Genomic DNA, 56,055 nt, shown 5'->3' with positions numbered 1-56,055 from the left:
AGGCTACTAGAAGGGCAAAAGAAAGAAAAGAAAGGGTTGCTGAGAGACTAAGGAAAATGACCATAGGAGAATGATGCTTGATGATGGAAATGGCGATATATGCGGAGGAGAGGAGTTACATGATGTTCCGATCGAGTACCAGGACATGTGGGACTACATGAAGGAGATCTATGAGGGTGAGAAGACAACCCTAATGGCAAAGAAAGTGGGGAACTTCATCCCGAGGCTGGCCTTCAACAACCACAGGGTTGCCATAATACACCTATTTTGGAACTACCGTGGTCTAGGGTCATACACGATAATTTGTGCCCTACATGGGCAAATTAGGGAACATATACCCTTTATGATCTTTCTCTTGAAAACAAAAATGAAGGATCATAGAATAGCAGGGGTGAGAAGGAGTATGGGGTACTCTAATGGGTTCAATGTTGCACTGATTAGTAGAGCGGGAGGTCTTTGCCTTTGGTGGGACGATTCGGTAAAAGGGGAAGTGATGGACTCTTCAAAGCATTTCATTAATGCTAGTTGTGGTTTAGTTGACTCGCAGTCTGTGTTTCGATTTACCGGAGTATATGGCACGTGTATACGACATGTCTTGTAGGGCGGAGAAGGAGGAATTCTATATGGGAATGATTTAGAAATTCAGCCCGGACATCATCCCATGGATATGTGGTGGCGACTTCAATGAATTCTATGAGAAATCGGGGGGTGTTAAAGTGCAATACAACCGGCCAAGATACTTGGAGGAGTTCATGTGCAAGTTGGAGATTATGGATTTGGGGTTCAATGGCCCAAAATTCCCATGGAAAGGGACACAAAATGGGCAATTTGTGGAGGCTCGACTAGATAGGGGGCTAGTGAATGATAGTTGGTTGTCACTTTGGCCAAATACTACTGTCACAAATGGCATGACTTTGGGGTCTGATCACTGTCCAATTTTGGTGCAATGTGAGCAAAAGGTCGCAAGAAGGAAAAAGTTCCGCTTTGAGGCATTTTGGGCAAAGGATGGCAAGTGTAAAGAAATTGTGAGAGGTGCATAGGAGAATAACAGGGAGGGGAACCCGGTAGAAAGATGGAATATCAAGATTAATGTTTGTCGTGCCAACTTAACCAGATGGAGTAGCGTGAAGTTCAAACAACGGAGGAGGCAAATAAATTAGATGATGGGCGAATTGGGTCGTCTTCAACAGAACTGGAAGGGGAACTCAAAAGAAATAGAATATCTATAAAAATAAAAATAAACCAATTGTGGAGTCAGGAGGAGTGCTACTGGCAACAAAGATCACAGGTTCAATGGCTAAATGATGGTGATGCCAATACGAAGTTCTTTCACCAATCTACCCTGCATCGAAGAAGAAAGAAAAAGGTGGTCTCATTGAAGAATAATAATGGGGATTGGGTGGAGGATCCTAGTCAGGTTCAACAGTTGATTAACGAGCATTTCGTGGACTGTTCACTTCATCAGGCTAGCGGGATGGAGGAAATTTTAGATTATGTTACCCCAAAGGTCATTGATGAAATGAATGCATCACTCTTGGGATTGGTCTCAGTAGAAAAGGTGAAGACGACAACTATGCAGATGAGAGGTTTGAAAGCACAGGGCCTAAACGGTTTTCCAGGGATTTTCTACCAAGCACACTGGGATATCATTGCAGCATACGTGAATGAAATAATTAGGGAGATGATGCACAGGTATGAGAATCCAAGGAAGATCAAGGCTACTCATTTGGTGCTGATTCTAAAGGTACAAAATCAGGAATCAATATCAAGTTATGTCCCATTAGTTTGTGTAACTACTCATATAAGGTGTTATCCAAGGTATTGGCTAACCGTCTTAAGCAGATTCTACTGGACTTGATTTCTCCAACCCAAAATGCATTTATGGTAGAAAGGTAAATTCAAGATAATATTGGCATTGTGCATGAGCTTTTTCATTTCCTCAAAACGAGAAAAGTGAAATGCAAATTTGAGTTGGGAATCAAGTTGGATATGCATAATGCCTATGATAGTGTGGAGCGGGATTTCTTATTGGTGGTCATGGAGAAGATAGGTTTCGATAGTAGATGGAGAAACATGATATTGGGTTGCATTTCTTTGTTGAACTTTGCCATCCTTTTAAATGGACAACTTGGACCCAAGTTTGCATCATTGTGTGGTCTTCGGCAAGGAGACCTTTTATCCCCATACCTATTCCTTTTGGTTAGTGAAGTTCTATCGCTGCTAATTCAACAGGCAAGTGATCGGAATTGGATTATGGGAGTTCAGATGAACCATTCGAGTTCGACAATTTCACACATATTTTTTGCAGATGATACACTTATCTTTCTAAAGGTGGAGGAAAAGAACTACCAGTACTTAATTCAGTTGATTGATGATTATTGTTCGGCTTCGGGATAACAAGTTAATAAGACAAAGTTTAGTGTTTTCTTTGGAACCAATGTGCCTGAGACATTATCTCAACATTTGGCGGGTATTCTTGGTATGGATAAGGTCGGGGACCCGGGTTTATACGTGGGACTTCATGCTATTTGGGGTCAATCAAAGAAGGGCTTACCTTCATTAAAGGAAGTGTATTGGCAAAGCTTCAAGGATGGAAGAAATCAACTCTCTCACAAGCGGGGCAAGAGGTCCTCATAAAGGCGGTGGCGTAAGCAATTCTAGCATACCCAATGAGCTTGTTCAAGTTTCCCACATCACTCTGCAACGAATTGGATGCCATGATTTTGAAATTTTGGGGGGGCAAAAAGATGGTGAGAATCAGATTTATTGGTTATCACGCAAGAAGTTAGGACGGTCAAAAGAAGAGGGAGGCTTAGGATTGAGGAGTTTTGAGATGTTCAATGACGTTATTCTAGCGAAACAGGGTTGAAGGTTGATAATGGAGCTGAATTCCTTGTGGGTGTCGATGCTTAAGGCACGGTACTTTCCTAATTGTTCCTTCCTCAATACGAAATGGGGCGGGAGAGCATTTTGGGCTTGGTCAAGCCTTCTAGTGTGAAGAGATATTCTGCATGGGGGAGCACATTAGTAGATTATGAATGGTAATGATATTAGGGTCTGGGTTGACAGATGGCTCTCATCTATTCCCTCAGGTAAACTTTCCCATTTGGGCACGGTGCATGTCTCACAAAGTTTATTGGTGAAGTCGTTAATTTGCCTGGATAATGGGGAGTGAGACATTGACTTTTTGAAACCATTCATGGCAGAGGCGAAGTTTGAGGCAATCTTGGAGACGCACATCGGAGACCCGAGGTTGTGGGATAAGCTAGTGTGGCCCTATGAAAAGAATGGGACATATTCGGTTAAATCTAGTTATCATTGGGCACTGACACAGAATCAATCACAAAGAAGCCTCAACCTTCACACATCGGCCACCATTCCTAGCACATTGTGGAAGATTGTGTGGAATTTGGAGGTACCACCGAAATTAAAATGCTTCATGTGGAAGACTTTTCACGCGGCTATTGCAACAATGGCAAACTTATACCAAAGAAGATCGTCTCCATCACCATTATGCCTTCTTTGTAAGTCGCATGAAGAGTCAAGTGAACACTTGTTTCTACAATGCCCGTGGGTGGAAGTGGTTTGGTTTGGAGGAAATTTGAATATCAGAATTAATCGGATGAAGATTACAACTTGGAAAAACTGGTTGATACAAATGTTCGATTTGGCCAATGGTTCGAAGAAGGTGAGGAATAATCTGTTATTGTATATTGCCATCACATGCTGGCATATATAGAAATCAAGGTGTAACTTCATGTTCATCCAACAACAAATCTTCCCAAGACAAGTCATTGCTACTATTTCCCATTCGGTAACTACCTTCAACGAGGCCAGAGCACCACCGACCACTACGCCTGTGCCTAGTTCTCATAGTACGAATACTGATGTCCAATGGTCTCCACTGAGTCCGGGCTTTGTTAAGATTCATGTGGATGCCAGTTGGGTGGCAAGTGAAGGTTTGGGGTTCACGGGAGTGGTGGTGCGGGACGAAGATGGAAGGTTCTTGGCGGCATATCGGTACTGTGTGAAGGCGACAAGTGTTGCAATGGTGGAAGTAATGGCTATTATGCATGGGTGTAAGTTAGGGATTTGTAGGGGTTGGAACTCGGTAATCGTTGAGTCTGACTCTTTGGAATCTATTTCTTGCCTTAGTGATATGGCAATGAAGGGCATTTGGGATGCTTTTCCCATTATAGTGAAGTGCAACAGATTGGGAGGGGCCTTTCATGATTGCCACTGGTCTTGGGTTCCAAGAGTGGCCAACTCGGTAGTGGACCTTCTGGCTTCGCGGCGAAGTAGGGAAGTATGTGATCATATTTGGGTCGATAGACCCCCATCTTCCCTGGTTCATGTTTTATGTAATGACGGTCTTCCCTACCCCCTAGATGTATATGGTAGTGTGAGGAGGGACGCTTTAGCATTAGATGTGGCGTCATGGTTTTTTTGTACCTCCTTGTACTACTCTTTTCTAGTAGTTGTTTGTGAATGTTTGCCTCATGGTAGGCCTTATTGTAAAACTTTGACATCTTTGCCCGGATAATGCTATATCCCGTTACCCAAAAAAAAAAAAAAAGATCCAAAGGTCAACTAATGCCAAGTTGACAAATGGGGAATAACAATTAGGCATAGTTAATCATTTAATGTAATACAACTATTCTAAGTTGCAATTAACTGCATTTGCCAACGAAATATAAAGACATTAATTTTGACAAATGACAAACGTATCAATTACATATTAACAAATTTCAGCTTGCAACATCAACAATATCACTGGCATGTCCGCATTGGGAATTACCGTAATACGATTAACAACAACGTAAATAAACCTTAAAGGTTATATATTAATGTGAATTTGTAATGTTAAGGGAATGTGGTGGTAGTGAACAGGCTGTTTAGTGACCTATACGACAGTGACGACAGAGTCCTATCCCAAACAATGCATAGAGACATGCATAACCCCTGACCCCCTCCTCCCTTCCTGCTGCAATCCCGTCCCGTTCCTACGTACACTTTATTCCCTTCCAAGCCAAAATCACATGCGCCTACTTACACCTCCAACTGTTATTACGAGATACCCATTGCGCCAGGCCCCCCCACCCACCCCCCATCTAAAAACCTTATCCCTCATCCATCGGCTAATGCCCTAACACCATGTGATCTACTTTTTCTTTTAACTCATCAACCCCCATTTCCTAATTTCAAAAATTGTAGGGTTTTAATTACATTTTACTAGGCCAGTCAGCACACGTACGATGATAAAACAAGAGACAAACTTTTATAGTGTTTAGGCTTCAACGATATTAAGAGATTTAAGATTTTTCTTACACCATTAAGAAACCCGAGATTATAAGGAAATTTAACCGCCTTTGAGTGCAAGACAAGTTTACAAATAATTCATTCACTCTAGGAGTGTAAAATGCCAGCGTTATATACAAGATTTACTTTCATATATCGTTGTACATAATAATGTCATATTAGTCTGATCTTGTCTACCAGTACACTTTGAGTTCAACATAATTAGGATCGATGAAGCTTCAACATAATTAGCATGAAAGCTAAAGTCAAGTTTTTGAGTTTACGATACAAAAGTAAGTGGTCTATCATTTATGATACAAGAGACTCTCATGATGATTGGTAGGTTCTAAAATTTAACTAGTAACTAGAACAAAAAAAAAAGGTTTGAAGTGGGAGAAAGTTAAAAAGTAAACAAAGAAAGAAAAGAGGACTAACAGAATGATACGGTTGAACATAGATCCATCCGTACTACCACTGCATGAATGTAAATTTGTATGAATCAGAATCGGGCGCTGGTGAGGGTGATGAGGAATGGATGCTCTCGGATCCTCTCTCGTGCACCTGACTTGTCATGCATCATATGACGGTATGAGTGACACTGCAAAAATTCACTGATGATTTGGAACCTAGTTCATGTGGGTCCCTTGAATTATCACAATCTTACAATGATAACAGAACCATCTTATAATTCCCCCTGCCCTTCCTTGTCCTCTCACCTCCGTGCTGCACGATCTGCACACACGCTTGGCCGGATGGATCGATCCCACTACTCAGCTGCCTTGGCCACATGCTTGCTTCGTACTGTTCATTACTACAAGTCTACCAATATCAAAGAACTTACATATGATCCCACAAGTGCGGTATTTCAAGTTACTCGAAGCATTGTCATGCGAAGACGGTAAAACACACATGAACATAGCATGGAGTCTCGGTTAAGATCTTAACAAACATCTAGTAAGTCATGGTTGTGATAATTACATTTTCATACTTTAATTGTCGATGCATCTCACGTGTTGGTAGGTTATTTTTCTACGGACATGCACCATTTGTTATAATATTACATAGCTTATACATGATTTAATGAAAAGGAGAAAGAATCACAACCATAAACTCAAATGATCTGAATTTGAATTTATACAGATGAGGAAGTGGGTCGTGAAAATTGTTCCCATCATATTAGTTAGGGTGGCACAGACGGAACCTAAAACTCAAATTGGTGGCACAGACTTCAGCTTTTATGTGTGTATGTTCTGGCCCCATTATGTAGCAGAGAAACAGATAGATGAATGGTACAACTCAATGACCAAATGGCAGCAGTGAATAGTATATTAGAAAGAGACCTAGCTCCACCTTCTACTGTTTACCTAGTAATGCAAGCTGCAAAATCAAAATTTGAACATTTCAACCTTATCATCATGTGCATATGTATACAACGCACATTGAACTATCTATGTGGCTGAGAGCTCCCGCAGCCCAGACACAACAACGATGCGGTAGAGGCTAGGGCCCCACCACCTTGCTGAGAATTGGCCTTATCACGAGCAATGCCATACTAGTTAGGCTTAGAGCTGCCTTTATAGTCCCAATCGCAGTCACCATCTTGCAGGCCATGCGCAAATGCAAATCATAAAGCTAACACTTCAAAATTTTCCTTTTTTCTTTGTCCAATGCAAAATCAAATGTCTATATAGAACTGATAGATAGTTAGTTTGCACGATAAACTAAGACTGGAATTTGAAATTAGGCCCAAGTCGTCTTGTGGGGTCATTCTTGTACTGATTAGGGTTATTAGCCATGGAGAACACTTTTCTTTAATTTTTTTAGCTAAAGTATGTTGAGGACATTATAAATCTATGATGTGAAGGATGTGACTTGAAGAAATTGTCAAGAAGCATTTTGGCTTCTTCCACTAAATTGCGTGCTTCGACTTTATTATTTTTCTTTTCTTATTAGTTATTATGTCCTAAAAAATTATTGTATAGTATTGAAACACTGTTAAATATGAGATATGATATGTTTAAGAAATACTATTGTATAGTTATAAAACATTTCATGTCGTAGTATCAATAGGATTGCTATTTGAACTCAAACTAAATTCTTCTACTTTTTTATTACCATCTCAATTATTGTAAAATGATCGCCTATCCTGTAATGTTATGGTATTTACATCATTGTTAAGGTAAAAAGAGGTATTCTGTGAACTTTTGTTCCTGTTAAAAAACATTACTAGAAATTTCGAAGAAATCTACACCGTACAATGTTGTTAGATAACACGCCCACTGTCGAACCCTAGTTTTGAATCCCACAATCCGAGGGTAATGAGGTATATAAACCACCGCAGGGATAACTAGTTGGGTGGAATCCTGTACGAGCACCCCCACCCCAACTTGCCCTGTGCACCAACAAAAGAAAACAAACTGGAATATCAAACTGATGTAACGGCGGGTGAGGGCTGGAGGGGTCTGATTATTTTGTAAACAAATAATAATAATTTAGGGTTCATGGGTCCATTTGGAGGAGAGCGGTGGGGGTCCACAAGGCCAGCACAACCACTCCCCCACCACCACCACTTTAACCGTTTTAACATCATCCCTGACTGACTGAGCGAGTAGCTAGCTGACCGCAGATCATGTGAATTATGAGCATTTTATAATATCCTCCCCATCCACCATATCGTATGTTATGTTATGATACACCTTCGTCTTCTTCTTATCCCATCATCCATCGCCAACAAAACATCATTTAAAAAATGAACGTTGAAAGGAGACTCATTTAACTTTATGATATTTGTAGAAAAAACAAACTATCTTCATTATATTTATACTAGTATTAGTGAAGCAAGACCACATGAGATACATGTGTAGGAGGAAAAAGGGATTAGGTTGGTTCATTTACGATTTACACTTTACATACATGATTGTATTTGAATGACATGTGATGCTCATGCTCAAGAATTCAATGGAGTAATTTTAGGTTTTCTTTACCATGTGCTTTTATATCTCAAGGCCCTTGCAATAGTGGAAAGAGAAGAAACGCTAAAACAAAATCTTAGTATGTATCAAGGTTACGCTAGGTGCTAATTGGACGACATGCAGGGGTTTAGCGCCTAGGCGTCTAGACGGGGCTCAGGTAGGGGCCAAGTCGGTTTTTTTTTTAATTTTAATTTAATTTATAATATAACATATAAATAAATATCTACTTATACTTAAAAAAAAACATAATTGTATTGAGATACATAAATTATAAAACAAAATGACATATCGATTATAAAGTATTAAAACATATTGAAAACATGGGAACAATCATATAATGAGTGTTCATCCAAGTATTCAACAACTCTTACAATTTATTAAAAAATAAAATTCAAAATAAAAGTTATCGATTTTATGTGTAAGTAAGATTCGTGATCCTTAGAGTCACGACCTAGGAGGGCCTACGTGGGCTCCTAGGCAGGTCTAGACGTCATTTTTTAATTTTCAAACATCTAGGAATTAATTGAGATGATGGCTAGCTGGTAATTATATTTCATTCTCTAGCATATATAGCTAACTTTGGATAGTCAATTATGAAAAGATATAATTTTGTTTACTAATATGGATCACCATTTATTTTGTCAATCGTAGGCAGGGATTTATGGAAATAACCGGCTGAATTGGCTAACTTGAGTTTCTCATGTTCTCTTGGTCTAGGTTATTTTGATCAAATTCATTACTGTTGCTGACTTCTCTTAATGGCGGACACTGCTAAGTGTTCTATTGTAATTTTTCTTTTTTTGGGCATTTAGCCCCGTTGTCAACCTAAAATACACTGGTAAAAACTAAAAACTACTGAGCCAAAAGAAAATTTGAGCTTGATCTCTAAATTCTAAATTAGTTTATCATTTGACGTCAAGAAAAAGTTTTTCGCACGTAAGTAACACTAATAGATCGGTGCTTAAAATAAAGTAATAAATTTCAAATTTGACATAGTGCCACACAAATTTCTTCTTTGTCAACTTTTTAAAGAAGGTTCTGAATTTAAATCTAACATACTTAGATACGAAATAGAAGTCGAGAACCACATAGAATATTGTTACAATTTTATTACCACGCCTACAATGACCTCATGAACAGTTCAACTACATACACTAAATCTAAAATATGGAAAATTACGTTATCATGAGCGATGATTACATGTATTGTTTACCCCTAGAAAGAAAAAACAAACATAAGGATTGGAGGACCATAAACAGCCCATACCTTTAAATCCCAAAAAAAAATAAAAAGAGATCTTGATCACATGGAAGCATGTGATGATGAGGATGGGAATGGCTTTGAAATATTCATTCTCCAGCTCTTTCTTTTTCCTTAACTATATATGCACACATATATATTTAATTTCCAGTAAATTTTTCTTCATTTCTTTTTTATGTAATTAGTTTTCAATTTTTGATTTCTCTTCGAACGTGTAATATAGAAAATAATATATATATATATATATATATATATATATATATAGATATATATATAGTACCCCACAACGCACTCAATTGGAAAGAAAGGCATTTTGTGGGTAAAATGTCTTATGATTAACAATTTAACCTTACTCAGCCCACTCTTTATTTTCCACCCTCCCTCTCTATAAAGCTGGTAGACAGATTATATGTTGTAGAGTGGTCCTTGAGAGACCTTTGTATGAAGGGTATGGCCTTTTTTCCCAACCTCTCCCGCTCTCTCTCTCTCTCTCTCTCTCTCTCTCTTAATACTGTATACTGGCTAGGTAGAAACTAGCTAGAAGGGCACACAAGAAGGGATGTTCTGGCAGGCCAAAGGATTCCTCTTTGGTTTGGAGTTGAGATCTGAAGAGACTGTATTTACAAGTCCTCGCCATGCTTTTCCACAGCTTTCTTGAACTTCAATTCTCTGCTGTCTAAATCTCTTTCCGGATTAGCACCATGGAAGCTCAAGAAAGCTGTGGGAGACCATGGCAATTCTGGACTTAACCATTTCAACTTCCCCAAAATGTTTGCACACAACATGAAAAATGATTTCGTCTTTTTCACCACAGATCCTGGTAATTCCCTCACTTTTCTTCCATAATTCGAACCCATTTCGCCAAAAACTTTTCTTGTAGAATTCTTTCATAATTATATGGGACCGTAAGTTTTCTCTTATAATTTGAATTTATTTGTATCAAATGTGGTTCTTTAATATGTATGTATACACATGGGGCCCCTCTCATGAAACTGTCTTTGCATTTTGTCTGAAAAATTATGTAATGAATGGACTCTGATACTGCTGAGTTACAATGTGGGTTATAATTTACAAAAATTTTACTCTACACGTGTGTATAAGCTTGCACCTGTGTATCAGATGACTAGATTTTGACATTTTCAATCTTGCCGTTCAAGCACCAGTGTACTGTAGGAAAACCCTACAATTAAAATTCCCTTCTCCTTAAGTTTGGAGTTAGAATTATGTGTATTAGGTAAGAGGGTACTTGCTGCTGAAGACAAACCCCATGGCTATGCTACTGTAGTAGTACAGATGAACTACAGATGAAGATGAAATTCAGTGAATTTTTGTGCCAGTATTTTTTAATCTATAACTTTGTTATATCTACTGGCACACGTTTGAGCCATGCAGAATGGTAATTTTAAAATGTTTTTTTTTCTTGCTGTCTGATACATTTAGGCGAAATTTCAATTTAATTTTTAAAAATATTCCCCTGCTCATTCATTCAATCAATATGGTGAAAAAAGAGTTTGTGCTTCAGAGAAGATTCCCCTACCCTTTCCCTTTTATCAATTATGATGACACTTCCCTTCCTGTTCCTGCAGTTAGCCTTTTGATTTTCCTTCTACATCTTCTCCTACATTTCTGTGAAAAAGGTTAAACTTTGTCCCTATCTGACATAGTTTTTTTTAACCACATCCGATCTCATTGTTACATCAGTAATCAGTTTTATCTCTCTCTCTCTCTCTCTCTCTCTCTCTCTCACCTTTATGTTTGTACAGCTGAATAGGGTTGTCATTGGCATTACAACTACACAATTATGCTTCCCTTGATCCAAGACTCAAATTAAAAAGTAAAAAAGAAGTATCGATGAAAAAACCAGACTGAAACTGTAATTGTTTTATCTTCATCATAACTAGATACAGCGCATGAAACTTTCGAAACTTCATAAACGTTTCTGCAATTATACATGAGCTTTTTCGGTCTCCAGTGATTATCCACGCTACACGAGCAAGCTAGAAGAAACAAAGCAATTTTGGCAGTCCTGTAATTGTGATTGGAATGGTTGTTGAAGACCTACTTATATGTGTATCATTTCAGTATTTTTTTACAATGAGTTTCTTTATCTACCTGGTATATGTATAGGGGATTTTCTAGTATGCATTAGTGTATAACATCCACCGACACCCGTGACTGTAGGATCCTTGGATGCACATCTAACACCCTATTTAACTGGTGTTTGTCAGTTGTCATACACCAGAGCATAGTTGAATTTTCTTTTCAATAGTTCACAATATTCCAGTAAGTTGATCATCTAGTTAGCTGGCTTTAACTTTTGTCATCAACACATTACACTGGATTTGGTAAAAACCCATTGTTCCTTTTCTCTGTCACATTGCTTCATATGTACTGTTTCAGCAAAGTATAGTTTCGTTGGCAAAGCTTGGTAACGTCTTCAATTATAAATTGAATATGGCCGATTCAGCAACTATATGATATTTGGAAAATTGAAATCGATGGTAATGATGGATGCAGTATATATTAATAGCATATTGTGAGCAATTTATAACAGCCAAATGATGAATTGCATTCAAGTCTCACACATGTTCACAGGCACCATGCTTTAACTACTTCATTACAACTTAACATATTGTTACTCTCACATTTACTGAATTCAGCATTGATATCTTTGAAATAGAATCTGAAAACCGAATAGTTCGGATTGGTTTACACACCGAAAATAATTAGATGTCCTTAAATTTCTAAAATAAGAACAACATTATTAACCAGAGTAGTGCAGAGGAAAATGGAAGTGCAATGAATGTCTTAACAAGGCCTCTTGCTAACTAGCTAGCCAGGACCATGTCCACGCAAATCACTTCAGAAGAGGCCAGAACAATTAAGGAGGCATGCATTGGCTCTTCTGGAGTAGAATTAAATTAACAAGGCCGCACTAATTTCTGTACCTAGTTATCAGGAACTGGGGCACCATAGATCCCTTTCCTTCCATCAATAGGGTAGGGGCCGGGGATTCAAACTTTATCGTAGCCTCTTCCGACTTAAGAAGAAACCTAACCCTAGACTAAGAATTAGGGGGAATTCGAACTTTGTTGGAACTGCTTTCAACGTAAAAAGAAACCTAGACTTAGAGCTAGTTGGTCAACCTATAGCTCGTTTATGAAAATAACCGAGTTACTCAAATCAAAACTTAAACTTGAACGGAATTAAAATAGTAGATGCTTGGGGAAGTGACCTAGATGCAGTTGAGATGAAAGTCCAAATGTATTCAATCAACTTAGGCTATAAAGCCAGTTATCACTTTATTACTGGTATCCTGACTTATCTATCAAGTTTTTTCAGACCAGATAAACCACTGCACTAAGTCATATACATTGAGAATAAAAAATGTCCTATATCTTCAGATTGAGTGAACGTGAGATAAGTTCTCTCTAGCGTAATAAAAAAATACGGACCATTTGCAGCCAGTTATCACAGTAGATTTAAGGATCATTCTACATTATTAGCAAGTTAGTCTGAAATAAAAGGGTATTTATACCATATAATCCAAACTGCCACTAGGACGGACACATAAGACATCTGCTAAAGCAAACACAAGACAAAATGTTAGAATCCAGAAGAAGAGCATGAGTTGACGTTTTTAAAAGTTGCACGAGTCATGACATCCATCTACAGCATCTTAAGACATATATATAGGGTTATATATACAGTTGAATATATCGATACACTAGCATCAACAAGCAATGGAAGAATATGTAGTGAAATGGTTTAGCAGATGATACTACCTAGTGTTGATCAGTGGCAGAACAATCCAGTTTAAAATGGCAATGGCTAATTAATCTCTTAAGGAAAAGTAATGAAGGAAAAGCCTGTGTGAAGAAACGATGGCTGAAACATATATATTTTCAAACCATGACGGCCAACGGAAAGAGGTACGGCATAGAGAAGCAATACCTTTGCCACCGTGTGTTGGGATTTGACCGATCGACCAATCAAGCAATATTATCAGGTTGAAGTGATTGCCTTTTCATATCAAGTGAAAGTGATCAGCAACAACGATAAATGGCAACTTTCTTGACCATTATATATAGGTACTACTTAAGGTAGGTCGTACCTTCTCATGATGATCGATCTCAGCATATATACTAGAGGTTCACCAACAACTATACCATGATAGCATCTAAAGTGGTACAAATATATAGGCACTAACGGTAATAATTCATAAACACACAAATACACACACACACACACACTCCTTTTATATAAGCATCATTCCATATTAACTTTTTCTAAACTACCGAAAAGAGAATCAAACTCAAACATAGGGTGTAAAACACTATTCTAACAATCTTAATTAAATCTAGATTTGCAAAAGCACATATATAAATACACAGTAAAACCAAATGATAAAGAAAACTGCACTCTAGATTGGGCATAAAGCAATGATATATTAAAACGTTTTACAGCAAATGAAAGGTGAGAAATTCTAATGCATGTTAGATTAGTGGGTGACATTAAGACATGAAAAGTAGTTGGATCATGACCCGTGCAGCGCCTTTAGTCACTCTTTTAATTTATAGTGGCAAAAGGGTTGGTCTATTAATTGGATGTATCCAAATCCCCGTGAGAGCACCCATCTGTAAATCTAACCAATTCTTGCATAGATGACAGTTAAAAATATTCTCGGTTTGGATCTTAGTTACGACCATGAAAGATTAAAAAAAGCTTTAGTTGTCTCTGATATGTAATAATCCAAAAGAAAAGAGAAAGGAGCCAAACAAGACCAGCACACACATGTCCTTGCCAGTGAAAAATATGGATGACCTTTTTTTACACACTTCGTTTACATTACCATAGTTGGCAAAATATAACCCTAATTTCTTCAGCAAGGTTTCGGTTCCATGAACTTCATTAATTTTCTCCTCTGAACCATTAAACAATCAAATAAGGGAATGATTTCCGCACAAATCTTCTTTTTCTTACTTCACACCACTATTTAAGTGTGCAAAGTGAGAAAATGGGTGAGTTGGAATCATTTCTCGTCAAATTATTTGCTCCAAAGCTTAGCTTGAATGAATAAGCTAGACAGTAATGAAGCACGAGTTGAAAAGATGAAAAAGGCAACACAGACCTTTGTGGTCCAGCGGACATTCAATAAACCAACTGAAATTGTTGTCCTAGAACAAATTTGAGTAGTACTTAGTCCTTGCTAAGCCCTAAAATAAGTTATATCTTTGTGATAAGCAAAACCAATAAAAGAAAGACTAGCTAGCTGTTTAGCTAAATCATCAAGGTCCACGTACTTTAATTACACGCACAGGGAATTGAAATAATTTTATGTAGCAAGGGCCGGCAAGGCAGATGAGAAACGGATGCAAAGTAATGACCCTGAAAATGATTCATACTTTTTTTTTTCTCGCCCTGCACATTAGGGACGTGCAAAATAAGGAAAGGAGTGTTCGATCATCATTTCCCAAGAATTAATCGCGGTCACATATATGAATTATGAGCATGAGCTAAGATAGATTTTGACCCCTATGGAATCTGAGAGTCGCATGTACATGTATGCATATAAAGTGACTGCACTCTATCTGAACTCTCTCTCTGCCACTTTATCAACCGACACTAGGGTATAGAGTTACAGACCCATAAGCATGTAGGATAATGTAGCACGTTAATGTTTGAAATTATCAAATCTTAATTAGCATTTGAATCGAATCCAAAGGAGATATATCGCCTGCAATACAAGGAACCAAGACATATGCAAACAATATAAAGCAAGATTAACTAAACAGTTAAACCAAGTCCACTGATAATTAAACAATATAATTAAAAGACAAGAATCTAATCTTGCTTGCAGGAGTTAATATAAAATATATCAATCATTAAGCAGAATATAAAGTACAAATGGATCAGAGATCGAACTATAAATCAAGAATGTTCTCTGAAGTCTCGATCCGAGAGAGGGGGAGTTACCAGGTGAAGATTTCTCCTCAAAGAACAGCATTGTAATTTGTCACCGCTGAAACAACTCACAGAGGAGATCAATCAAGCACTAGGGGTAATAAACATATCGGAAATTTTGTATAGGCAAAACTCGTGATTGTGTTCTATTTAATTTGTCAGAAATATGTCAGATCCCCAGGTAAGGACAGAAATATATCAGATCCCCAGGTAATCATACATGAAAAACTCCAAAAACTTCGAATAAAATTAGGGTTGAAATCATTTTCCATTGTAGCATGGTTTACAAAACCATCACCTACTTAAAAACATCACAGACTGGTTCTTTTTATGGGAATCGAGCAATAAATCAACTTAAAATCATGTTTAAACAATCAATCACTTATGCGTGGATAGCATAAAAATCATGTTGGAATACAATCATGAAAGATTGAAATTTTTTCTTCTGGTATTTGAGCAATAAATAAACTTGAAATGATGATGAAAAATCACTCACTTATCAGTGAGTCAAACTGTGCAAAATTACAAAAATAGGTATAGATGTTTAGGGTTCATATAATATCTAAGAGAAGAGAAACGATCAAGAAAATATACCAAGTTATGAGGGACAATGGAGATCCATTATGTGAGCGAATTTTATTGAGCCTATCTGTATCTTCCCACAGCTTTATTGAACCGCAAACCAAGTTAAGGGGAATAGAGATACTGAGTCGACTCACTCCAAAGATCGGTCGATCTCGCCATAGATGGATGCAGTTCAAGAAAGCTGTGGAAGAATACAAAGAGGATCATCATCTTCTATGCATTTTAGAGAAAGAAAGAGAGGGAAACGCCAAGGCTATGGATATCTAGAGAGAGAGATAAGATGGCTACGAAGCTTCGGCCAATCAGCGAACGACAGGAAGAGCAAAACCCCAAAAGCGGAGATGCAGATGCAGATGCAGCAGCAGAAAGGGTTAGCCTGTTAGGCAGAGGAGGAGGAGGTAGAGCTGTAGGTTTAGGAGAAGGAGAGGTTGGTATTTATAGTAAAAACTGGAGGGTGTCTCTTTTTTTGTATTAATTTTTTTTCCTTGTATTTTTATATTTTTTACCATCAATCCCGAGAAGAATATTGGGCCTGAGATTTTACAGAGTCACAGATTACACTGTACTGACCTCCACCCTTTTATTTCAAACCCTATTAAAAGCTGACTACGTTCGATACGCATCAATAGTGGCCCTGGTTATTAAGAAAAAAATAATAATAAAAATGATTTAAAAATTTTAAATTTTAAGGATAAGGATAAAATAAAGAATAAATTGAATAGTACAATAATTAGCTTTTTAATGTAAAAATATAATTTTTCGTTAAAATAAACAGTACTGACAATTTTTCGTTAAAGTTTCTTTAAAAAAAAAGGTACTCCCTTTATTTAATAACAGCTAATTAAGTGAAAAACCGATCTTAATAAAAATACGTGCGGTTGGATGCAAGTTGGCGGATCGGACGGTGGCTGGTTACCCTAGTGGAGGCAGGCTATTGGGACCCCTTTCCAGATCTGTCTCTTTTATGTATCGGTGGAAAGGTTTTGTTTGCCTGACTTGCTGTAAAGCATGTGGGTTGCACTTAGCAAGTTTTTACCCTAAACCCTAATCAAAATAAACTCCACAGTTTTTTTTTAAGGAAGTAAGTATTTCATTAATCAAATAAAATAAGAATACCAATACAAGTTCATGATTACAAATGCAACATAAAGATAATACAAAACTTATTCCATATAATAATACTTAACCAAATAAAGTACGCTCACAACATCAAAACTTTGCATCACTTTCTAATAAATTTACAAAAGATGCAGCATCTTCGGCAAAGAAGGCATGCTATGAGACATCACGAAGATGTCCTCATTGTCCTTTGCCAAACAAACAAACAACGAAACCACAACTTAAACAAAACAAAAACACAACACAACACATAGGTATGATTCCTCTATCATTAGAAACCGGCCATATCTAACCAACATAAAAGATAAGCTCACAAGACCTAAGTTGTACGAGCCGGACCTAACACCTTCAAAACACATGAGCTAAACATCGTACCATCACATGAAGACTTTGCAGCATCAAGAAAACATGATTGTGAGTCCCTCAAACCACTACAACGACCCCAACAAAGGAAAGACCACACCCTTTGATGATCTTGCAATCGTCTACAAAAATACCCTGCTATTAATGACTTTCAACAAACTTTGAGCTTCCTCTACATAATCATTACCAGACACACAAATTAAGCACAAAATCACCATCTTAGACTTGAACAGCAATTGTCGTTTTAAGATCTGGGGTTGAGCAGTAAGTCAAAATCACTACAAAAGCTCTCCTCCTTAGAAAGAGAGAGTGGCCACAACCACAAAGACTCTTTTCGACAAAGTGGTCACTACAGAAAAAACATGAAAATAAAAGAAGGAAGGGATATATAAGGATTACCGCCGACCTTAGAGGCAAAACTGGAGTCGCCGGTGGCAGTTTTTTTTTTTTCTCCTCTTGCGCCTAGGGTTTGTTGGGACGCTTCTAATTAGGGATTTAAAAATTCTATTTTGTTTCAAACCCAAAAAATAAAATAAAATAAAAATCTATTTTGTTTCTTCATTCCCTTACTTTCCCCCTTGTTTCATTTGCGGAAAGGTATTGAATCTATTGATCGGAAACTAACATGTAAGTTTTTTTTTCCTGGATGTAAAATGGAAGGTAGATTTCTCGTGTTTGGGTAATGCTGGGAACGTAAGCGGTGAATGTTGTTTTTTTATTTATTTTCTTTTTCATGATTGATTTATCCATGAATTAGAAACAAATTCTGCTTAATTTTCCAATTATATATTTTTCAACAAATTCTGCAAATGGTGTTTCAATGAAAAAGGAAAATCAAATCCAAACTTGTCGGAGAGTTTCGCTTTCTCGCTTATTTTCCTATAAGGGGGTGAGAAAACCACTCAAAATTGAATTTACTAAACAATGGGTTTGTATCTCCGTTTGACTTTGGCTCATGAGGCGACGGTTTCATGTATATCTATATATATCTACATATATATATATATATATATATATATATATATATATATATATATATATATAAGTGAGCACCTTAAAATGGTGAAACATTCAAAATACCATGAATTGTCCTTTAAGAATTTCATAAATTACAATTGAACCAAAAGAATCTAAAGTATTTAACCATATTTTTATCTATATCTATATATATAAAGTGAGCACCTTAAAATGGTGAAACATTCAAAATACCATGAATTGTCCTTTAAGAATTTCATAAATTACAATTGAACCAAAAGAATCTAAAGTATTTAACCATATTTTTATTTTGAATGAATTTAATATTTAAAATTATAGGGAAAAAACAAAATAAAAACAAAAAGAATCTAAAGTATTTAACCATTCAAAATACCATGAATTGTCCTTTAAGAATTTCATAAATTACAATTGAACCAAAAGAATCTAAAGTATTTAACCATATTTTTATCTATATCTATATATATAAAGTGAGCACCTTAAAATGGTGAAACATTCAAAATACCATGAATTGTCCTTTAAGAATTTCATAAATTACAATTGAACCAAAAGAATCTAAAGTATTTAACCATATTTTTATTTTGAATGAATTTAATATTTAAAATTATAGGGAAAAAACAAAATAAAAACAAAACTTCCCACGTTAGTGGGTGGTTTCACCTCATTAATTCATTTCTTCTTTTTCTTTTTAAATAATTTTTTTTAAATTTGTAAATTAATTATTTAAATAAAAAAATATAAAAATGCCAATTACCACACACGTATGCGTGCGGCAAGAGGCTAGTATAATATAACGATAATGAATCGATTACAAATTCTGGAATGACAGCTTGACTCTATCCATAAACTTGAAGAGTGAAGAGCAACACAAGTTAGGTAAAAAACATAGACTTTTCAACCCAAAGTGTCGAGCTTGATTCGTTCTGCCGCTAATATCGCTTTTATAACAGCAAAACGTGAATATGAGGTAATTCCTTTTGAAAAAGCCTATCTTATAAAAACAAAACAATAACAGTAATTCTCAAAATCTCAGACCTATTTGGGGGAGGAGCCTCTTGATCTAATTTGAATATTTAAACAACTGACACCTACACTATAGTACAACTTTTCCAATGTGGATGTGGTCCAACGAGTATATATACCCTTCTTTTGATTAAACGATCTATTTATGCACATAAATAAACCATCAAGTGATTATTCTGATAAAAATTCAAATGAACATAACAAAATAAATATATAAATTAAAATGTTAATGAGATTATTTCAAAAATGGAACTCTCTGACACTTCATGTTTTGAGCATAATAGTTTACAATATTAGTACAAAAATTAACGTTAAACTATAAAATGAGAGATAGTTTATGAAGAACCTCACTTTTGAGATAATCCCTCTATAAATTATAGTAAAAATGAAATTGCAGTCGAAATTAAAATAAAAGAAGTGTGGAAAAATAAAAATTGGGAGGAGTCACATGGCGGCATGTTGGGGCGACCCCACCCGTGGGAAGGTGTGAAAGGGTATGTGACAGTAGTACACTCCCGTTTTTCACGGAACGGAGGTCGCTTTGTTGGGTTGTTCTGGCAGAACACGATGCGTTCCACTCTGTGGAAGCTCCTAAACCTTAACAATGGGTTGGTGTGCAGGTTAAGGCACTATGCACACACCCCTCGTCCCGAGAGCTTCTTATATAACACGAATACACCATCATCGTTGTGATACAAACTCCACGTAAAAATAAATTTGCGTATATCATCGTGGTATCATAGAAACTTTCTTTCTTTTCCTCTTTCACATTGGATTTATGATTTGTGATCACTAATCATGGGATTGAGGCTGTCTCCGGATCTCATACTCTGAAACCTTTAAATCCAGCAATTCGTACCGTTCAAGAGTGAGAGGAAGATATCTGAACATTAAAAAGAGATTGTGTGTGAGGCAAGCAAGAAAAATAGGGAAATGGAGACCGCATTTAAATTGAACAATCTACGAACTCTGGAGTGTGAGATCTTGAGAGGATCTTAATTCTGATCAGGGATGCTATGTTTTGTGATTATGCTATGGGGTCCTCCAACGTGCATGTTTAAGTATTTAAAACCGTCTTTAAAGTTAAAAACACAAATCCTAAGAGATTGATAAAAGAAAAAAAAACGATTTTAAAGCTATAAGCAGCTGGCACTCACTGATTAATTCTTTCTTAATCATCTTTTCACCGAAATTAATCTATCATAATTCATCACTTGTCATTTGTCAATTCCTTTTTTTATTTTTTTTGGTAAACCATTTGTCAATTCTTTTGATGGTAGTCTTCAACCACCTGTCTTTCTCCCACTATTTGATCCACTTTTGCTGCATCATTCATCACCCTGGGCCTGCACAGATATTTCGAGCAATTGGGATTGGGATTGGAATTGATTAAGATAATATAAAACTAATTTGTATTTTCTTTTGTCCAACCATTTTATTGTTCTTATATTTTTTTTCTTCTGAATAAACGATAGTGTCTGCACTAATGGGGTAAAGAAGTGGGTTAAGCCTCACAATGAGATATCAATAATGTAGTTCAAATTTGCCTTTGGCGAGAATCGAACCTAAGACCTCTCACTTATCAGTGAATATGAATATTATTAGACTATAATACTAAGTGGCATTGTTCCTGTTTTTTTCGTTTAATACGATAATACGTATCTTGTTTTGTACAGTTAACATGGGATACATAGCATAGTGTTGTAGAGTAACATTATCTTACTAGAGGAATTTGACATGTTATTTACTAAAGCTACTGTCAATCTAATCAACAAATTTGAACGAAAACCACAAGTTATCAATTAGGCTTATCATGAGTAATTTGCTTTTTGGCATCTTTAGTGAAAAAATCTTAGGAAAACTAATGAAAAATATTTGAAAACTTTGAGTTTTAACTATTTGGATAAAATAAAGGGTAAAGTGAATAGTGTTAGGATTGACTTTTTAGTGTAAAAATGTGGTTTTTCGTTAAAATGAACCGTACCAGAAGCTTTTCGTTAAAGTTCAAAAAAATCTTTGCTTTTTATCAATTAGGCTTGTCATTGTACGCTACCCTAAGAGATTGTTTAGTGAAAAGCGCAAAGGTTCAGAACTCTCAATTTGAGTTTGAACTTGCACGGATGCATTTTTTAAGGTCATCGGCTATATTTTGACGTATCGTTTGACATAGAGGCCAAAAGTACATTGTCATCTCTTATATATCAAGACTGCATATATTGGGAGGGGGAGTAGTCTGCAACTAATGTATGGTGATCAAGATACCTTTTGTATTTAAATAAATTCATAAAACCTCAATACGCGCGTGATTATAACAAGTAGTGTCACTTCACATATTACTAATTGATTTTAGCATGAAAACTCAACTTATTTTACGATATCAAAGCAACTTTTTACCCACTTGAGAACCCCACGACCATACATGTTTCGCATTGCCATCCACTTTACCTCATATGTGTTTACATATATATATTTGGCTTAAGTGTTGCTACAGCCTACACATGAGGAGGTGTTTGTTGCATGGACTTTTACTTTTAACCTGAAAATATTTGAAATATGTGTGTGGGATCGACTAAATAGATGTTGACGAGTGATGCATGGTTGGTCTTTGTGTTCTGCATATCTGTCGGGAATAATGCATAATATTAGGTAAAGTTAAAAACCTGAATTTATAGAACATAGGGAAACTTGGTGTTTCACCCTAAATGCTAGTACGTTGAGCAGAATGTGAAAATGGTGATGGCGCTAAGGAACCAGATCAAAAGGCAGTCAGGTTTTGTGTTGTGCACGTGTAGAAGGCCGACGACAATTGCATGGAAATGCATGAATTCATGTGTCAGTATATCATTGACACCAGCTACCAACACGCATGCCCAACACGATTGAAGGGGTTTGTCGAGTTGATTTAACCCACGACTTTGTCTTTTGCCTTCCCAATTAGCATTTAGGCAGCCACCTCCACCATCTCTTTTGCTCTTTGCTCATGTTTTTTCCTTTCTTTTTATTTTTTTCAATTGTTATTAGATTTACTTGTGTGAGAGATGCTTTATGCAGACAATCTTATAAACATCTTCCTTAGTTTTACGTTCTAAGAACATCATGTGTGTTTTTAAAGACCTTATTACAATATTCTAGAACTAGTGGTGGAGCTATTATGGGGTTATTGATCGCCCTTGATCCTAACAACTTCAAAAATTCTATGTATATTTGTTGTGTATTGTATTTGACTCGTATAAACAGTTAAGACAAATTAAATTACAACTTCATCCTCCTAGTTCTTTTATTTCTTCTAGCATCTTTGTCTCTATTTTATCTCGTCTTGTGTACGACTCTATTGTGTGCACCTATACTTGATGAAATATCTTAGTTGACAAGCCTTGCTAGTCTTCAACATTACTCCACAATATATATATATATATATATATATATATATATATATATATATATCATGCATACACCCTCGACAAGCCTTCACAAATAATAGTAGTTGTCGACATATATTAGCATAAGCTTTCAGCATATGTTGGTAGGAATTGGCAAGTGTCTACTAGATGCTTGACGAAATGACCCAATGAAAAGGATGCGCTCATGCATCTTAATTATTTGTAGGAGATATATTCAACAAGAAAATAAAGATCAAAACATAAGTACGTGCGAGACGTAACGGAATTCAGCATATATGATCTGACAGTCCTTTACTAATTAGCTAGGTTAATTAGGTACGTAGCTAGGTTAACTTGTACCGTAGAACTAAGCAAATTAAGTAATGGGGGTGAGCGTTTCATTGGATTATGTACTACAATTTTAGCTCAAATAAATTGTATTGTGATCTGAAACAGAGGAAGAAGACGAAATCTAAAGTTAGATTAAAAAACTGAAGAAAGTCAAGTGGCCTAAATAGGGGTCCTTTTAATCGTGTTGTTACTGATAGACATGACAGTAACAATATTCACCTGGTTTGAAAAGTTTGTTTCCTTTTACTTGGGAATCATGCTAGCAAGAAATTTTTAAGTGTTAGAGCTTTCCACTAGTTAATTTAACCCTAACAATTATGATCCTAACTAGTCCTAACTTTGATTACTAAAATAAGTCTTCCATTGACTTCTCAACCTAATTAGGTTGATTAAGGATTAGCTCGATGCCCAACCCTAGCTACATGCCTCAAATCAACCCCTAACACACACACCACCATATGATCAATTCTAAAGACTTTTGAATCCTAGGATTTGCACTACGGAAGGCTGTCATTGGGCCACAGATCAGGCGTTTCCAATGTTTATGTAGTGTAGTTTTCACGTACGTACACTTATTAAACTCAATCTTTACTTTGTTTTTTTTTTTTTTACTTATATTGGAGGGTTCGAGACTGCCTTTCTTTTCTTTCTCCAAGTTAATGTCTCCATCCAAATGTACAATGATAAAAAAGCTAGCTACCCCTACCGGTGTACCAACTGTCAATTTGAGAATCTGCATAATCATCCAGTAGATTTGAACAAACGATTAGCTCATTGTACGAATAAGATTGATCATTCAATCTTGAGTTGTACATGTTGTACATGTAAAGTAGCACTATGAACGCATGTCTTCATCATGGAACATAATGATTAGGACATACAATTTCCTTTACCTTTTGTGTTGTTGTTGCACTTATACCATTTTGTTAATTTCAGAAATTTGAGTGCACCGTGTGACGATGTTGTTTAGAAAAAGGAATAAATTTAAAGAAATGATTTCTACACACCTGTAAATGAAAATTGTCTATTAATTCTTCTTTATTTTGTGGAATCAAAATGCCATATATAAACATGAATGTGCATCAATAAAAAAAAAGTGTGTCAAAATCGGATTTCGCTAAATTATTCTTTGTTTGCAGACTACCATGGTGTTTATTTCTTCATCTGCAGACTGCCATTAATTATATGAGACTCTCGTCAATGCAGTTTTTAACGAAAGTAGGGTATGCATGCAAAATTGCATGGACTTTCCTATTTGTTCGACTACTTAACTTAGCAGTTCTTTAGGAGATATTCATTATGTTTGAAACATAGGTTGGTACATCGCATGCCATTATACAAGTGGAGGGACACTTTAAAAATAAAACTTCCCTCTACTTAATAATGACATGTGGACATACCATCTAATGTTTTGGACACACTGAAAAATTATCTTTCTTTAAGCCAAATTTTGGAAATGTATATTAGTAGTACAAGAATCTTGCTAAAATCATTGTGTCGATGGTTAATTTTACAAATTCTAAGGATTTGGTCAAATTCATGACCAATTGAACATTGACGAGATACAATCAACGATTTGAAATAGAAAGGAATGAATTTGGATATGGTAAGTCTTTTCGATTTCTTCTTTTTCCCATTGTTATTAAATAAACATATTACAAAAGTAATGACTTAAGTCTTTCGACATCATGGCCGACCATATTTAATTAAAGAGTTATCCAGTCAATTTCGTTTCTTGACAGACATATAAGTTCATGTGTCATTATATAGGTGGATGGATACTTGAAAAAAAAAATATCTATCTTCGCTTGTATAATAACATATGATGTACCTTTCTATATGTTCCCTGACATATTGGTCTAATTAGTTATCCGGTTTATTACAACTAAGACCAATCCACTATATTAAGTCAGAATAAGATGGGATAATGTGATGTTGTTTCTGTTTATTTACTTGCTTTTTGGTTTATCCTCACATTTTCTCCGGGCGAAGTTTGTTTTCTCAAATGTTGTTCTTGTTTGATGCTGAATACATGGTTTCATTCCACATGACACCATGGTCACTTCTATTTAATTCAAATCGGCAGCCCTAACCCTAACCCAACACGAAGATAAGAAAAACCCTAACCCTAACCCAAACACGAAAACAAGAAAAACCCTAACCCTAGCCCAACATGAAGACAAGACTCCAACTCCATACGAAAACAATGAACTGTAGTTGTGTTTTAGGGTTGCAATATATTTTATGCATTCAGCATTGATCTACATAGTACATTTGCAAGATGCAGCATTTTTATTAGGTAGTCCAAACACGGCGTGTTCTTCCCAAACGTGATAGTTTACATTTTACAGATCATATTGGAAACTATGGTGTCATGAACCATGAAGAGGAGGGAACCTTGAGCCATAATTTTTCTAGCCACATTGTTCATCCCTGCAAGTTTTTTTTTGTTCCAACTGTTTATGTAACGCAATCACATTACATATAACATATGTGACTTTCAATTGACACGCAACCATGTTGGTGAGATGATTTCTTTTAATTCTCACTCGATGTATTTGATTTAAAGGCTAAAAAGACCAAGTAGCCGGAGAAAATGAGAGTGCAAAAATCATTATCCTTATTCATACTCCTAAAAAAAATCTACACAATTCTTAAGTAATGTTTACGTTCATGCCACTAACAGAAAAGGGGTGTGATATCCACACACCCATTTTTACTTCTCACACATCCTTTATTAATTTATGTCATTTAATCATCTTCAATTCATTCGATCCAACAACTAAAAATTAAGAGAATGTGTGGGAAGTATAGTTCCAATTCTTCATTTTTCTTGCAGTATGCCTATAAACCTTTCAACAGAAACATGTATTGTAACATGGTCACCCAAATTACATGCCCAAATGCCCACCCAAAAGGCCATGAGAGAGATTAAGAGAAACAAGACCCTCCCCCCACAAACCCTAACCCAAAGGTTGGCTCAAAGTCTCAGTCCTTTCCCCACGGCTCAGACTGGTCAAAACAAAGCATCTCCCAAAATGGCAACTGAGTCATGGACACATCATTGGGCTCAAAAATTACACCCTAACAAAAAAAAAAAGCAAAAAATGAAAAGAAAAGAAAAAACCACGTGTGGGCCCCCACCCGGATAAATAGTCCAACATATTCGGAGTCCAAAATTAAAAATAAAAAATATTATTGGACCATCTGAAACCCAAAAATAATTTGCCCTATTTTTTCAATCTGACCCCTCAAAACCAAAAAAATCTTATCCCCTTGACCCTTAACGAGTCCCAAAGTCCTCTTTTAGGTCCAATTAGCTTCTCGGGTTCCAAAAGCCCAATCTCGCTTTCCCCCTTTCTCTCTCTCTCTCTCCTTCTCCCTCTCGCTGGAAAAACCCTAGATCTCGCCACCGCCGGAGACTCGAAGCTCGGCCCTTCGAGCTTCAATCCGCCTCGCCGATCTCCTCCTCCGAAACCCCTGTGGTAAATTTCCAAACTTTACACCCATTTGTTATTTCTCTCTCTTTCTAAGATTTCGAAAGGTTTTCAGTTTTTCGCGTTCATAAGCTTGTGTCTCCGAAAGGATCTTAGTTTTGTGTTTAATTTGGTTTTTGCGTTGTGAATTCTGAATTTTGTTGTTTAATTCGTGTTTTTGTGTTGTGAATTTTGAATCTGTAGCCTGAGTATGCTGTGATTAACTTTAATTTCGTCTGTTAATGTTGGGTTTGAGTTAATTTCGAACCTTTGGTCTTCGTTCTTAAATTTTTGAGTTCGATCTGTTAAATATATGCGATTACTGGGTTTTTTCCGATCTGGGCTGCTGTTTTTAAAAACGTTCAAGTCCAAAGCTCGATCAGACGACGGAAAATTGTAGAGATCTGGGTTTGTTTTTGGAAATTTTGTACTGGTTTTAAATTTTAGCCCGTGTCTGGGTTTATTTTGTTTTCCGAGTTTTAATCCGGTGGACTTTGATTATCCCTGACCCATCTGGGATCCATCGTTACTTGTTAGAGCTCATCTTCTTGTTAGAGGATGAAGGATGGGTTTTTAATCCGATGGACTGTAATCCGAGGGACTGTATGTGATCTGGGCAGGTCAATGTCTGTTTGGGTTGACTTTTTAAGTTCATGTTTCTGTACGGCCCATTTGGGTCTGGTTGGGCCAGTTTTTTAGGAATATTAAGATATTAGGATATATTTATTTTAAAATGTTTAATACGATCCCTACAAAAAATAAAATTTGAAAAAGGTAATAAAACCCAAGGAATAGTTTGTAATTGAATAAGCTGGATACTTAGATATTAAATCTTGGATTATCATTTTTTCGTTTTTCGTGTTTTGGTATTACAATTTTTCGTTTTTCAGTTTTTTAGATTAGTTTTGCATAATGAGAATCGAATTTCTCCTTTCGGTCCAAAAATAAATTTGTAATTGGTATATTTTTGCTAGTTTGTGTTTTTGTTGTTGGGATTTGGAACTTTGGACCATGAAATTTGTTCCTGCTATATGCACAAAACTTGATTTGACTTAATATTTAGATGGTTCTGTATGATGGGGATGCGTATGATGTCGTGACATATTGCGGTCATTACCATTACAGTGGTGAAGGGATGCGTCAACAACGTCATTAGACCTTTCTGTAACTAAATACAATTGAAAGAATCAGAGCATTTTCTTTCTGTCTTTCGCAGTACATGAAGGCTTGCTATATTGTATGTTTATTGTTCTGTAGTAGTCTTATAACATTGAAGTGCGGGTTTGTTTCGCCCTTTGTTCATTCCATGTTTCATGAGGTTCTCTGAATGCAAGAAGCTGTTGTTATGTTGCTTCTGTGTATTTATATGATTTTTGGTTCAGGCTCAGATTCTGTGGCGAAGTTTTTAACATGTATTCCGTTATCACTTTGCTCTTAGTTTCAACATTTACTTTCTATTTTCTTAAAGGTTGTCCTTGTTTGCTGAATGCAGGATTTTACTTCCCAAAGACAACATGGCAACTCCTGCTGAAGAGACAATTGCCGCTCCTATTCAAGACAAAACGGCCACCCTCATGGAAGAGCCGACAGCCACCCCTATAGAAGAGCCGACGGCCACCCCCGTAGAAGAGCCTATGGCCACCCCAGTTGAAGAGCCAATGGAAACCCCCATTGAAAAGCCCATGGCCACCCCTGTTGAAGAGCACACAGTCGCCCCTGTTGAAGAGCACACAGCCGCCCCAGTTGAAGAGCACACGGCCGCCCCCGTTGAAGAGCACACGGCCGCACCAGTTGAAGAGCACATGGCCGTACCCGTTGAAGAGCACACGGTCGCCCCCGTTGAAGAGCACACGGTCACCCCCGTTGAAGAGCACACGGTCACCCCCGTTGAAGAGCAGATGGTCGCCCTGGTTGAAGAGCCGATGTCTGCCCCTGTTGAAGAGGCGATGGTTACCCACTATGAAGAGGCGATGGCTGCCCACTTTGAAGATTCAATGACTGCCCACTTCGAAGAGCCAATGACCACTCCTATTAACCACAAGAGGGCCACACCTGATGAAGACATGATGCAAACACCTGATGAAGAAAAGATGCTAACGCTGACTCCCTATGAAAACAATGAGGTGGAAAATACAGAAACACAGCCTAACAAGCGCAGGAAAAAGAAGTCAATTGTCTGGGAGCATTTCACCATAGAGAACGTGAGTCCTGGATGTAGGAGGGCATGCTGCAAGCAGTGCAAGCAAAGTTTTGCTTACAGTACGGGTTCAAAAGTAGCGGGTACCAGCCACCTCAAACGCCACATTGCGAAGGGGACTTGCCCAGCACTTCTTCGTAACCAGAACAACAATCAGTCTTCCCCATATACCCCAGCAACAAGGGGTGGCAGCTCTTCCAATCCACCAAAAAGGCGTTACCGGACTCCTAACACACCCCAAATTATATTTGATCCAGACCGTTGTCGCCATGAGATTGCAAGGATGATCATCATGCATGACTACCCCCTGCATATGGTTGAGCATCCTGGGTTTGTAGCTTTTGCACAGAATCTTAACCCACGGTTCAACATGGTGAGCTTCAATACTGTTCAAGGAGATTGCGTTGCAACTTACCTAACGGAAAAGCAAAGTGTCACCAAGTTTATTGAGGGCATACCTGGACGCGTATGCCTTACTTTGGACATGTGGACTTCCTCTCAGAGTGTGGGTTATGTGTTTGTTACTGGGCACTTCATTGATGCTGACTGGAAGTTGCACAGGCGGCTGCTCAATGTAGTGATGGAACCATATCCAGACTTTGATTCTGCTCTTAGTCATGCTGTTGCTGTTTGCCTTCATGATTGGAGTTTGGAAAACAAGTTATTTTCAGTCACTTATGATCAGCCACTGAGTGAGACTGCTCTTGAAAATCTAAGGCCTCTTCTTTCAAATAAGAACCCACTTGTCCTCAATGGTCAACTATTGGTTGGGCATTGCATTGCCCGTACTTTGAGCAGCATTGCAAAAGAAGTGTTAGCGGCAGGAAGTGATGTGGTAAAAAAAGTACGGGATAGTGTAAAGTATGTGAAGACATCAGAGTCCCATGAAGAAAAGTTTCTGGAGCTTAAGAGTCAGCTCCAAGTCCCAAGTGAACGGAGCCTATCAATTGATGACCAAACTAAATGGAACACAACGTATCAAATGCTGGTGGCCTGTTATGAGTTAAAGGAAGTGTTTTCTTGCTTGGATACATCTGATCCTGATTACAAACAAGCCCCGTCAATGGAAGACTGGAAGCAAGTTGAGACTATCTGCACATTTTTGAAACTTATCTTCGATGCAGCCAACATCCTTACCACTACGACTAACCCAACTCCAGTTACTTTCTTCCATGAAGTGTGGAGGATTCAGACAGATCTGACTAAGACGGTTGGAAGTGAGGATCCCTTCATTAGCAGCCTAACTAAGACAATGCAAGAAAGGGTTGAAAAATACTGGAAGAATTGTAGCCTGGCTTTGGCAACAGCGGTAGTTATGGATCCCAGGTTCAAGATGAAGCTTGTTGAGTTCAGTTTCAACAAAGTTTATGGTGAAGAAGCTCCCACGCATATCAAGGTTGTCGATGACGGAATTCATGAGCTCTTTCATGAATATTTGACACTGCCTTTGCCTCTCACACCAACTTATGCAGACGAAGGGAATAACTACGTTAAGACAGAGGATTCCCAAGGCGGAGCTAATCTAACAGACAACGGACTCACGGACTTTGACATGTACATCATGGAGACAACCAGCCAACAGATGAAGTCGGAGCTGGATCAGTATTTGGACGAGTCTCTGCTGCCCCGAGTTCATGACTTTGATGTATTAGGCTGGTGGAAACTGAACAAGATGAAGTACCCGACGCTTTCAAAGATGGCTCGTGACATTTTGTCAATTCCGGTATCTACAGTTCCTTCCGACTGTGTCTTTGATACAACGGTCAAGGAGATGGATCAGTACAGGACTTCCCTACGACCAGAGACGGTGGAAGCCCTCATATGTGCCAAGGACTGGATGCAGTATGGATCAGCCGACACGTCCACTGCACTTGTCAGAATGGAATATTAGATCGTAGGTCTCTTCCACCGTCACGAGCGATGGACGGGAAGTTGGCCGCCGGGAAGATGTATGATGGTAGGTGTTTGTATCATTTAACCTAGTTTATTTCTACCAGTTGGAGTTTTATCTTTTGTACTATTTTAAGAGGTGGAATGCTTGGACATGAATTTTTAGACTTAATTTATGGTAGTCTTAAAATTATGATGATTCATGAAGTTTGGGATATGGATGGAGCATTATATGCTTTGTTTTCGAGTTATTTTTGCTCGGAAAATACTTGGTTCCTTACGTGTAAGGTGGTTATTTTTCCTCATACACAAAATAGATTTTGACGTATGTGCAAAAAAAAAAAAAAATTCAGTTCATAGATTTAACGGGATTTTGGTACGTATCTAACCGTCATTGCCAATTAAGGAAGAACCTTCTTTACTTCGAAAACTTGTTCGCTACTTTTAAAATGATTGAAACCATTTTTAGAAAAAATATTTTTGGATTCTAAAATTATTTAAAGTGCTTCTTGTCAAAAAAACACAACTAAAGATTTGTTTTATTTTAATAAAAAAGGCTTTCAATCATTTAACAAGATTTGTTTTATTTTAATATAAAAGGCTTTCAATCATTTAACAGTACTTTCAAACGATTCCTAAGTTGTGTGATTTTTTTTTGGTCGTTCACAAATTTATAATGTTCAGCCTCACCACTCCATTATTTGTCGGAGAACAAATTTGATTTAGGTAAATAATTATCGCACTCCATGTTATTCATCTACTGCTTTCTTGCTTTGATCTTTGATCGAACAAATCAAATAAGAATCATAACACTGCCATGAAGAGAAGTGCAAAACGAAAAACGAGTGTGTGAATATCATTTTTGCTTGTGTCGGTGATTCAATTGGGAGTTTAAGCTCATAATTTTTTAACAAATGGAATTATATTGACGCATTTATTCGTTAGTGTTACAAGACCGGTTCATATGATCACATAATATGTAAAAATTTATTTAAATATCCTCCCTCCTCTCAACAATGTGAAGAAAACCATAAATACGTATACTACACTAGGTGCATATAATACAATTGATTGTCAATCTTTTTTCAAGATTTCAACTAATCGTATTATTCCACTTTATGTAACAGACCGTATTCCTGCACCCTAAAAATTCTCTCCAAGAATTGCACAAAGTGGAAATTCAATGGCTAAGGGCCCAACTCGCACTGCTTCGACCGATGCCCAGCCCTACATGACAATAAACTTGTTTCATGTAATTCAAAATAGGAAATTCAATTCTTAAGCCCTACTACACCTAAACGACGACGTTGGTACATAAACACGAGATCAAAGGAAAATATTACCAATTTAACTTAAATTTTTCCCCTTGGCGTGCTCTGTTTGTGACTCAAGCATATTCACAAGAATCCAGCAAAAGTTGCTTTCTCGTCAGAACTGTGCAATTGTGGGAGAATGGCTATTTGAGGGCTTTCCCAATTTTTCCTAGTGGCGTGCGATATATTCTTGGAAAAATAAGACATAAAGCTAAGTTTCTCATATATTTTTACATAATTTTGCAAAAGATAAATTAACCCCAAAACTGGCGTGCAAGTCAGATGACGTCTTTCATAGTTTGTTTTATTAATTGTTTAGGAGTTTGTTTTATGAAAAAATTAGGATCCAGTCCTTAGTCACCAATTTCATAGACTGAAACCTTATTGATTTTTAGTTTTTTATCAAAATCTTTTGACTTTGTCCACCTCAGCATTATACTAATAACACACTTCCATGTTATCTTTTTTATTTTATTTTTTGGTTTTTTAGTCAAAATGGTCATTGAGATTTACGTAACACATCACTTTGGTCCTGAGATAGTCCACCATCCATTATTTTGATCCTTCCGTTAAAATCTCCGTTAAGTGTTTCGAAGCTTTTGGCCGAAAGTTTGGGCAATTTTCAAAACTTTGTAACTTAATCGTTTCTTAACCAAATTCGACCCATAATATGTCAAAATGAAGATAAGAAAGTGTAGAATAAGTTTATACCTATTTAGAAGCCCAATGGTTGCCAGAGATGGCTGGAAAATAGCCTGAAGGTGATTGGTCCGTGGGAAAACTGGAAAACTCGCTGGAAACTGGGTAAACTTTAAACGTTCATAACTTCTTCAATACTCAACGAAATCGAGTGATTCAAAAACAAAAATCATACTTCTCAATGAGACGAAGAGACTGATACCTTTCTTGATGGCTAATTCTCCGTTTTTTTGCCGGAAAATGGCTCAAAATTGGCCAACTCGAGACCAAGATAGCCACTTTCGAGCCGTTTTTTGGCCAAACCACAACAATTTAGTAGTCGAGAAAGGTACCATTCTCTTTTTCTCGTCGAGAAGTATAATTTTTGTTTTTAATAACTTGATTTCGTTGAGTATTGAAGAAGTTATGAACGTTTAAAGTTTACCCAGTTTCCGGCAAGTTTTCCAGTTTTCCCGCGGACCAGTCACTTTTCAGGCTATTTTCTGGCCATCTCCGGCAACCATTGGGCTTCCAAATAGGTATAATCTTGTTTTACACTTTCCTATCTTCATTTTGATATATTATGGGTCGAATTTGATTAAGAAACGATTGAGTTACGAAGCTTTGAAAATTGCCCAAACTTTCGGCCAAGAACTCTGGGACACTTAACGGAGTTTTGAATGGAATGACCAAAATAATGGATGATGGACAATCTCATGGACCATTTCTATTGGTTTTCAATCTCAATGACCAAAGTGATGTGTTATGCAAATCTCAGTGACCATTTTGGCTAAAAAAACCTTTTTTTTAATATTTTTTTACAATAAATTTTAATTTATAATTTCTCCCACATTGATTATCACATTCAAAAGGTTGAATAACATTTGTAGCTGAAAATCTCAAAATTCTTTGTATTCAAATTCAACATTATTACATTGAATATGTATCTCCAAAATTAAATTTTGCCAAAAAAAGTTTCAAACTTATTTTTCCTCCATGACCATTATATTGCAAAATTCTAACAAATGAACATTATATTGCAAAACCATAACCAATGGCCATTATATTGCTATGAACACAATTTTAATTTCATTGAGTACATATGATTTTAATGTTGAAATTGTATATGGGTACATTTTTATAAATTACTATAATTGTACATGGGTACATTCTTATGGGAACATTTATCTTTTATCATGACATTTTATCTTATTAATTTACAACTACTATTTTCATTCATTAAAAAAAAACAATTCTTTTCATAACTTATTTCCCACATTTTAATCACCAATTTTTCATTGGTTTAAGGTTTTCTAAGGGTGGATTTTGTTGTTTAATCCCAGAAACGTTAAATTTCAAATCTTATGGGATTTTATATATATCCCGTAAAATGTGGTTATTTATTTATTTAATTGCTTTAAATTTTCCGACAAAAAAAAAAAAAAAAGCTTTAAAGGATGTCTTATGGGATATCAAATCTTTGAGTAAAATCCCGTAAAATGTGGTTATTTATTTATTTAATTGCTTTAAATTTTCCGACAAAAAAAAAAAAAAAAAGCTTTAAAGGATGTCTTATGGGATATCAAATCTTTGAGTGTATTTTACTCTAGGTTCAAATTTCTAATGACTGATCACTTTTAGGAATTTTTCATATAGATATTTAGATAAATTTATGGGGATGACCAATCAATTAGGTTTATTGGAATTAAGATTAAGAATAGTAGACAAACTAGCGAGGATGACCAGTATCAGGCTAGTCCTACTTGGCTGACATGATTCTTCTACACTTAACAAGTTTTTACGTGTTTAATTTGTATGCCTAACCAATATGATATAATTATCACGTAGAGATAGTTGATGCCTGACCACAGATTAATTCATACATTAGAAAGAACAATCTTTAACATTGGCATGGTAATTCGATAGTAGTTGGCTCTTGGGGATGTAAATAGGATTTTTATTGGTGAATTCATAACCTTAGGTTTTTTTGTGTCGTATGTTTATTTTAATTAATTGTCTTTTCTTTTTTTCTTGTTAATTTTAGTCTTAATCAATTACTCAATTATTCAATTCAATTTATCCCCTATTGTTTAATTAAGTCTAGCATGATTAGTTGGTTAAATTGGTGTTAAAGCAATCCCTGTGGGATCTACCTTGTATTTGCATATCTTACTACAATTGATTCGTGCTCTTGTGAATTTAATTTGGTTTAAATTAATCTATTATTTAGGTTAGTTTAAATTTACATCAAGTTGTTGGTGATGTTACCGGGAATTGCCCCTTAATCTTAATTGAGCTTTACTTAATTTTATTCTTTCGTTTTCCATTTTTGTTTGTGTAGTTCTTTTTTTTTCTTTATTCATTCATTCATTCATTCATTCTATTTTTTGTTTTATTTATAAAAAAAACACGGTAGTCTTCTTTTTTGTCCAATTCAATTTTTAATTGAAGTCCTTTAGTTATTTGGAGTCTTAATGTTTGTGTTGAACTTCGTGAGTTATTAGGAGTAGTAGTCTTTGGTTTAATTTCTCTTTTCAATCAACTAGTTTTCTTTTGTTGCCATTTATTACTACGGTTTGATAATATTCCTTTTCACTTGTAAGTGAAAGACAAAAATGAAATGTTCCAAATGTTCCTATAAATTCTTGTTCGAATCTCGTAGAAGGCAAATTTAATACTAAATTAAGTTGCTTAGCCGAACTCACCATCTCCTTAGCGTGAAAATATGTCGTCGTGCTAAAAAAAAAAGAAGTCTTCTTCCGTTATTTTTTTTTTACTATTTTCAATTTTCTTCTTTTTGTAGGCGCATGCCTAATGGCTTGGAAACAATGCCAAAGGAACATTGACCTTCTAATTCTCAATTCACAGAGTTCATACAAGAAGCCACACCCTTGGAATCCAATAAACCTACATGGGAAGAAGCTTTTGCATTATGGTTCAAGCTAATATGCAGTTAGCAAACAATCACTCAACTTTTGCAAAAGCTCACTCAAGGGCATCGAATTCTTCTGCAAGGGAAGCAAGCAAATAATCGAGCAATCACAATTTTGGAAAAACAAGTTGGTGAAATTGAGTGACAAACAATATATTGGGTGCCATCTCCAGTACAATCTGTAGAAGGGTATAAGTACTACATAACCTTTGTAGATGAATTTTCCAGATTCATGTGGATATTTCCTATGATCAAGAAATCAGATGGTTGTTTAATTTTTGTGAAGTTTGTTGCATTTGTGTTTAATCAGTTTAATGCTTCAATTAAATGCTTCCAATCTGATGGAGGAGGTGAGTTGTGAGTAAAGAATTTAAGGAGTTTTTAGCAAGTAAGGGCATTTCACACATGGTTTCATGCCCATATACTCCTCAGCAGAATGGTATTGCTGAGGAGTTTAAAGGTCTCTCTCTCTCCTGAATTTGCTAGTGCTGTGATGGGTTTTTCTACTGACAAGGATTGTCTGCCCTCCAATTTCGATGCCCTCTCTGTGCCCTCCTGATTTGTGTGGTCATGGTTAAGCCACGTCAACATTTTATATATATATATATATTTTTTATAGATATAATAAGACAAAAATAAATAGTAATATAAAATATTGACGTGGCTTAACCGTGACCACACAAATAGGAGGGCACGAGAAGAGCACCGGAAGTGGAGGGCAGACAATCCTCGTCCTTTTTCTACCGTTATATTTTAAAATGATTTTTTTGTTTGTTAAAAAAAAAAGAAGGGGATATTATTTTTTTTCAATTGCAGAGTTTTATTTAATTCCTCTTTTCCTGTTTTCTTCTCTCTTTCCCCGCACCATTTATATTATATTATAAACTTTTGCTTTTGTTTACTCAAGATCTTGACTTACGTTCAAGTATCATCCTTCGGCAACGCAAACGCAGATGTTGTCATTTTTTCAGTCTGTGATCTGAACCACTGCTATGCCATAACGGTGGATACCGCCATGACAGCCCACGAAGCCTTCTTTTCGTCCTCCTCCAAGTCCATACTCTGGAAGTACGACGTATTCTTGAGCTTCAGGGGTGAAGACACGCGGTATGGCTTCACGAGCCACCTTCACGCGGCATTAAAAGCCAGAGGGTACCAGGTCTTTATTGATGATGACGATCTACCAAGAGGGGAAGAAATAAAAGAGAAACTGTTTCGTGCAATCGAAGAGTCGAGGATCTCTGTCATTATCTTCTCAAAGATGTATGTGGATTCGAGTTGGTGTCTTGACGAGCTGGTGAAGATCATGGAGTGTAGAGACAAACTGGGGCGACATGTTTTACCAATATTCTATCACGTTGATCCTTCGCATGTCAGGAAGCAGGACAGAGATTTAGCCGAAGCATTTCAGAAGCACGAAAAGGACATCCGTGAAGAAAAAGATGACAAGAAACGTGAAGCTAAACAAGAAAGGGTAAATCAGTGGAGAGAGGCTCTGACAAAAGCTGCAAATTTGTCTGGCCACCATCTTCAAAGCGCTAATAATAGGTAATTATTCACCTGCTTTTCAAGATTTAAGTTGTAATACTCTAATTAACATAATCAATACACCTTAATCTCTCACGCTGATCCTTCACATGTCAGGAAGAGGCGGAGAAAGGCTCATACAGAAGCTACAAATTTGTCTGACCACCAAACAACTGGCAACGGGTAATCATTTACCTGCTTATTTCAAGATTTGAAACTTTTTAGTGAATGACTTGATCTCTCAATTAATTAACATGCTTAATTATATGAAGGGAAGAAGGAAAGAAAATTGTTTATGTACTGATATCTCCTACCGAGCCTTCATTGAGTCCCACTAATGCTTACGAATTCAATTTTCAGGCCCGAAGCAGAGTTCATTAAAAAAATTATTGACGAGAATATTTGTGAATGGCTCACCAGCACTAACGAATTACATGTGGCCAAGCACATAGTTGGAATCAATTCTCGCGTTCAAGATATTACCAGTTATCTTTCAAGTGGTGGATCAAATGATGTTCTCACGGTTGGAATTTGGGGGATGGGTGGATTGGGTAAAACAACAGCTGCCAAAGCCATTTATAACCAAATTCATCCTCAGTTTGAATTCAAATGTTTCATTGCCGACGTTCGCGAGACTACAAGTAAACATGATCTGGTTGATTTGCAAAAAAAACTTATTTCTAACATCTTGAAAAAGAAGCATGAAATAAGCTGTGTTGACGAAGGTATCGGTCTGATAAAACAACAATTTCGACATAGAAAGATACTTGTCATTGTGGACAACATAGATAAAGTGGAACAACTGGATGCAATAGTTGGAAGTCATGATTGGTTTGGTCCTGGAAGTAGAATTATCATAACGACACGAGATGAACGTCTACTACTAAATGTGAACAAAAAATTTCAGGCTAAGGAAATGAATGAAGAAGAAGCTCTTGAGCTATTTAGTTGGCATGCCTTTCAAAATAGTTGTCCTGATCAAGGATATCTTGAAGTTTCAGAAAAGGTTGTTTCTTATTGTGGAGGTTTACCACTAGCGCTTGAAGTTTTAGGATCTCTTTTGACTAAAAGACCATTGGCAGAGTGGGAAAGTCAATTGGAGAAATTGGGAAGATATCCAGATGAAAACATTGTAAATCGACTCAGAATAAGCTTTGACGGGCTACATCGTTTAGAGAAGGCTATATTTCTTGACATATCTTGTTTCTTTATTGGAGTAAACAAGAACTTTGTCGCAAAAATGTTAGATCGGTGCGGATTTTTTGGAACAATAGGAATCAATGTCCTCCGTGAACGATGTCTTCTAACTGTTGAGGGGAATGAGTTGAATATGCATGATTTACTTCGGGAAATGGCCAGAGTAATCATTTCTGAAAAATCTCTTGATCACCCTGGAAAATGGAGTAGGTTGTGGAATTGTCAAGAGGCCTCCGAAGTCTTGAGAAATAAATTTGTAAGTACATTCCCAATAAAGTTTTGCATAATGCATCCTGCTTGAAAACATATATATAACCCACGTATGTCTATTATACACTAAACAACATTTATGTGTAAATATAATCACCGTAGGTGATTTTGCCTAATGAATAATAATACATGTAAATATATGCAAATAATCAGTTTCTTACACATGAATATAACCTTTTGTTAACAGGGAACTGAAGAAGTTGAAGGACTTGCTCTAAATTTCCCTTATACTTGGCCTCGAAGCTCTAGCCTACCTAGTTTCAGTACAGAAGCATTTGCCAATATGAAGAAACTGAGATTCCTTCATCTCAAATACGTTCAGCTCAATGGAGAATACAAACATCTTCCCAAAGAGTTAATATGGTTGTGTTGGAAAGGATGCCCTTTAAAGTCCATACCAGATGACTTTTTTGATCAACCAAGACTAGTTGTTTTAGATATGCAGTGTAGCAAACTGGTACAAGTTTGGGAGGGTTGTAAGGTACGATCAATTACACATGATGATGTTCTGTTTCTATTTATTTTTGGATTTCCTTTTTTTTTATGACATCTTCCTTTTGGATATTAATTTCAATTTTCCTTTGGTTTTCTGTAACAGTTGCTAGAGAGGTTGAAAATCCTGAATCTCAGTCATTCCCACTCTCTCATTAAATCACCGGACTTTTCACAAGTCCCAAATCTTGAAGAGTTGATACTGGAACGTTGTCTGAGATTGTCCGAGATTCACCCCTCCATTGGTCAACTTCAAAAACTTTCTTTGGTGAATCTTAAAGAATGCGAAGAGCTTAGTTCTCTTCCAAGGGATTTCTATAAGTTGAAATCTGTTGAGACTCTTCTTCTTACTGGATGTTCTAAATTGAGAGAAGTGCATGAGGATTTAGGGGAGATGAAATCATTGGGAATACAAATACCATCTTCTACAGTTAGATTGAAGAATCTCACTCTTTTATTCCAAGAAGGTGTGAAATTAGCACATGATGCAATCCCTCATCATCTTGGGAGTCTAATTTCTTTACAAGTTTTGGATCTTCAAGGGAATTATTTTCATACCCTACCCAGCCTCAATGGTCTTACAAAGCTTGAAATATTGAGGTTAAATTACTGCTTTAACCTTCGTACAATCCCTGATTTGCCAACAAATTTGAAATTTCTGTACGCTGATGATTGTCGTGCATTGGAAACAATGCCCAATTTTTCGGAAATGTCAAATATGAGAGAGTTGGTGGTATGTGATTCGCCCAAACTCACTGAGGTTCCTGGCTTGGATAAGTCATTAAACTTCATGACATTGATTGATATGAGTAACTGCACCAATCTCACAGTTGATTTTGGGAAGAACATCCTACAGGTATCTCACACTCTCTCTCTCTCTCATTGCCTTCCTATCGTGCACATGCACACACAAACGCACGTTTACATGTGTATATATGTATGTAAGACACTTGCATTGTATATGTAGGGATGGACTTCGTGCGGATTTGGTGGCGTTTTCCTCTATGGGAATTTTGTTCCTGATTGGTTTGAGTTTGTTAACCATGGCAATACAGTCAGTTTTGATATTCCCCCGAATGATGGTCGTACTTTTAAAGGGCTGACTCTGTGCTTCTTGCACAAGTATGCATTTGCAAGTAAATTTGGCATTACTGTTATAAATAATACCAAGCGTACAAAGTTGCAGGCTTACTTAGGCAGCAGATATTCGGATACGCCTAGACTTTGGCAAGGACAACTATCGAACGATAAGCTCAAATTGCAAAGTGGGGATAAAGTTGAAGTTCAAATTTCAGGAGATCTTGATTATTATGGGCCATCAATGACAACAATGGTTAATCTAGTGTGGAACAAACCTATGAAGGAAAATACGCATGATTCGGACCAAGCTAGTTTTGTTTTTTGCCAACATCCAGCTCGGTTCTATGAGGCGACATCTGATAATTATCCATCTAATGATTATGATCTCATAAATTACATCGGTAGTACTATAGCAGTGCATGATCATGGTCCTCTCAGCCTTGCGCATTCACATTTTTCCTTGTCTTCTAATACTTTTCCTGCAGTCAGTGACAGAGGAGATCAGATATCCGACCCAATGGACGAAGATTCTCTTACTCGCCTCTCTTTGTCTCTTGATTATTCATCATCTACTTGTTCAGGTAACATTCAGCCGGACATCTTAGTCTCTTGGCCTTTACCATTTGAAAATAGTGAGACTATGAGAGTTGAATAGATTGTTGGGCTGTTCATGTTAAAGATAAAAAATCTCATCCGCAAGACTAAGAAATGATGGATTTTTTCAATAGAAAATCTCCAAAATTTTCTCCACTTTCAAACATTTTGCCATCATTTGCCATCAATAAGAACAATGGTTAATCTAGTGTGGAACAAACCTATAAAGGAAAATACGCATGATTTGGGCCAAGCTAGTTATGTTTTTTACCAACATCCAGCTCGGTTCTATGAGGAGTCAGCTGATAATTATGAGCCATCTAATGATTATGATCTCAGTAATTACATGGGTAGTACTATAGCAGTGCATGATCATGATCCTCTCAGCCTTGCGTATTCACGTTTTTCCTTGCCTCCTGGTATTTTTCCTGCAGGCCGTCATATTCAGCCTCAAACTCGTCCTGAGAATCTCCCAATACTTTTCCAGCCACAGGGTCCGGCAGTCAGGGACAGAGGAGATCAGATATCTGACCCAATGGACGAAGATCTTCTTACGCACCTTTCTCGGTCTCTTGATTATTGGAAGCCACAGGGTCCAGCTGTCGGTAACAGAGGAGATCAGATATCCGACCCAATGGATGAAGATCCTCTTACGCGCCTCTCTAAATTTCCCTTATCCTTGGCCTCCAAGCTCTAGCATGCCTAGTTTTAGTACAGAAGCATTTGCCAATATGAAGAAACTGAGATTCCTTCATCTCAAATACGTTGAGCTCAATGGAGAATACAAACATCTTCCCAAAGAGTTAATATAGTTGTGTTGGGAAGGATGCCCTTTAAAGTCCATACCAAATGACTTTTTTGATCAAGCAAGACTAGTTGTTTTAGATATGCAGTGTAGCACACTGGTCCAAGTTTGGTAGGGTTATAAGGTACGATCAATTACACATGATGATGTTCTGTTTCTATTTGTTTTTGGATTTCCTTTTTTTTTTTTTTATGACATCTTCCTTTTGGATGTTAATTTCAATTTTCCTTTGGTTTTCTATAACAGTTGCTAGAGAGGTTGAAAATGCTGAACCTCAGTCATTCCGACTCTCTAATTAAATCACCGGACTTTTCACAAGTCCCAAATCTTGAAGAGTTGATACTGGAAGATTGTGGGGGTCTGTCCGAGATTCACCCCTCCATTGGTCAACTTCAAAAACTTTCTTTGGTGAAACTTAAAGAATGCGAAAAGCTTAGTTCTCTTCCAAGGGATTTCTATAAGTTAAAATCTGTTGAGACTCTTCTTCTTAATGGCTGTTTAGAATTCAGAGAAGTGCATGAGGATTTATGGGAGATGAAATCATTGAGAATACTTGAAGCAGATTATACCGCCATAAGCCAAATACCATCTTCCACGGTTAGATCGAAGAATCTCACTCTTTTATCCCTAGAAGGTGTGAAATTAGCACATGATGCAATCCCTCAGGATTTTGGGAGTTAATTTCTGTACAAGTTTTGTATCTTCAAGGGAATGATTTTCATACCCTACCCAGCCTCAGTGGTCTTACAAAGCTTGAAACATTGAGGTTAAATGAATGCTTTAACCTTCGTACAATACATGATTTACCAACAAATTTGAAATTTCTGTATGCCGCTGATTGCCCTGCATTGAAAACAATGCCCAATTTTTCGGAAATGTCAAATATGACAGAGTTGGAGGTAAGTGATTCGCCCAAACTCACTGAGGTTCCAGGCTTGGATAAGTCATTAAACTTCATGTAGCATTCAGCTGGACACCTGAGTCTCTTGATCTTTACCCCATAAACATTAAATTTCAAATCTTATGAGATTTTATATCCCGTAAAATGTGGTAATTTATTTATTTAATTGCTTTAAATGTTCCGACAAAAAAAATGCTTTAAAGGATGTCTTATGGGATTTCAAATCTTTGAGCGTATTTAACTCTAGGTTCGGATTTCTAATGACTGATCACCTTTAGCAATTTTTCATCTAGATATTTAGATAAATTTATGAGAATGACCAATCAATTAGGTTTATTGGAATTAAGATTAAGAATAGTAGACAAACTAACGAGGATGACCAATATCAGGCGAGTTCTACTTGGGTGACATGATTCTTCTACGCTTAAGGGGTTTTTATGTGTTTAATTTGTATGCCTAACCAATATGATATAATTATTGCGTAGAGATAGTTGATGCCTGACCACATATTAATTCATACCTTAGAAAGAACAACATTTAACATTGACATGGTAATTGGATGGTAGTTGGCTCTGGGAGATGTAAATAGGATTTTTATTGGTGAATTCATAACCCTAGGTTTTTTTTGTGTCGTATGCTTATTTTAATTAATTGCCTTTTCTTTTTTTCTTGTTAATTTTAGTTTAATCAATTACTCAATTATTCAATTCAATTTATCCTTTGTTGTTTAATTAAGTCTAGCGTGATTAGTTGGTTAAATTGGTGTTAAAGCAATCCATGTGGGATCGATCTTGTGTTTGCATATCTTACTACAATTGATTCGTGCTCTTGTGCATTTTAATTTGGTTTAAATTAATCTATTATTTAGGTTAGTTTAAATATACATCAAGTTGTTGACGCTGTTGCTGGGAATTGCCCCTTAATCTTAATTGTGCTTTACTTAATTTTACTTTTCCGTTTTCCATTTTTGTTTGTGTAGTTTTTTTTTTTCCTCTATTCATTCATTCTTTCTATTTTCTGTTTTATTTATAAAAAATAAAAAAAATAAAAACGCAGTAGTCTTTTTTTTTCCTATTCAAATTTTTATTGAAATCCTTTAGTTATTTGGAGTCTTTAATGTTTGTGTTGAACTTCGTGAGTTATTAGGAGTAGTAATTTTTGGTTTAATTTCACTTTTCAGTCAAGTAGTTCTCTTGTTGCCAATTATTTCTACGATCTGATGATATTCCTTGTCACATCCTGGTCCGGGTCCACCACATTTCGGGTCAATTCCACCACCGTAGCACGATATTGTCCGCTTTGGGCTTACCATTCCCTCACGGTTTTGTTTTTGGGGACTCACGAGCAACTTTCTAGTGGGTCACCCATCCTGGGAATGCTCTGGCCTCCTTCTCGCTTAACTTCAGAGTTCCTACGGAACCCAAAGCCAGTGAGCTCCCAAAAGGCCTCGTGTTAGGTAGGGATGAGAATATACATTTAAGGATCACTCACCTGGGCGATGTGGGATGTTACAATCGGTCCACCACATCTCGGGTCAATTCCACCACTGTAGCACGATATTGTTCGTTTTGGGCTTACCATTCCCTCACGGTTTTGTTTTTGGGGACTCATGAGCAACTTCCTAGTGGGTCACCCATCCTGGGAATGCTCTGGCCTCCTTCTCGCTTAACTTCAGAGTTCCTACGGAACCCAAAACCAGTGAGCTCCCAAAAGGCCTTGTGTTAGGTAGGGATGAAAATATACATTTAAGGATCACTCACCTGGGCGATGTGGGATGTTACAATCGGTCCACCACATCTCAAGTCAATTCCACCACCGTAGCACGATATTGTCCGTTTTGGGCTTACCATTCCCTCACGGTTTTGTTTTTGGGGACTCACGAGCAACTTCCTAGTGGGTCACCCATCCTGGAAATGCTCTGGCCTCCTTCTCGCTTAACTTCAGAGTTCCTACGGAACCCAAAGCCAGTGAGCTCCCAAAAGACCTCGTGTTAGGTAGGGATGAGAATATACATTTAAGGACCACTCACCTGGGCGATGTGGGATGTTACAATCGGTCCACCACATCTCGGGCCCATTCCACCACTGTAGCACGATATTGTCCGTTTTGGGCTTACCATTCCCTCACGATTTTGTTTTTGGGGACTCACGAGCAACTTCCCAATGGGTCACCCATCCTGGGAATGCTCTGGCCTCCTTCTCGCTTAACTTCAGAGTTCCTACGGAACCTGAAGCCAGTGAGCTCCCGGCCTCGTGCTAGGTAGGGATGAGAATATACATTTAAGGATCACTCTCCTATGCGATGTGGGATGTTACAATCCACCACCGTAGCACGATATTGTCCGCTTTGGACTTACCATTCCCTCACGGTTTTGTCTTTGGGGACTCACGAGCAACTTCCCAGTGGGTCACCCATCCTGGAAATTCTCTGGCCTTCTTCTCGCTTAACTTCGGAGTTCCTACGGAACCCGAAGCCAATGAGCTCCCAAAAGGCCTCATGCTAGGTAGGAATGAGAATATACATTTAAGGATCACTCCTCTGGGCGATGTGGGATGTTACAATCCACCCCCTTAGGGGCCCGACGTCCTCGTCGGCACACTTCCGGCCAGGGATTGGCTCTAATACCATTTGTCACATCCTAGCCCGGGTCTACCACATCCCGGGCCCATTCCACCACCGTAGCACGATATTGTCCGCTTTGGGCTTACCATTCCCTCATAGTTTTGTTTTTGGGGACTCACGAGCAACTTCCCAGTGGGTCACCCATACCATTCCCTCACGGTTTTGTTTTTGGGGATTGGGGACTCGCGAGCAACTTCCCAGTGGGTCACCCATCCTGGGAATGCTCTGGCCTACTTCTTGCTTAACTTCGGAGTTCCTACGGAACCCGAAGCCAGTGAGCTCCCAAAAGGCCTCATGCTAGGTAGGGATGAGAATATACATTTAAAGATCACTCCCCTAGGCGATGTGGGATGTTACATTCCTCTTCACTTGTAAGTAAGAAACATAAATGAAAAGTGTCACGCCCCGATCCCGACCTACGCCCAGGATCGACACGTGACGTCACTGAATACTCGAACTTCTAACATACCCCGCCTCCAGGATATGAAATAAGGCCACTTAAGGTCAAAATTTCATAATAATTTTCGTATGGTTTATGGCTGCATCTAACCTTCTCGTTAGACTGCCTACGTACCCTCAATAGGGATCAAACCATTCGTAGTTCACCATTTCACTACTCTCGAACATTCATCACATAGACTACTAGGTCTCAACATAATACCATAATTCAATTATGTGGCACCTCAAGGAACATTTAAATAAGCACAATAATAATCTCTAGTCATAATGTCATTCATCCTCACATATGCATTCCAACATCATCCAATTATCACATCAATCAATAATGCCAATAACCATATCATCAATAACACATACAATTCATCGAAATGCCGAGCTAGAGCGACACAGTTCGGTCGAAGCCTACATCTCTGAAGTTATGTCAATCTAAACTCAATAAAACCCAAGGTGAATACGATTCTGTATCATCACTCAACGGAATCATATGGATATGGTACCCACTGAATGTACCAAGTATATCTAACCCTCATCCCCTCTATACTTACAACGTAGTCACCTACCATATCCACTTCTCATGACCACCAACTAATAGGTCTCACAAGCATATAAGTTCTACAAAATACTTCTAATAGGATTCTAAGATCACATTGCCATAAAATCTATCATACTTATCATTCGCATTACTAGAAATAATTAAACACACATATTCACCATTATCATCAGTACACAAGCCACATCATGTTTAATAAACATAAGTCTATGGCTAAATATATGAAAATCACATTTCAATAGAAATCATATTTATAAGACGAATTCATATTCATAAATGATTTTAACATAAACAATTAAAGTAATAACCATATCACAAATATTCAAGTCACTCTCCAACCAATGGAGGTCCACTAGACTTCACTTAAGTCTCTCATAGTACTAAATTTAGTATTAAGAACGTTTGGAGACATGTTGACCAAAAGTCAACTTTCGGTCACAGGTAGGATCCACAATTTCACACAATTCAATATGGAAGATCCGCACATTGGATTTCAGATCTATAACCTTCTAAAGTCCACATCATGCTTCTAAAACAACCTACCAAAATTTCATCATGATCCGACGGTCGGATCCCCGCTAATTACAATTTCAAGAGGCGACCAACGTTTGATTTTACAAACTTAGAAATCCAAATCAGGAAGATCCGTACGTCGGATTCCCAATCCGTCAGTTCCAACCATCCTTAAATATTACATTCTATGACGCATTAAAGTTTGGTGACGATCCAACGGTCGGATCGTCGAATCACATTTTGACCTAACCACATATCGTAATGAAATTAGGTTCAAACAATCAAACCATAACATAAGGATGTCAGTTATGAAATCAGGGCATCTAATTGAACTTAAAAGGACATCATCGGCCTGCTGGCCGGGCCGCTGCCGCACGCGCCGCCGCAGGTGGCGGTCGGCCGCCCCGATTTGCCGGAAAATTCAACTATTTTTAAAAATTACCAAAAATTACAAAAATGAATATCTCAATGAGTAGAGTAAAATTTATACATGTGACCAAGGCCAATTTGATCAAGAAGTGCTCCAATTTCTCTAAAACCCGTAAGAACCCTAGAATTGGGTGTGCTCCAATTCGACCTCCAAACTTGCTCCGACGTCTCCACCACTGCCTGGGCTTTGTTTAGGGGCTCAAGGGAAGTCTTTTGATGGTGGTAATTGGGTGTAAACATTTTGGATTTGTGAGATTTAACACACACACCCGCCGCACCCTTAGTGCGGTTTCTCCCTAATTCAAGTCCAAAACCTTTGATTTTTAGGGTGAAACATGTAGAGGGAAGGTCAAGGGAGTGTTTCCAAGTGGTTGTTTGAAGAAATTCGTCGGAAATGCGTCGGAAAATGGAGATGGGTGGCCGGCAATACCCACGGGTCGTACGAACCCGTTTCTCCCTTTTCTTCCCTCCTTTTTTTTTTCTTCTCTCCTTTCCCTCCTTTCTTAATTTCTGATTGGGCAGTGCCCATGCTCTCCACTCCTCTTTCAAGTCCTTTCCTTTGCATCTCCACCATCCATTTTCCTTTTCATTAAATCTGGGCCACCCAATGTGGCACACCATATTTGATAAGAGAATTCCAGATTTTCTATTTATTTTTAAAATGCCCCAAACTTCAAACGTTAATAACTAATTTAATTAAAATTTAAATTCAAAAAATTAAAATAAATTCTTGAGAAATAATATAAAATTTCAATAATACAAATATGTAGATGATAACAGTGAAATCCAGGAACGGGATTTCACAAAGGGGTGTGATATCCACACACCCCTTTTTACTTCTCACACCCCCCTTGTTAGTTTCTGTCCGTTGATCTTCTTCAATTCATCCGATCCGACGGCCGAAAATAAAAAAGGTGTGAGAGAAGTAAAAATGGGTGTGTGGATATCACATCCCTTTCACAAAAAGTTCATGTAAATTCTTGTTCAAATCTCGTAGAAGGAAAATTCGATACTAAATTAAGTTGCTTAGCCGAACTCACCATCTCCTTAGTGTGAAAATATGTCGTTGTACTAAAAAATAAAGGTCCTCTTCCGTTATTTTGTTTTTTCACTATTTCAATTTTCTTTTTGTAGGCGCATGACTGATGGCTTGGAAACAATGCCAAAGGAACATTGACCTTCTAATTCTTAATTCACAGAGTTTATACAAGAAGTCACACTCGTGGAACCCAATAAACCTTCATGGGAAGAAGCTTTTGTATTGATGGTTCAAGCTAATATGCAGTCAGCAAACAATCACTCAACTTTTGCTAAAGCTCACTCAAGGGCATCAAATTCTTCCAAAAGGGAAGCAAGCAAATAATCGAGCAATCACAATTTTGGAAAAACAAGTTGGTCAAATTGAGTGACAAAAGATATATTGAGTGCCATCTCCTGTACAATTTGTAGAAGGGTATAAGTACTACATAACCTTTGTAGATGAATTTTCCAGATTCATGTGGATATTTCCTATGATCAATAAATCAGATGCTTGTTCAATTTTTGCGAAGTTCACTGCATTTGTGTTTAATCAGTTTAATGCTTCAATTAAATGTTTTCAATCTGATGGAGGAGGTGAGTATATGAGTAAAGAATTTGAGGAGTTTTTAGCAAGCAAGGGCATTTCACACATGGTTTCATGTCCATACTGTTAGAGATTTCAATAATTATTATTATTAATAATATATATATATATATATATATATTAATATATAATATTTATGAATATATAAATATATTAATATATATGACCTAGTGCTGCTACCATCCGCAGCATGCGTGCGGCAACATGTATTGAAAGGTTGGATTTAATTCAACCTTGTACCTTTTGGTTGAATTACAACTTTTGGTTAAAAGATATGATGTTTACTTAAATTATATGAGTAGAATTAAAGGATGTAATTAGTCAATATTTATTTTCTGAAAATTCTAAATAGAACACATGTCTTTTGGGTTAACACTATTAAGAAGAGTTGTGTGTCTTCAACTAAAATGAAAGGGCTCGATGAACGAGTACTTTGATGTCTATAAATACATGTTGTGGTATAATGTTTCATACACAATACATTCAGAAATTTGTTGTCTACATAATTTCTTTGCTCTCTTTTCTCTCTTCATCACATTCATACAATTTCTTTCTAGTTATTTCTAAGGGAATATAATTCGGTTTTGCTAATCGAATATTCCATACTTTGTTGTATCCTGGAAGTGATTTGCCAAGAACCCTTTAGCAAACTCATTCGAGTGGGGGCAAATAACACTTTAAGGCAACGATTCAAGTTGTACCTCAAAGTCATTATTCGGATTATTCTCCATAATTCTACATTTAATCTAACAATCTTAAAGTGTTATTTTCTTCATGGATAACAAATCTGATAACATGGCTTTGAAGATTATCAATCAAGATGTCTACAAGTTAGACAAATTTGATGGATCAAATTTCACCCGATGGAAGGACAAGATGTGTTTCATGCTTACTGTTCTAAATGTCATATATGTGTTGGACCCGAAATTGGAGCCTATTCGTGAACCCAAGTGACAAAGACTCGGACAATATAGTTGCCGATCGAAAGAAGCGTGAAGAAGATGAATTGGTATGTCGAGGACACATCTTGGGCACATTATCTGATCGTTTATATGACCTGTATGCACACATTCAATCTCCAAAGGAAATTTGGGAAGCACTTGAACACAAGTACACAACGGAAAAAAGAGGTACCGATAAATTTTTAATGTTCAAATATTATGAATTCACTATGTTTGATAACAAACTCATCCTAGACCAAGTTCATGAATTATTAGTCTTGGTCTCAAAGCTTCGTGAACTTAAAATAGTTATTCCAGATCCTATGATAGTTGGGGCTATTATGGCAAAATTACCCCAAACATGGAATAATTATAGAAAGAAACTTCTACACATGGTGGAAGATATTAGTTTGGAGAATTTGCAAAAGGGTATTCAAATTGAAGAGGAAACTCGAAATCGTGATAAGAATTTTGCAAATCAAGATTTCTCTAAAGTTCACATTGTCGAAGGAAACAAATATAAAAAGAATTTCAAAGTCAAAATTGACAAAGGGAAGTTTAAGAAGACCAATTCCAACAACAATCAAAAGAATGCAAATGGTGTATGTTACCATTGTGGAAAGAAAGGTCATTACATTCGTGATTGTAGACACAGAAAAGCAAGTGAGGAATATGCCAATAAGACCAATAGCTCAAATATGGTGGAAAACTCTGGAATTGATAACATTGTTGCAATGGTATCAATGATGCATATTGGCATGATTACCGAACTGAATATGGCAGCGGTAATAAAATCCTCCGATTGGTGGCTCGACTCAGGGGCTACTATACATGTGTGCAATGACAAGGCACAATTCAAGACATATGAAGCATCAACGGACAATCAAGAAGTTTTAATGGGGAATCATAATTCCGCCAAAGTTCTAGGAAAGGGAACCGTTGAACTTCAATTTACTTCTGGGAAGAAATTGACGTTGCTTAATGTACTGCATGTTCTAGAAATTAGAAAGAATCTTGTGTCTGCAAATTTATTATGTAAGAACGGTATAAAGACTGTTCTAGAGTCCGACAAGTTAATAATGTCGAAAATTGGGATGTTTGTTGGGAAGGGATATTCTTGTAATGGGATGTTCAAACTAAGTATCAATAATAAAGTGAATTCTTCTGTTTATATTGTTGAATCTTCCTCTCATTTATGACATTTACGCTTAGCACATATAAATTTTAGATCTTTAAAATACATGCGCACACTTGGTTTTATTACTTGCAATGATGATTATAATGATAAATGTGAAACATATATTCAAGCGAAAATGACTAAGAAACCTTTTCCAACTACCGAAAGAAATACAAATTTATTAGACTTAATACATTCTGACATATGTGAATTTAATGGTGTTTTAACAAGAGGTGGAAAAAGATATTTTATCACATTTATAGATGATTGTTCTAAATTTACTTATGTTTATTTATTATCTAATAAAGATGAAGCTTTTGAGTGCTTTAAGCGCTATAAGGCTGAAGTTGAAAACCAAAAGGGAAGGAAAATTAAATGCCTTCGTAGTGATAGAGGTGGTGAATATTTTTCACATGAATTTGATATTTTTTGTGAAGAGCATGGTGTTGTACATCAAAGAACTGCACCCTATACACCACAACAAAATGGTTTGGCAGAAAGAAAAAATAGAACACTCACTGAAATGATTAATTCTATGATGATTAATGCTAATACTCCAAAATATTTATGGGGTGAAGCATTGTTTACTGCATGCCATATACACAATAGAATTACATCTATGAAGACACATGTGTCACCATATGAAATTTGGAAATGAAGAAAACCAAATTTGTCATATTTGAGAGTATGGGGTTGTGTAGCTTTTTATAAGGCACTCGATCCTAAGAGATCCAAATTGGGTCCAAGAGGAATTAAAAGCATATTTGTAGGATATGCAGAAAATTCAAAGGCATATAGGTTGCTTAATTTAGACTCGAACACAATAGTTGAGTCTAGAGATGTCGAATTTATAGAAAATAAATTCTATAATGACTACTCAGTGTCTGGAAAAGAGAATGATCAAACACATTTCTCTAATCCGTCTACTAGTCAATCTCAAGGTGAGAAAAGAAAACAGTCTGAAACTGTTAATGAACCAAGGAAAAGCCAAAGGGTAAGAAAAGAAAAGACTCTAGGCTCTGATTTTATTTCATCTCAATCTATTGTATTTTGAATCGAAGGAAATAGAACAAAGGTTCTTAAGAAAATACTCATATTGTTGAATGTTGAGGATGATCCTAAAAGTCTAAGCGAAGCATTGACTTCAAGAGATGCAGCCTTTTGGAAAGAGGCTATAGATGATGAATTTGAATCATTAATATCTAATCAGACATGGGTTTTAGTAGACTTACCCCAAGGATCAAAAGCAATAGGTTGTAAGTGGGTATTTAGAAGAAAATACAATACAAACGGGTCTATTCAGACATTTAAAGCCAGGCTAGTTGCCAAAGGCTTTAAGCAGAAAAAAGGAGTAGACTATTTCGATACATATGCACCAGTAGCTAGGCTCACATCAATTAGAATATTGTTTGCATTGGCATCTTTATATAATTTGCATGTGCATCAAATGGATGTGAAAACAGCATTTTTAAATGGTGATTTAGATGAAGAAGTCTATATGGAACAACCAGAAGGGTTTGTTCTCCCTGGGAATGAAAAGAAGGTTTGTAAATTAGTAAAGTCATTATATGGATTGAAGCAAGCACCAAAACAATGGCATGAAAAGTTTGATTTTGTCATTTTATCATATGGATTTAGACATAATAATGCTGATAAATGCATATACTCTAAATTCACAAATGATTATGGTGTTGTTATATGTTTATATGTCGACGACTTGCTAATTTTTGGTACAAACATGAAAGGTGTATCTGAAACTAAAGAGTATCTAAATTCAAAATTCAAGATGAAGGATTTGAATGAAGTAGATACTATCTTGGGAATTAAAGTAAAGAAGCATAGTGGGGGTTACGCTTTGTGTCAGTCACATTATATAGAAAAATTGTTTCTTAAGTTTAAGCATCTACAAATAAAAGAAGCAAATACCCCTTATGACCATAGTGAAACTTTGCTTAATAATTCTGGTAGGTCTGTTGCACAACTTGAGTATGTTAGTGTAATCGGAAGTTTAATGTATGCCATGCATTGTACCAGGCCAGATATCGTATTTGCAGTAAGCAAACTTTCTAGATACACTAGTCATCCAGGTACTGCTCATTGGAAAGCAATAAATAGAATTTTTGGTTATCTTAAAAGAACTATTAACCTGAGTTTAACTTACTCTGAGTTTCCAGCAGTACTTGAAGGATATTCAGATGCAAGTTGGATAACAAGTGCTAATGATAATAAGTCTACATCATGGTGGATTTTTACAATTGCCGGAGGAGCAATTTCTTGGGCTTCGAAGAAGCAAACATGTATAGCACATTCAACTATGGAATCTGAATTTATAGCATTAGCAGCAGCAGGTAAAGAAGCGGAATGGATTAGAAATTTGTTATTGAAAATAGAGTTGTGGCCACAACCAATGTCATCCATTTCTTTATACTGTGATAGTGAGGCTACTTTGTCTAGAGCATACAATAAGGTATACAATGGAAAATCTAGACATATTAGCTTGAGACATGAATATGTCAAGCAATTAATAACTGATGGAGTTATTAATATTGTTTATGTTAAATCAAGTAATAACTTGGCGGATCCGTTAACAAAAGCACTTTCAAGAGCTTTGGTAGTTAGTACATCTAGTGGAATGGGGCTAAAACCCTTTACTGAAAATTAGCCACCAATAATGGTAACCCGACTTTATCTAGAACATCACTAGTTTAAAAGTTTAATGGGTAATAACAAGTTATTGTTAAGTGGTTGTGAAAGCACTGAAAATTATTATATAGCTCATTCCAGGATGATCAGTGCAAGACTGCTACATTTAGGAGGATGAGTTTTATCTCTTAATGAGGTTATTTGTAATTATGTCTATAGTAGCAGGGACATGGGAAGGAACCTCACCTATATGAACATAAGAAGTGGTGCCGCTTCTACCAAGAGTTGGGTTTTCTCTTGTAAATGTTTATGAAACCAGGATGAAGCACAAGGCCATAATAGTGCTTAATTGGTTCAGAAATTTCTTTAAGGAAATAAGACATAGTCATGTGTGTAGTGATTCCGGTTTTAACATAAGAATAGGTGGTTTAAACTTAGGTCACCATCGCATTCGTTATAACTTTGAATTACTTACACTAATTAAAGGTTTAATTCGAAAGACACCTTTATTGTATGCATGATTATATCGGTATGCTTGTGATAATTATAAAGAGAGAATTATTGTAATATCATTTACCATATTATTGAAATTGGGAAGGATTGTTAGAGATTTCAATAATTATTATTATTAATAATATATATATATATATATATAAATATATAATATTTATGAATATATAAATATATTAATATATATGACCTAGTGCTGCTACCATCCGCAGCATGCGTGCGGCAACATGTATTGAAAGGTTGGATTTAATTCAACCTTGTACCTTTTGGTTGAATTACAACTTTTGGTTAAAAGATATGATGTTTACTCAAATTATATGAGTAGAATTAAAGGATATAATTAGTCAATATTTATTTTCTGAAAATTCTAAATAGAACACATGTCTTTTGGGTTAACACTATTAAGAAGAGTTGTGTGTCTTCAACTAAAATGAAAGGGCTCGATGAACGGGTACTTTGATGTCTATAAATACATGTTGTGGTATAATGTTTCATACACAATACATTCAGAAATTTGTTGTCTACATAATTTCTTTGCTCTCTTTTCTCTCTTCATCACATTCATACAATTTCTTTCTAGTTATTTCTAAGGGAATATAATTCGGTTTTGCTAATCGAATATTCCATACTTTGTTGTATCCTGGAAGTGATTTGCCAAGAACCCTTTAGCAAACTCATTCGAGTGGGGGCAAATAACACTTTAAGGAAACGATTCAAGTCGTACCTCAAAGTCATTATTCGGATTATTCTCCATAATTCTACATTTAATCTAACACATACACTCCTCAGCAGAACGGTATTTCTGAAAGGGGACATAGCCATGTAGTGGAAACTGCTATAACTTTACTAACAGAAGCAAACTTGCCACAAATGTTTTGGTATCATGCTTGTTCCCATGCAGTTCTACTAATTAATAGAATGCCATCTAAGAATTTGGAGTTTAAATCTCCATATCAGCTTTTGTTTGGGAAAGTTCCAGAGATTCATAATTTTAAGGTGTTTGGGACTGCCATTTATCCCTTGATGAGACCATAAGCTGTGAACAAGTTCCAAGCTCGATCTTCTCAGTGTGTATTTCTTGGCTATGCCCTCGGGTATAAAGGAGCAATATGCAATGATTTGAAGAATAGAATGTTGATTTTGTCAAGACATGTAATACACTATGAAGAAGTGTTTCCATATAAAACTGAACCGTCTCAAGAGTATAATAATTCTGAGCAATCCAAGAGGGTAAGAGACGATATGGTAGTGGTACAAATGCCTATCCCTCCAACAAATAGTCAAGTACCAGTATCAAGTGGTGTTTCCAATCAAGAATTACGAGCAGATTCGTTATTAGAGAATGCCTCTCAGCAGCAAGCTTGGGGTTGTATTGAGCGACTGACACCAAGAAATATTTCTGAAGTGTAATAGCAGTAATCAATTTGAGCAAGATAGGGCCATCACCACATCCGATATATGGGGTCTAAGGGACCTCATATCTTGGGGTCCTGCCCATGCGAACTCCCCAACCCGGTGCAATAGCAGTAGTCGACTCAAAAGGTGCCCATCCCCATGCTCCTGCTCGTGGAATTCTTGGACCTCGCTGGGATTTGCGCCCCCAAACTGGTAGAATAGCGAGTGGCACTGCTGCAGCGGCAGCAACTGGAGGAGCATCATGGAGTGGAGGCACGACAGCAACTGGAGGAGCACCGTGGAGTGGAGGCATGACAGCTGCTGCATCCGCCTGGGGTGATGCACCAGCCGGAGGAGAAGCAGCTGGGGAAGGGTCACGAACTATACCATCGACCAACTCTGGCTGGTCTCTCAGGAAGAGATCATCCCTGTGCCTGTAATGATTGCCTTCCACCACAAAACCCTGAAAAGTTAGAAAACTAAAGTTTCAGTTTCCTCTCAGTTTAACGCAGTGACAATATTCAACTACTTA

The 56,055-nt window shown here is 36.8% G+C and overlaps 2 protein-coding genes, 1 long non-coding RNA gene and 1 other non-coding gene across 5 annotated transcripts; 2 read left to right on the top strand and 2 right to left on the bottom strand.

Moving 5' to 3' along the window:
- Positions 1-15,325: 15,325 nt before the first annotated feature.
- LOC139192200 (uncharacterized) lies at positions 15,326-16,487 on the bottom strand. The gene is made up of 2 exons (XR_011576145.1): positions 16,089-16,487; positions 15,326-15,552 (listed from the first exon to the last, which is right to left on the bottom strand). It is a non-coding gene; the product is annotated as an uncharacterized lncRNA (long non-coding RNA).
- Positions 16,126-16,293, bottom strand: MIR396B (microRNA MIR396b). The gene has a single exon (NR_120946.1). It is a non-coding gene; the product is annotated as a microRNA MIR396b (primary transcript).
- Positions 16,488-26,536: 10,049 nt separating the features above from the next.
- On the top strand, positions 26,537-31,070 carry LOC108171407 (zinc finger BED domain-containing protein DAYSLEEPER-like). The gene is made up of 2 exons (XM_017327486.3): positions 26,537-26,793; positions 28,277-31,070. Exon 2 carries the CDS (start codon positions 28,299-28,301, stop codon positions 30,870-30,872), a length of 2,574 nt encoding a protein of 857 aa, XP_017182975.2. The 5' UTR covers positions 26,537-26,793; positions 28,277-28,298; the 3' UTR covers positions 30,873-31,070.
- A 5,636-nt stretch (positions 31,071-36,706) lies between these two features.
- Positions 36,707-42,712, top strand: LOC103406876 (disease resistance protein RPV1-like). Of its 2 annotated transcripts, XM_070805476.1 has the most exons (8): positions 36,707-37,342; positions 37,439-37,504; positions 37,682-38,774; positions 38,976-39,269; positions 39,387-40,136; positions 40,248-40,941; positions 41,389-41,883; positions 42,006-42,712. In XM_070805476.1, exons 1-7 carry the CDS (start codon positions 36,810-36,812, stop codon positions 41,649-41,651), a joined length of 3,693 nt encoding a protein of 1,230 aa, XP_070661577.1. In that variant the 5' UTR covers positions 36,707-36,809; the 3' UTR covers positions 41,652-41,883; positions 42,006-42,712. The 2 variants fall into 2 exon arrangements, with proteins under 2 accessions (XP_070661577.1, XP_028953062.2); XM_029097229.2 differs by lacking the exon at positions 37,439-37,504.
- The last annotated feature ends 13,343 nt before the right edge of the window (positions 42,713-56,055 follow it).

Source organism: Malus domestica, chromosome 02, assembly GCF_042453785.1.
Source record: "Malus domestica chromosome 02, GDT2T_hap1".
Classification (NCBI taxonomy): domain Eukaryota; kingdom Viridiplantae; phylum Streptophyta; class Magnoliopsida; order Rosales; family Rosaceae; genus Malus; species Malus domestica.
This window is presented reverse-complemented; position numbering and strand designations above follow the sequence as displayed.

Bases quoted from the DNA above. Each gene is read 5' to 3' on its own strand.
- LOC108171407 (XM_017327486.3), top strand. From the start codon at position 28,299: ATGGCAACTCCTGCTGAAGAGACAATTGCCGCTCCTATTCAAGACAAA.
- LOC103406876 (XM_070805476.1), top strand. From the start codon at position 36,810: ATGACAGCCCACGAAGCCTTCTTTTCGTCCTCCTCCAAGTCCATACTC. The intron at 37,505-37,681 runs GTAATCATTTAC...TTCAATTTTCAG, and splicing joins CACCAAACAACTGGCAACGG to GCCCGAAGCAGAGTTCATTA. The intron at 39,270-39,386 runs GTACGATCAATT...TTTCTGTAACAG, and splicing joins AAGTTTGGGAGGGTTGTAAG to TTGCTAGAGAGGTTGAAAAT.